Genomic DNA, 65,831 nt, shown 5'->3' with positions numbered 1-65,831 from the left:
GAATGACTCTTAGTATTGTAAGTTTTTGCCTTTCATAGGAAGGGCTTTTGATAAAATAAATATATGCCTTCCAAAAGAAAGGGCTTTTAGTAATAAGTTATTGGAAGAGTGTTTGATATGTTTTAAGATGTGTGGGGATGATAATAAATATATATATTTTGTGAGATATGGTGTTTGTAATATGTATAGGAATTATATGTAGATACTTTGTTGGACATGGATCTTGTATATGTGTACTTTGTGAGATATGGAGTTTAAAGATATATGAGAAGTATGTATGGGTATTTTTTGAGGAATGTGTTTGTAAAATATATGGAAGTGTGAGATAGATAATATGAAGGTTAAATATAGTAAATACATAAGATTATTTGTGTTATGGGTTATGTTGCTTTCTAAGAAGAGAGATTTTGTATGAGAAATAAAGAATGAGATGGAGATGTGTTTTTGGGCAACAAGATGATGAAGTTTCAGAATATTAAAGTGTGGGAAAGATGGTTAGTGTGTAATGGTGTGCTCTAAGAAGAGATATTTTTGTAACGAAGATGGAGAAGTATGAAAGAGTTTAGAGACATATGCAGCAAAGTGAAGTTTCAAAATATTGGGGATGAGAGAGAGGATCCCCCTAGATTGTGGCTTGGTCCTCTTTATATAGAGCCAAGCTATGTAACTAGATCAGAACTTAGTTGAAGGGAAAATTAGCAAATAAGGAAAAGTCATTGACAAAGCAAGTGGTTTCATTAGAGGGATTTTGTTTTTTAGCCAAAAGAAGAAAGCTAGAGACTTAATGGTGTTGGAGTTGCTGTCACAACTGTCAATCATAGCTGTCACAGTTGGCTAATGACATCTTTTGCTTGGAGGACAATACTTGGCATTAAATTCATGATTTAGCTAAAGATGGTAAGATAATCTTTATGGGATCCTCTTGTTTCTGGTACCACAGCTGTTGGGATTAGGCATTAATGGGTGAATGACATCATTTTTAGGACATGTGTCAACCTGCTGAAGCTTTGTAGCACCTGCTGGAGCTTCTGCAGCTTCTGTTGGGGCTGTCACAGCTTCTATAGAAGCTGTTTACAGCTTCCGCTAGAGCTGTTTCAGCTTCTATAGAAGCTGTTGCAGCTTCCGCTGGAACTGTTACAGCTTGTGCAGAAACTATTGCAGCTTGTGCAGAAATTGTTGTAGCTTCTGCTAGAGCTATTTTTGGTGTTTTTGGCTAAGTTTTCTCTTTTGGAAAAATTATATGCTTAGTCCATATATAATTTTGGTAAGTAATAAACTAGTTGGTTGATATTTGATGAAGTTTTAGAGATGTAATTATGGATTTTTGTATTTTAACCAAATCTTGGAGAGTAAGAAGAGCATTTTAATGCTAGATATGAGATATTAATATATATTTAGCCATGTGCTTGGAATTGATTTATATGAAAATAATAATATAACTAATATGGAATGATATAATTATATTTTAAAACTTATATTATATGATGAACATTAATTTTTATGTAAAGAGCATAGGGAGTTTTATCATTTTAAGTGTTATGTGATATGAGAGGCTTACCAAATGTTACCTATTGCATACTAACCCGTCAGAGTTCAGGGAATTGGGGAAGACACGCTAAGCAACATGCTTTCCTTTATCAACTTTGAACCACTGGAGCTTTACTGAATATATTTATTGGCCCTCTAAACCACGACTCCCAAAATTCCCTCGATGAGACTCATGAGCTTGGATCATAAACCAAAAAATGATATGATGTGCTATGAGCTTGAACCATGGGCTTTGATGCCTTTTTGTGTAAATATGGTCTCTTTTGGGCTTTAGAAGAGATTCTCCCAAAATCTATGATAATGTTGATGTGGTACAGGTCGCCAATGAAATGAAGCCATGTGGTGTGAAAAATTTGTCCTCAATAGTACCCATGCTTTTAACTTAGTACTTGTTGTTAAATGTTATGCATTTTATTTAAGTACATCACTCTTGTGCCCTTGTTGGATTTTATATCCTTGATGCAATTACTTTGAGTTGTTGTATCGGTTAAGTGTTGGACATGCAAATGATACTTTGCATTGAGCTTATTAGCTTGCATATCCAAATGTTCATTCCTTGTGTAAATGAGCATTGTGGTCACTATTTATAGTGATTGTTCTTTTTTGGTCAAGTCATGCCTTATTGCTTTAATCTATATTGCTTGATCGCAATGTGCTTGCTCCATATGCATTACAAGTTTTCTGCATACAATGATCATATTGTGTTGTTGTTTTTCAGGAGATACTTATTCTTATGGTTCAAGAGCTACATAGATTCTAGAGTTAGGTGTGAGTGAGTTTTGTTCAACTGTTCCCAACTCACATATTAAGTCTAGAGTTTGTTTTAGGGTTTTGTCACGAAATAGCCAAAGAGGGAGATTGTAAAGTTGAATTTAATCAACCATCTTGTTGGCTTTATTCCGTACCAAATTTGCTTGTAATTCAGCATTTAAAAACCCTATATTTAGGTGGGAATCATGTAAGGGTAGTGTGTGAGAAAGTGTGAAGAAAAAGCTCAAGAATATGCACTCAGCAGGGCCTCGCGACTAGATCTCGCAACTGGCTCACAGCTGGCAAGTCGCCAAAGGTGGCACACGTGTGAAGTATGCAAGAGAGCTGAAGGGTCACGCCAGGTGTTGCACTATAGGACAAATCTTCCAATCTAACTAGGCAATTAGCTCCCAACTCAGTCAAGTCACAAGGCCAAGTCACCAGAACACCCTGTTTGTTACAAAACTGACCCTTCGCATTCCATACACACCCTACTATATATAAACCCTTATACCCACGAAATGTAGAGAGCTTCCAGGGAGAATTTTAAGAGAGAAACTCTAGAGAAAAACAAGATTGACTCATCCAAAATCTTCATCCTTTGATTCTCCAAATTCCTCTACTCTCACCCTCTCCATTGTTACATCCTTGAGAGGTACATTAGCCAAAACCTTTTCTCACCATACCCATATATGTGAGGAGGCTATTTGGTGCTTGGGAAGCAGTTAGGAAGGAACCAATTGATATTGGTTGATGCTATAGGCTATAACGGGATCCGATAAGCTAGAGAAGACAAAGGTTTGGCGTAACCTCGTTGGAGCAAGAAGTTTGGAGGGCTTAGGTACACTGGGTAAATTAGGCTTTGAGGGTCTTCTATTATTCATGTATCCCAATTTCATTCTCTAGTGGATTATTAACCGCTTGGAGGATGGCGGAGAGATTTTACGCCAAGGACTTCAGTTTCCTCTTCGATAACACATCGCTATGTTGTCTTTGTGTTTGCATCTCTCTTCCCTTAATCTTTGCCATTTAATTTCTACTGTAGTTGTGATTTTATTTGGTTTAGATTGTTTTATCAATTCTGTTTTAGCTTATTTTCACATTCCACACATGCATTGTTTGATAATAAACTTAAATTGGTAATTTGTAATTTGGGAGTCTAAACATTCAAGGTGTTTTACACACTTTTTGAACATTCAGAACTCGTCAAGAGTTAGCTGATGGTTCCCGCCACTTAGACGACCCCACAAAATCTCAGCCCCAATGAATATCCTCCAAGCGTTGGGGGCGATTTAGCTGACGAACAATCCCAAAAAGTTGGCTGACTGATGATGAAGTGCCGTCAGAGGCAACCTCAATCCTGCCGCAAACATGGCATCGTACATACCGACGTCCGCGGTCCTCCCTGAATAGTACTTCTTAAAATTCCCAAGGAGACGGATTGGGATGTTGTCCGAAATTTGGTGACGGTCGCTTAAAGTGTTAAAAACCTTGGCCAACATCATTGGCAGAAAGTCATTAACGGTCCATATTTTAGGGAGAAGGAAGGGACGAATGTCTCCGAGACTTCCTGAAGTTCCTTCTAAGGTTTCCTCATCACCATCATCTTCGTCCCCGTCACTCTTTCTCCTCTTCTCCCTCATCAATCTTATCTTCGCCCTCACCTACTACCTCATCCTCATCTTCCCATCCACAACTTTCAACTTCCTCATCAGGAGAATGGGCTGGCATTTCCCTCTTTGATGACCAGGAAAAGCCTTCCTCGGGCTCATGACCTAACCAAAAGACCTCATCATAGCCTGCTCCCTCGCAGACTGACGACTGTACACTCGTCACTTCTCTAGACATCTGACTTCCTACAAGCGACGGATTCATTCTAAGAACCTAAGTTGACGACCTCACTATGGAATTGATTAACTAGAAAATGAAAATAAGAGATGAAGCAAAAGAAGGGGGAACTTACAAATAAACTACTCCTTGAAAAAGAACGGTCTTAAAGAGACAATAGCAACAAAGATGACGAGATCAGCAGGATGACGGAAGCAAGGTGTTCAAAAGATGACAGGCTCTCTCTCTTAAAATTAGCAAGGTTGAAATGAGGAAAATGAGGGGAAAAGGTGAGATATATATAGGATAGAAAATGCGCGGAAGACGAAGCAACACCCTCGTCCAGAAACGAGGCCAATTAGCTTACGCTACGTGTTCAAGTATTTAATAAAGGCTACTCGAGGAATCACCCATAAATGCTTTTTCTTTTTTCCTGAACAAATAAAAATTAATAATACAAAGCTAAACTCCATAACTCGTCAGCTGAAGCTAACGAGGCTATGGAGTAGGGGGCAGCTAATAAGAGTAATTTTGTAATATTGATACTCACCCATGATAAGGCAAAAGGTGACGGCCCCAATAAATCTGTCAACTTTGCTCATGTTCATTAAGAGGCGACGACAGTATGAGGTCTACGGTTCCATCTTAAAGCTGATGGCGACACCTTGGACGACGAAATAGGAAGCTAATGAAAAGAAGCTGAAAGGGATATGTAAACCTTTGATGGTTCTAACATGGTCTTACTTGGTCTCCACGCATGCGTATATAAGGAAATATCTTGTGCCTCACTCTCAACACTAATCAAGAGGACTCCTACAAGGAAAGGATTCCGCGAAATATGCTCACGGAGACTCCTACAAGGAAAGGTCTTCTAAGCCAAGGAGTAGATGTCAACCCTATGCTACTATAAACCGCCCCCCCCCCCCCCCAAAACCCTCACAAACCAAGGTACGTATAATTGATCCCAACTCTTGCACTCTAGAGTTGTGAAGAGTTCTCTAACTTAACGTTCGGAAGGTATTTGGCTGGTACCACACTAGTACTCCCTGTAAGATCTCCTTCTTTTTCTGTGTTGTGCAGGTCTAGTATTGAGTACATGAGGACCATGTGACTTACTGACGATTTTTTGGCATCATCAACTTAATAAGTGATATCATTGTTAGATCCAAGTCAAAGTGATTTTATTTCAATCAACTTATTGTATTCTTACAATAGCTTTTGAGTGAAGCTGTGGTGTGCCTTTGTGTTAGAACGTATTTCCCTCTCTCTTGTGTGTATTTATTTCTTAAAAAAAATAAAAAATAAAAAAAAACCTATTGTATTCTTTTTTTTTTTTTGGAGTGAACCTATTGTATTCTTATTAATATAGTCCAAAGTAAAAGTTAAAAACACTAATTTTTTTCCACAAGTGTTGAGAACGCGTGGCTGAGTCATAAAAGGTGTACCTAACCCACTCAGGTAAAAAGGTTACAATATGGTGGAAACAAAAAAATCCATGAGGGACTTGAGAGAGAGACTGACTTTAAAAGTACAGTGTCGAAAATGCAGTGCTTGACCCCGCCCGATGTCTGTCTTATTATTCTGCTTATTATGGATTTTTTTTTAACTTTGAAGAAGTCGCCTTGTCTGGTTTCGTCGTGCCCTAGTATATATGTATTTTATTTTATAAAAAACATATTTTATTATCATTCTGAAAACGCTAATCTTTTTGTTTCTCTCATTATCAAAAAAAAAAAATGTTGCAAATACATTAGATCATCAATGATAACTAATCTTTCATAATAATTTAAGACTTTAATTTTTGCAAATCAATCTCCTATAAAAACACACATCAAATAATATCTATCTATCTCTCTCTTAAAAACAAGATATAAAATTAAAAATTATGTTATACTAATCTATGCATCTTTTTTATTTTTTTATTTTTTATAAAATTTATACTTCAACTATGAATCTATGATATTCAATTCTCTATATGAAATTAACCTTAATTTTGTTATTATTATTTCATTTAAATATGTATTTAATGCATTAATAAAGTAACCGTGATTTGGTAAGTATTAAATACATTTATTTAATTAATATTTACATATAAAAGTCCTTACATAAATTTATCATCTTAGGCCCCAAATTATATTGGCCGTCCTATTTTAAATTAAGTTTGGCATAACTCTTATAATATAAAATTGTTTTCGGATTCTAAAAATTGCTAACAAAAAAATAAATCCTGTACATGAGTTAGTTTTTGTGGAACAGAAAATGAGTCTACAAATAGGGGTGAGCCAAAACAAGATCCCATACATGCTTTCTCCAACCCTACTTATAGCAATTGAAAGTACCATTGCTTCTACTTGTCCCACTTCTTCTACCAACTATAATCACTCAAGCTATAATAACAAACAATTCCACACACACATAGATACCTATTCTATTACCCCTAAACCTAAATTCGGCAAAGTAAGTGCTTTTATGACAATGGCAAACCGGAAGCACCTCTTCTCTTTCATCATTCTTCTCTTTCTCAGCCTTGGGCGTAATAAACATTCAATGGCAGATGATGTGATAAGAGTAGGCGTTGTTCTTGATTTGAACTCCACAGTGGGAGAAGTGGCAGAGAGCTACATATTGATGGCGGTCTCTGATTTTTATGCTGTGAATGCTAATTATCGAACTAGACTGAGTCTTTTTACCAGGGATTCTAAGGATGATGTTATTGGTGCGGCATGTGCAGGTAACTATAATTCTCATACACATCCTAAAAGGCTAAAACTGCAGATTTGTATTATTTTGGTAGAACTAAAACTGTTATCTCTTTTGGAATGGAAAAGGCATAAAAAAACACACGGGCATACATGCACAAAGAAGACTAATGTTCCAATGATAAAGAGTTTGTTAATTCAAATTATGTGAACCAAAGAATTTAAAGGAATATCAAAAAATAAATAAAAATATTTTTTAATAGTAAAAGATGCCATGTCAATTAAGGAATTAACAAAAAATAACATCAGTCAATCAATCATCACACAGGCATACACGCACAAAGAAGACTAATGTTCCAATGATAAAGAGTTTGTTAATTCAAATTATGTGAACCAAAGAATTTAAAGGAATATCAAAAAATAAATAAAAAGATTTTTTAATAGTAAAAGATGCCATGTCAATTAAGGAATTAACAAAAAATGACATCAATCAATCAATCATCAAACAATATATCTATATATCTATTTCTATATATATATCTAAAATCTGAAATATAGCATTTATTGTTGCTACGCACTTGTTGAGCAACATCAACGGTTACATCATCCACCCATTTCCAACCATCTCTCTCTTATTTTTAACTCTCTTTTTTCTTATTAATTTCTCAACTCATTATTACACTTTCTGCAACTTTTCCCCTCCCTTTATATTTTCATTTCTCCACTACTATGTACCTTAATATTACTTTTCTTCTATCCCTTTATCTTCTTTTATTTTCGGCTTTTCTTATTCCTCTCCTCTCACTATAAATTTACAATTTTCTCTCCCACTCTATGCATATTTTACCCACACACAAAAAGTTGTTTCTCTCTCTTTCTCTCTCTCTCTCTCAATTTTTTTTCCATTTTTTGGTGGATTTTTTATTACTTTGGGTTGATGTGATTAAGTTTTGTGTTTTTAAGTTGTTATATTTTTTCTTATCTTTGATTTCATATATGTTATCTTATTGCATTATAAAGATAGTATATACAAATATAATGTTATTTTATTACATAAAATGATTTGGATAATTTGTTGTTTATTACAATATTTTTTATTGTCACTTTTTTTCTTCTCATGTTATTTTCTAAACATTTCTTATTATTCTCTCTCACATTCTCTCTTGAAAAAGTGTTCTCTCTCTCTCTCTCTCTCTCTCTCTCTCTCTCTTGTTTTTTATTCTTCCTTACAACTCTACTTTATATTGTTGAATTATTGTGATTTTTAATATTCTATTTTTGGGTTCATACATTTTGGTGTAGTATTTTTTTGGTTTTCCATCACAAGTAGTCTCTTTCTCTCTCTTATAGCTTTGGTTTGATTTTATTTAAGTTAATACTTAATTATTTTGGAAAAAAGAATTTGAATTTATATCAAAACATAATCTTGGTTATGCTAATTATATACCTGAATTTGGTCCATTTCAGTCTATTCAGTCTATTTCGGTCCACTTCGTCTATTTAGTCTGATTTGGTCTACTTCAGTCCACTTCTGTCCAATTCAGTCCAATTTGGTCTACTTTGGTCCAATTCAGTCTAATTCGGTCCAACTCAGTAGAACTCAGTCTACTATGGTCCACTTCAGTCCAATTAGGTCCATTCGGTCTACTTCGGTTATTTCAGTCCACTTTGGTCTATTCGGTTCACTTCGGTCTATTTCAGTTCATTCAGTCATGTTCAGTCCACTTCAGACCAATTTAGTCTACTTAGGTCCACTTCCATCTAATACGGTCTAGTTCAGTTTATTTCAGTTTACTTTGGTCTAATTCAATCCATTCCGGTCCATTTGGTCTACTTCTGTCCATTGGCTCCACCTCGGTCCAATTTGGTTCATTTTGTCTATTTGGTCTATTTTGGTCCAATTCAATGTACCTACTTAAGCATGGAAAAAGACAAGTTTGGGTTGAGAATACTATCACTTATTTGAGTAATATCAACTGTGATTATATGATAAGTTTTAGTTATCATAATAATCGCCTTAAAAGAATGAGAATTAGAATAATAACTTTGAAACTTAAAAATTTTAATTGTACCAAAAGAAATTAGGAAATGTAATGCATAATAAAAATAGTTAGAAGAATATGGAAAATTTTAAAAAAGGATAATATCAATCAAAAACATTAAAAAAAAAAGATAAAATTATATATTTGTAAAAATAGACTAATGGAAATTACTTTTTAAAATTTTTTAATTTTTAGGGAGAACAAATTATCTACAACAAATTTAGAGAATAAATTGTAGATTTTAGTATAAGTTTGTTATGAGTGTTGATTATCATGATAATCTCCTTTAAGATAATGAAGAATTTGAATAATTTATTTGAAACTCAAAAATTTTAATCGTACGAAAAAATTTAGAAAAACATAGCATACTATAACATAATTTCGAAGAATATGGACGAACTTATAAATGAATAATATCAATCAAATACAACCAAAATAATAGAATGATATATTGGTAGAGATAGAAAAATGAAAAATAATTTTAGAAATTGTTTAATTTGTAGAGAGAACAAATTATCTTCAACAAATTTTAAAGAACAAATTAAACATTATATTACAATTATAAAATAATTATATATTCCCATGCATCGCAAAGGTTTGCAACTACCATATTTAAAAAGTGAAATGTAACATTTATTATTGCTACACTTCTTTTGAGCTACAAAAGTGTTATGTCATCATTTTCTTTCCATCATTTCTTTAAAAAAAATATGTGTATAAATATTAGAGTCTAAATTTCATAAGAGATTGTCACACTAATTTTTTACTTAAAACTCAATACATCCTAACACACCTAATAACACCACATCAACTTTTTACTTAAAACCAAAAATATGTTGTTTAGGGAGATGTTATCCTCTATAAACACCACATGAGCCATAACGATAAAAATAAAAGTCGATGGTGATTTCAAATTGTTTTCAGTGTTTTTCTTATTTCTTTGGGATATGAAAATCCAGCTAAAGACAATTAAATCTTGATAAATGGATATATTTTTAGCCCTTTTTATTTTTTTTTTAATCTCTTTCTCTTTATGTGGATGCTTACAAATGATTTCCTTAATTTCATTGAGATAATGAAATGGGTGCTTAAGATTGGGGTCTCAATATTTGGTTGTGAGAATTGAGTGGTTGAGAAAGTGTTTGGAAGGATGCTTAAATTTATATAATTTTAGGACATGAAAGTATTTTATGCTTTAAATTCTTATTTATAGATTTCAAAATCATTTAATTATTTAAAAAAATAAAGTCTACTTTTTAAAGTAAATATTATAATATGTTATAGTCTCATAAAATGTTAAAAAACTATGCAATTTCAACCTCATAAATCTAGATTAGTAAAACAATTCTAATCAATCTTCAAAAAGCAATTCTAGGAGAATTTTTTATTTTTATAAAATATGAATTAAGAAGATCAAGTTTCAAAGCATTCAACAATATTGTGGGCAAACATAAATACTATACAAAAAAATGACTATTATATATAGGTCTTAATATACATAAAAATTATTTCAAACAAAATTTCAAAGTATTTGCGCATCGCTTTAAAATTTATGACAAATCAAATATATAAGAAAATAAAAAGTAATTAATATAACATATAAAGATACCACTTAATCTAAAAAGCTTAAGCCCAATGAGTATGAACTCAATTATGTTATATTAATCACTTTTTCTTCTCATTAGTATCTAATATGAGACTTCACTACTTAACCTATCACACTACTCACACGTTGAATATTCCAACATAATCTCAATTCTATTTCTGCATAACTAGCATCAACACATATACCCCACTTCAAAAGTCTTTCTTTCATTAGCAATCTATTTTGGATAGCAAGCCAACCAATGAAGGCAAGTTTAGGAATTGCACCTAGGTTGGGAACTATATTAGTTTCCACCACTTGACCTCAAGAATTAGGTCCTTTTAGATATACATCATTGTCAATTTCTTTAAGAATTAGGTCCTTTTAGATATACATCATTGTCAATTTCTTTAAGATCTTCTCTCCTTTTCCCGTGTGTGTTAAAATACTTAGTATTCTCAATAAATAAATAAATAAAATACACAGCTCTATGACCATATCTGGATGTCATCAATCATGCCAAAGAGACATGTTAGAGCCAGTTCTAACTATAAATATGAGGAGAGATCTAGCATCCATAAAGAACCCATAAAGAACCTTCCTAAGCAAACAATGACCCAATGAAACCATGATGGCTGCCTTATTACATTCCTCAATCCTCCTTAAGCCTAATCCTCTCTCACTTATGGGCTTGTACACTAAACCCCAATTTACTTTGACACCAATAGAAGAACTAGCTAAACCATTCCGAAGAAAACTAATCAATCTTTGATCCTTAGCTTTAACGAATTTATAAAGGAGAATGAACATTCTAGACCAGTAATTTTGAATAGAACTTCAAATGTATTGATTGAAGTTTTCCATCACAAGACAAGTATTTCACAGACCAAGAATTAACTTTGACAGTGTACAGAGAATCACGTCATTTGAAATTTTGATAATGTAGCATTGCATATACGTTCATATTTGTCATATTTACTCTAAAACATTAAATGCATCCGTTTCAAATGGAAAGAATCCTAACTCTTTGTGAACATTGATTTTCTGACTCATTCGTTTGGAATGCAGCTCTAGATCTAATGAACAACGAAAAAGTGCATGCCATCAAAGGACCTCAAAGTTCAGCACAAGCTAAGTTTATCGCAAATCTTGGTGAAAAGGCCCATTTTCCTATACTTTCTTTCTCAGCCACAAGTCCCCTTCTTACCACAAACCATAACCCATTTTTCATTCAGACAACCCAAGATGATTCAGCTCAAGTGAAAGCCATAGCCGCCTTAATTCAAGCTTATGGTTGGCGAGAAGTCATCCCTATCTATGAAGACACAAATTGTGGCATTGACTTAATTCTATATTTGATAGATGCTTTCCAAGAGGTTGATGTCCGATTTCCTTACAGAAGTGTCATTTCTCAGTCATTAAAAGATAGTGATATTTTAGAGGAGCTTAAAAAATTAAGGCAATGCAAACAAGAATATTCCTTGTACACGACTGCTTCTCTTGGCTCAAAGCTTTTTGTACATGTAAAGAATTCAGGAATGATGAGCAAAGGGTATGCATGGATAACGACACAAGGGCTATCAAGTTGGTTAGATACTATTGATTCAAAGATCATGGACTCAATGCAAGGTGTTTTGGGAATTAGGCCATATATACAAACTTCAAAAGATCTTGAAGATTTTGAAAGAAGATGAACAACAAATTACACCTCAAGAAAAAGAAACTGTACGTTTTTAGATCCCTGTAAAACTAGATTGTTTAACCTAATTAATTAACCAAGTGAATACTTAGGTTTATTATTCAGATCTAGGTTAAAACAAAACAATCATATCATGTAAAGCAGCAAAAAATATATAACATAATGATATGATCACCCAGGAAAACCAAACTGATAAAAAACCTGAGGAGGATTTAACCTAGCTATCCTCAAGGTAAAAATAAATCTACTATGAAAGAATTGAAGTTTGTACAATAAAACTTAGACCACTAACATTCTATTGTTACCTCGAGTAGAAAACTTACTACAACTAACACAAACTCTCCTGTTTGTGACTCCAAGACCACCCTTGAAGGTTTAAATCATCAGTACCTTTGATGACTAGAGAAGGCAGTAACTTCTACAACACCAAATCTTGAAATTCTTCAAGGAATAACACTGATAGAAGACATGAGATAGCTTTTTGGGTACAAAACCCTAGATACAAAAGAGGCACACTCTTCTCTCTCTAAAAAGCCCACCTAGGGTTAGCTTATGATGTCCTTTAAATACTGGAAAAAACGGGTCGTGATTTAGGCTTCAAACGAATAAGTTATGGCACTTTTTCGTTTGTTGATTTTTGCTGATCTACGACTTTCAATCTATCGAGCCTTGTAGAAATTGAATAGTAATTTCCTACAATTACTCGATTCCAAACTTAATTTAAACCAAACTTTGAGCAAGTCTAAACCTAAACTAAATGTTTTGATCATGGTTTGCCAATATATACAAATTGAAATTCTAATACATTAGTTCCTAAAGTTTAAGAACCTAACACAAACTATAATACTCTTGGGTTGAACCTCTTTGGATTACAAGCATATGATACAATTTGGGCATTGGCTATGGCAATGGAGAAGGCTAATATAGAGCATTTTAGCTTTTGGAAGCAAAATGCTAGGGAAACTAAAGTAGACCTTACAGCCATAGGAGTTTCTGAAATTGGTCCAAGGCTTCTCAACAAAATTGCAAGCACTAGATTTCAAGGCCTTAGTGGGTACTTTGATTTGGTTTAGGGACAGTTGAAAGCTTCAACCTTTGAAATCTTTAACGTGATAGGACGAACAGAAAGGATTATTGGATATTGGAACCCTAAGAAAGGACTTTCAAGAGAAATAGATGACATTAGTGAAATTGCATACTCTATATCAAAGAACAAACTTAAGGCACCAATCTGGCCTGGAGACACAATAAACCAACCAAAAAAGTTGAGGATTGGAGTTCCAGTAAGAGATGCTTTTAATGAGTTTATAAAGGTTGAATGGTGTCCTCGTAGCGATAAGGATAAACCAAAAATATCCGGGTTTTCAATTGATGTGTTCCTTGCTGTGTTGGATATATTACCCTTTCCCCTTCCACATGAGTTTGTGCCATATGTGAACGAAAGCAGGCAGAGTGAAAGAACTTATGATGAACTTCTTTTCCAAATCAAACCTAAGGTGAATTTTTTAGTTTACAACACTTGCATATTGTATGTACAAAAAGTCAAATGATACAATAACCAATTTTACCACTGTTGAAGTGGCAAGTTATAATTGGTGTATAATAAAAACAATTTTAATGATTGTTACATATGAAAGGGAAATTATTGTGTACTCCCGGAGTACCATAAATGCGTATTCTCTCCTCTCACATTAATGGTAGGTCCCACTAATTAAATTTATGGTGGGACTCACCATTCATGTGACAGGGAGGAGTACACATTTATGATACTCCAGGAATACCTAATAATTTTCCCATATGAAAGTAATGTTACACTAATCATAATCCATTTTTTTAGGTAACTTTATAATAGGACATTCCTCACCTCTCTCTCTCTCTCTCTTTCTCAAAATGCAAAAGTTTGATGCTGTGGTTGGAGACACAACAATTGTGGCTAATCGTTCCTCATATGTTGATTTTACATTACCTTATTCTGAATCAAGTGTGTTAATGGTGGTTTTGATGAAAGATAATAAAAAGAAAAATATATGGATTTTCTTAAAGCTGCTAAGTTGGGATCTTTGGTTAGCAGTCGATGCAACCTCCATTTTAACAGGTTTGGTAACATGGGTTCTTGAACGCCGTGTAAATTCTAAGTTTAGATGGCACCCTGGTCAACAAATTCGCACGAGTTTCTTGTTCTCCTTTGCAACACTCACCTCTAGTCATAGTAAATCATTTCTTCCCATTAAATGAAATTATGTTTTTTTTTTTTTAAGTCTTAAATATACTCTTGGTCCCTAAAGTTTAAAATATGAAAAAAATTATTTTATGAAGTTTTTAGTCCCTTAGATGATGTGGTCAAATTAAATACTAACACGTCATCACAACATATGGAATAAAATCAATCACTCAAGTTTTTAAGAGACTAAAAGCAATCACTTTAAGTTTAGAGACCAAAAGTTTATTTTCACCATTTTTTCATGCTCTTTGGTACTTCCTCTATTTTCAAGGAAATCAATTTAAACAAGTTAACACTTTTCTCAAATTTTGATGATGTTTTAGGGGAGAAAGTGGTCAACAATTGGTCAAGATTTGTACTAATCATATGGGCCTTTATGGTACTCATTCTAACACAGAGTTACACAGCAAGCTTAGCTTCAATGCTGATGGTACAACAATTGAAACCTGAATTTGTCCATGTAACTGAGATAAAAAGGAATGTTTACTTTGTAGGATATCAAAAAAATTCCTTCGTTAGAGAGCTTCTTGTAGAAGAGTTAAATATCGATTAGTCCAAGTTAGAGGCTTATAGAACTCCTGAGGAGTATGATGAAGCACTATCAAATGGAAGTGATAATGGTGGTGTAGCTGCTATTGTTGATGAGATCCCTTACATTAAGCTCTTCCTCTCGAAATATGGCTCTAGGTATGCAATGGTTGGACCAATCTACAAAACTAGTGGATTTGGCTTTGTGAGTATTTTTCTCTCTCTACCCCCCTATCAACATAAGAGGGTGATACAAGAATGCAAGATATTTTTTTGCTGGGATGGTATTTGTTACACACACTATTACATATATTTTTTGAACTAAACTCATGAGTTGAAAACATAATTTCATTTTGAAATTGTGTATAATAGTGTGTGTGCATGCATAACAAGATACGTATTATAGTTTTTAGCCTTTTTTTTTTAAAGATATTCAATAACTCTAGAGTCACCAAAAAAAAAAATTATTATTATCACTATGAAAAAATTTATAAAAATATATTGTTATCTATAGCATTACTATGAGATATAACTTATGAATCGTTGCATTCACTTTGGAGGAACAGATCGAGATACTATTATGGTCAATGTTTTCATAGGTCACAAGTCAACATGGTAAATGCAGCAATGGCTTTCATATATGTGATTCTTAGACTAGTGGATTATGGTTTAAATTGTTGAAAATTCGTGCCCACATGCACTCACACACACTATTCACAATGGAATAGAAATCGGCTAAATTTTTTATAACTCAACTAACATCTCATGTTTTCAACAAAGACACTTAGCTGAATTGACACCCGGCCCGCTCATGCACAAAGTGTTCGGGGATCTACGGGAGAAAATGTTTCAAACTTCGAACTACGAGGTTAGTAGTATATTGTAATTATTTCAAAAAAAAAAAAAAATCAAATCCCCCTTCCTTATTGTAATTATTAAATTATTAAAAAAAATGAAAGAGAAATTGGAGAGGAAAGAGGAACAGAAGCCTCTCTTTTTTTTTTCTTTTTTTACTTTTTTTTGTATTTGTATTTGTTATCTCTCTTCTTTCACTTTTGCTTACAAATGAATGCGTACATGGATTTATACGGTCCTCAAGCACTCTCCAAAGACTTGGTCATATTAATTACATAACTTCAATATTGCTTTTCTTATTTGATTAAATCCTCCAATGAATAAGCTTTATTTAATAAAAATCTTGTTTATACTCTACTAATACATATAAATTTATCAACATGATTAAATCTTTTTTGCTTTCTTTCTTCAGGCCTTTCCACTTGGATCCCCTCTAGTCTCTTACATTTCAAGAGCAACCTTGAATGTCACTGAGGATAAAGATAAGATGACAAATATTATGCGGAAATACTTTTCAAGTCAAACTACATCTACAGGCGAAAATGGAAGTGCTGAAATCTCTACATATTCTCCTAGTCTTGGGGTATATAGCTTCGGGGTTCTTTTCATCGTAGTTGGACTGTTGAAGCGGTTTCTTTGTTTTCCCTCTTGCAATATGTGGTGAAGAAGTTCCCTCACTTTCACCGGACAAACTCAAACATTGTCCCTCTCGAAGGATCTCTTTGGTTGAGATTTATTGAATTGGTAAAAAACTTCAACCAGAAATGTCTCCGTTCATGGTCTTTTTGGAGAAACGGATCTACACTAAATCCTACAATAAGTCCTGAAGGCTTTGGAGCTTCCCCTAGTATAGATGATATGCAAAAACATTCAAGGACAAGCAGTGAAGGAGCAGACGATGTTGCTACAGATGAAAATGACTAAATTTTGTGATGCACATGTGGATGTGCATGTGGCTAGCTTAAGTATAGATGATGGCTTTACAAAACATAAAATATTCTAATTCCTAGGATTGCATGGGCGGTGGGCACATGATCCAACCTGCTCTTTATTAACAACTGGAAAGTTGCGGTGTGATGCACGGATAATGCTATAATGTTTTATATAAGATAGTTTTGAAGAATGTTTTATATACGTGGATGTGCATGTGGCCAGCTTAGTATAGATGATGGCTTCACAAAACATAAAATATTCTAATTCCTAGGATTGCATGGGCGGTGGGCACATGATCCAACCCGCTCTTTATTAACAACTGGAAAGTTGCGGTGTTGCGGTGTGATGCACAAATAATGCTGAAATGTTTTATGTAAGATGGTTTTAAAGAATGTTATATATATATATATATATATATATATATATTATAGCATAATTGTTAGGAACTTTGTTAGTGACGAGTTCATTATAAGAAGCAATAATTATAAATTACACACACATATCCATTATAATTATTCAATTCAAGTAATGAGAAACAAAAAAACAAACAATTTGAAAGAATATTGTAGAATAAAAGTTGATATAGAATTCATCTTTCTCTTTTTCATTAATTCTAACACAAAATACAAGTATGACTTTCTCATATCAATACCCCAAACACCCATAGGCAATCACAACTTTTACAAAACTCACAAGTCCAACGTCTCAACATCAAAATTGTAATAACCATTGTAACTCAATATAAAATACAAGCTCCCTTCCCTAGCTATAACTAACTTATACGGGTTAGGAATAGATAGGATAACAATGTTGGAGCAAGGTAGGTGTTACCGAAAGATTGAAGGCAAATGGTGCCGATTTTGGTCTATGTGCATCTAACATGGGATAGCATGAAGGGCTATGGAAAGGTGTATATAAAGGAGTAGAAGTGCAAGAGGTGAAAATGGTGAATTGAAATGCAATGAGTTTTATGTGTATCTGTGAAGGTGGAAAAATTTTGAAACATTGAACCAAAGGAAATAAAAAATCTTTTTTTTAAAATTAGAAAAGTCTTAAAACATTGAATCAAATGAAACAAAAAATTAATATTTAATTGTTTTTATAAGGCCTCTTCTTTAATATATATATATATATATAGGTTCAAGTTACACCTAGTGTAACTCCATAAAAGTTACACATTTTTTTAAGTTATAGATTTTTAAAAGATCTAACGGTTGAAAAAATATCATTAAATGTTAATATTTTCCACGTTATTACCTAATTAATACTAGCATTCATTAATTTCAAATTCATGCTCCGAGAATTCTTTTTCCATGAAACACATAACACAATTTATAGAGTGAATCCATGTATATCTATATAACATCTAAAAACTAAATCATAGCATTTATTATTGCTAAGCTTTTATTAAGCCACATCAATGTGGTATATCGGTTCATGTGGTACACAGTTGATTTACTTCAGTCTATTCAGTCAATTTGGTCCATTTTAGTCTACTTCAGTCCATTTCAATCTACATCAGTCTATTTCAGTCCACTTTAGTCCATTCTTTTGATTTAATCCAATTCAATCTATTTCAGTCCACTTTTGTCCATACGGTCCATATCAATTTATTTCAGTCCACTTATGTGATGCATTGTGATGAAAGAGGCTTATGTAGAAAGAAGAGCTACTTCATTAACAATTTTGTCAAATTCTCAACATAATGTTGGTATACTCTTGAAAAATTACAATTTTTTATATGTTATTAAAATCTTGTATTTTTTTTTCTAATATAAATAATGAATTTACTTATATCTGTATCCTTTTAAGGTCATTTAAGATGTATAGAAAAATATACCGTTTGCAGGGAAAACTAGATACAAATTCCAACCACACATTATATTATTTTCAAAATAACTTACCTTAGATAATAATTGAATATGTAAAATGCATTATACTTTCATGAAAAAAAATTACAAAATTTATAAAGCTTATTTTAAAATTTTTAATATATTCTATCAACTATACTTAATTAAAAAATAATCACATTATTTTAAGAAAGGATTGGAACTAACACTTAGAAGTCTCATCAACTATTTTTATTTTTCACTTAACAAAAAAAAAAAAATCATCAATTTTCTCTCTGCTACTGTAGTTATATCTAAATTTTAAGCCTATGATCCATACCGAATTTTATTTCTTAAGGAACACACCCTATTTCTCAATAAACAAACAAGAATAGACTACAAAGTACAAACTATAAACAATTCTCATTGCAACTAAGAAATGTGAATCAAATTACATTCAAGCAGTGTGCCTTCTTATTATCAATTTAATCGTCATGTTCAATAAATATCAACAATTATAATTATTTATCACATAAGAAGGATCACATCAACACCTATTTTTCGCACCTTAAATTACTCATTCCTTGAGGCACCAATAAACCCGGTAGCCAGTTCCTCTCTAAATAGTATGTAAGCTAGTCTTCGCAATAAAGAGGAATATATAGGAAATTTTGACTAACAACTGATTTTGATACAACAACAAATACACTGTTACTGAGGCACAGAGATATAATTTACAATACAAGCCCTCAGGTAATACACCTGCTTTACATGAATCCCAGCTACACCTAAATGGAACACAAGGCACCAATATCACTCTCCACTGATCATAGCTGACTGAAAAGGGACCCTCTTAATTTCCACAAACGTCGAATAGTCCTTGCTCAATGGTTGTTTCCATGGTTCCCCATCCATCTGCATATACGCATCTTTCCACTCTCCACCTCTAATTTCCAAGCGAATAGCTGCAGCCTGAAAAAATGAAAATAAAATTTAAATGATAATCACTGATATTTGATTGAGAGGGCTCAACCATAAACGCTATCACAATTGAAAAAGAATATGTATAGTGACACAACTTTTTCCAAAACTTGTGAGTGATGGAAAATTTAAAAAAAAAAAAAAAAAAAAAAAAAAAAAAAGTTATTAGTGAACAGTCCATGTGAAACCAATTGTCCACCACTAGCAATTTGACATCTCAACAAGTTGTGAAAGAAGTTGAGTTGATAGCAAAGTTGATTGAAAAAGCATAAAGTATAGAAGAACTTGTATTTATCAAATTCGTTTAGAACTTGGAAAGCTCTAATTGCAAATAAGAAATTAGGATTTACAGAGCCAGGGAAGTCTAATATACAAAATAACTGCTTCAAATTCAAATAAATAGAGGATGTAAACATAAGGCTAGACAATCAAAAACCCTAATCTTGATATCCCCAAATATGGAACATACCATTTGATAATGCAATAAAGTTTTTAAAGCTCCTAAAATAGGCAGGGTCTCTCCTACAAGTAGTTTGCATGGTCCCTCAAAGTAACAGGCAAAGAAAATTTTAGTTTTGGTCCAAGTTAGTAGGAGATTATGAAAGCCTTGATGCCAGCAACAGAACGGAAGATATTCATATTACAGAGGGTCGTGCTCACTCTGAACAGGGAACAGCAGGATATCAGAGGTAAATGAATGGACAAAGGTTTTGTAACATAACACACTTCCATGTGGCATGATTCAGGAGTGAGAGCAGAACTGAAATTTTAAATATTGAAGGCTTTAGTATACCAGAAAGGAAGAAACTCATGTATTTCAGTATGATCAAAGATTAGTATATAGCAAACCCAAGGGGTAGTAGAATTGGCTGGGGAGTGGGTACCACACCTCATGAAGCAGAGGTCACTAGTTTGAATCTCCTCTTCCCCCCCCTAGGTACCAAAACTTCTTTTTTTTTTTAATTTAAAAAAAATTAAAAGAAATATATCTCAGACCCTAGCACACACATCTATGTAGGGGAGTACATTTTTCAACAGCTACTACAAATTCTTGAATCTTACAAATTCTGAAACTTTGAAGGATGAACTAAACATGATGCATTGATGATCAAGAGACGTGTGTCTTTGGCCTCTTTTTCTATTAGAAAAAACACGATATGGTGTTTGGTTAAATAAATCCTAAAGCACCCTGATAATTTAGAAAAAAATGGGAAGAAACTCGAAGGGCTGCCATGTCAGCAGCTCCACTCCCACTATTTGAAGAAAATATCTAGGTACGTAACCCACTAATGATTAATAAAATTCTTCAAAATTGCATCATAGTGATATTCCAATATTAAAAATGCTCTGACCAGTGTTAGATTGTAATGGCTGCATGTTAGCACTTGAGTAGTCAGAACTTTACACAATAGCATAAACAATAAGAATTTTGAGTTTGATACTGCACCTGGGCAATGTGTTTGGCAGAGATGAGTTCAACCATAACAAAAGATGCGTGCCACCCTTGCTTTAGGCCAAATATTTCTAGTAAACCATCATCAGCATGGGCCTCAACAAAGCCTCTCTGGTAATAAACCAAAAAAAAAAAAAAAGAGTAAAAGTAAGCATCCAACGCATGGAACCAACACTCTCTGAAAAGTATACTTTCACCAAGGAACCATCAATTTGACATTTGACTGTAGAACATACTTGCATATATAGAGTAAGAAAGACCAAGTGGTTGAGAAACAAAAGAAAAGAAGCAGGCATTTACCTGAAATATAGCTCCAAAGAAAAATAATAAAAGGACTTCATAAAAAATTTATAAAAAAAAAAAAAAAAATCAATAAAGAAACAAAAGCTAAGCATTGACTCCTTTCCAAAGGAAGGAGGTGCCATTTGAGTACAACAGATGCATTTCCATGCATCATTGTAGCATATAAATATAAGATAATACGTCCCTGAAGGGGCTGATAAGCTACATAAAGCAGAACCATGTGATGATACCTTTTCCAAATAATTTGGCTTCAAATTACCCCATGGATTTCTTCCACTTCCGTAGCTATGAAGATTCAGAGCAACTATTGCCCTAACACTGGAAGAAAACAATATGATATTAGTAAGCCAAATAAAGGGACACAACAAACAAAAAAACAAGGGCATCCTACTCCACTACAGGTCTGATATCAATCTAAATTTAACAATATAGATTCAAGTCGGAAGCAGAAGGGGGAACCAACAAGAAGAAGAGATATATACATTTACTCATAATTAGATGGTGGCAACTGAAACTGATGCATTGAAACAAAAATCATTCTGACCATGAAATATTAGTCTGCATCAAACAAAAGTTTATCATTAAAACTTTACCTTGCGGGGACTGGAATCTGCTCCCATTCTGAGCAATTGACCTTTTTGACATGCATCCTTAATATGTTCTTTAGGCCCCTACAATGAGAAAAGGTTTTAGAAAATACTTCTTCATTGAGAATACTAATTACCACAGGAATGGTAATTGCCCAGGCATAACATAGTCCTACAAACAGAATCGAATTACAAACAACTCTATAAAGGAAAGCTTTTACATTCTTCAAACATTCTTGAGACCCCTACAATGAGAAAGCGTTTTAAATTCCATTTAAGGAATGCTAATTTGCTAAGGAAAAACAGTCCAAATAACAGAATCTTACTGCAAACAACTCTATGAAGGAAATTTTTACGCCATGATAATAAGGCAACAAGAGAATTAATGAGGGAAGTATTGGTTGTATCTTTTTTATTTAAAAGACAATGCATTAAATGATGTTCCCTTAAAAAGCTAGATATTCTAAATAGGACCAACAAAATGAGACAGAGGGAGTACTTTCATACTAACTCAAACCATTTAAACTAAAAATTGAAATTCTATTGAAATACTTCTTCCATCCAAAGGAACCAATAAAGATTGATCCTCATCTAGGAAGATAATACAAATCCTATCCTTACTGAATGGCACAGCCAAGGTATTTCCTAACAGCAGCCTGTAGTCCAATAATGTGTCTAAACGAGAGAATATTAAACAAGAGAGAGAGAGAGAGAGAGAGGAGCTCTAGCCAAATAATCAAGTGAAAGAATCACTCCTGAGAGAATATTGAGGAATTGAATAAACAGCCACCCATTGCTTAAACAACAATGCCAAATAACTCGATTTCTATGACTCCAAATTATTAGGCATGCACTTTTTACAAATGACCCACCTTCCCAAAAAAGCATTCATTGTACAACTCAAATGAAGGACTCAATCTCCAAAAAGGCTGAAAAAGCCCATTATATGGAGGGAAACAAATTTGATTCTCTCATGCATAAAATCCAAGAAATCATACAAGTTGAAGAATTTTCTGTTCCTCAGCCCTGGATAAAATACAATACATTTCACCTTTCAGTCTCTGCTCCTACCAAGAACATTGGCAAGCCTCAACCCCACCCCCCCACACCCCCCCACCCCCCCCCCCCCCACCCCCCCCACCCCCAAAAAAAAAAAAAAAAAAAAAAAAATCTAAATGATGAGTAGGAGCCTAACATAGAGATTAAAAGATGAGGGTCAGCCCAAACAAAACATATGGTGTCCTAGGTTCAAAGCAAAATGCAATTAAGAAGAAATTTCACGACAAAAAACATCTGTTTCTTCTAAGCAGTATAGAAGCTTTACGACACATCTGAAAATGCCACCATCATTGATTAAATTATTTTTTTTTAAGGAAAGAATTCAATTTCGTTAATAAAGAAAGAAGACCTTGGGCTTACGATGATGAACACAAAGGATCATAAGAATACAAATAAATCAAATGCTCCAAGAGAACCATCATTGATTAGTTTATATATATCACAAACAATGACAGTTTTATGCTAAGAAATATAACCCATCCTCCTGGAGAATTAGAAATATGACACTATTTTTTCTGCTGTTAGAGATAGGCCTCCATATTGCCCAAGGGAGACAGGAGAGACATGCAAAAATGCTATTTGATCAAAACTAAAATGAACAAGGTTAGCAAGTTGCCTTTTTCAGTATTCAAGTCCCTTAAAACTTCCAAAGAAACTAAGATAGAAGATTTCAAGGATAAATAAATAAATAAAAAGGAAAGAAGAAGAAAACATGAAGCTTTATTCCTCCCTTTTGGAAAGGTGTAAATCTCTGCAAAGAAGGGAAATTGAACCTGACAATTCATTAATTGACCTCATTAATGCTCTCACCATTAACATTATTGAAACTTTACCCTGTGGAAGTAAAGCATAAAATATGTTCAGCAATTGCAACCCCCAGTTTAAGAAAATTCAGGCCAAATCTCTTAGCATCCCAAGTAACTTCATAACTATGACGCTGATACTTCTACAAAGTAATTTTACCTCCAAAGTAACTAATCCCTAGATATGCTTTGATTTCAAGCTCTCAGTAAGTGATTTGGCTTTAAGAAGTTCAAAACTACTAGTTGAGAACATATAGTGGAATAAAAAGTCTGCATTTCAAGCCAAGCAAAACAAGATGAGAAGACTATGGTTCTAGTCACCCACATAATCAAGAATGATTTCTTCTGAACCAGGAAAAGATACTATATACAAATACTTCCATTTAATTACAGTTCTAATAACATGTTCCTTTCTACACGACACTCAAAAGGTACTTCCTCTAGTGTTCCTTTCAACACGACAATCAAATTGAAAAGAAATTCTACTTAGAATAATAAACTGTCCATTTGCTTTGAGACAAATTAACAAGCAGAGACAACCGTCAAAATAAATATAATCAATTCTAGTAGAGAGATATTTGACCTTAAACTTGGATCGCTCGAGCAAGGAGTGATGAACCAACCTTGAGCACAACTGTAACCAGAGTAGATCAGCTGTAATAACAAATGGATTAGTAGCAATCTTGTATTAGTAAGACCTAATATATAACCCCATCGTACAATTTTAAGAAGCACAGAGTCACATATATTGGACCATGATAATAATATATAATAATGAAAACAAGTTGCATCTGAACACATGAAAACAAAATGATATATTTATATATAATATATGTAAATTGGCTGTTCCAAAAATAAGTTTTTCTGATTTATCTTTTTTTTTTAAATGTGTTTTGTGACTTCTCTATTTCTCAACAAAAAGAAAAGGTAGGAAACGCAAAAACCAAGCTTCAACTGATATCTAATCACACTTAAAAGATTAAGTTTTCTGATTTCCTACATTATCAATATAAAAAAAAAAAAAAACAAAATACAAAGGAAAACTTCAAGTGAACAATCATAAGCACTTAAATCTAATTGCATACTTCAACCAGTCTATTCTATGATCCTGGCTGTTCTGTTTTCTAGTCCTTTCTGAAAACTTGCTCCACCTCAAGATTCTCTACATTTGGAATCTAAAATAGAGACGGAGGAGTTCCTTTAAGTTCGAGAGCATGTGGCTTTAAAAAGATGTTTTCTAGAGAAAATTCATGGTTAATGGAACAGTTACAATTTTAAGCAGTTTAGTCGTATGCGTTTTCTTCTTTGAATATTTATTTGGCTACATCAAACTCATTTGACCAGGTTTCAAAATATTTGGACAACATATTTGACATTTCAACATTTAAGTCATTCTTCTGTTAAGGTGCAGCATGCAGGAAGGAACATATTTCTGAACTCTGGAAGGAAAACAAAATTAGCTACATGGCAATTAATTTACAACACCCAACACATTTTCTACTATTGCATAACATAGATATAAAATCATGTCTAATTGGGAATATATTTTCTCGTCTTGTTTAAAACATGTAAAACATGTACTAAAGAAAACTAATTCCAGGGAAATTAGTAATACAGAAATGTTAAATATATGTAAGAAATTGTAAATTACTTCCCCACCCCTGATATTCATATTCGTTCAGGTTCTAGACAAGGCCTACATAAAATTCCTATATACCAAGTAGCAGATTAAAAACTGACATCCACCTACCAAAGATGGCCCAGCACAATTAAGAGTCTTCAAGGTCTAAACTAAATTAAACTGCAATGTTGATCGTATAACACCTCAATGCATATATCAAACTCAGAGATAAAGCAATCAAGACATTCAACCAGACCTTATTTGCAACTGGACCATGTGCAAGGTAAGGTTTTTCATTGCGTAAATGGTGGAAGCCATAAGCAACTTGGGCATCCATTCCTGCATGAGAAACGGATAAAATATAAGAAGATTCACAATAACAAATTAAAAATTCCTAAGTACAAAGAATCTCAAATGGTTGCCAGTCAGACCAAATGTTTACAAACAAAACTCTTCTTACTATTGCAAGGTTTTTTTTTTTTTTTTGGGTGTACATAAAAGCATTAATTTAAGGGAACATGTTTGGAACCCTAAATAGTAGCAATGATCCTGAGATTCAATCTACTCTTAATTTTACAGTGTGGTTTCTGAACAAAGTTTGCAGTAGAAGCAATGATTCAATCATTCATCATTGAACATGATGATTTCTAAGAGTTCAGTTCCTAGGTGAAAAGCCAAAGGAATCAAGATGGATATAGGGATGCACATGAGCACCACTAAGGAATTAGCTTGGCACACAAAAGCCTCCTTTGGTAAGACCCGTTTAATGAATTACTGGGTGCTCCAGCATTCTAGATTTAAATTCAATCCATGTTAATGAGCTGAGAGATGAGCATATATCATAGAAAGTTACCATTCTCCCACCAAGTCAAAAACCATATGTGCACCAAATTTAATTCAACCAGTCAAATTAACATACCAATGCTATAGTAATTATAAAACACTCCTTCATAGGAAGTCACTTTCTCAGGCAACGCCCCCTCAACTTCCAAACCCTGCGGTTGCAAAAAATCTTCCACCATTAAAATCAAAGACATGTATCACAAAACAATCCAAAAGCAAAGAGTCTCAATTAGCAATAAAGATGCATTAAAAAAAAATGAAACATGTGCAACAAGATTTATGAACCATTTGACTTAAGTATCTAAATTATTCCATCTTATTTTCCCAAACCAACTCTGACTACTCTCATCATAAACTCTTCAATTGCATATGCAATGAATATTCCTTTACACCAAGGACCTGCCAGTTCTTGCCAATGAAATACTTTACCAAAAACAAGAAAGTTCTTGCCAATGAAATGTTCATAACAGACTGACTGATATTTTTTTTTTTTTTGATAAGGTAACAGACTGACTGATATATTTCCAGATACAACAATTCTGGTAGCGGGAAAATACACAGTGACCAATATTTCAACTCAAATGAGATAAACCTAAAAGATATATGTATATATTATGAACTATATAGAAAATGAAGAAATTAATCCGAATTTTCAAAGTAAAAGGCATTGGAGAGGCCTTCTTCAGCATACAATATCAGGGTCACTTTCTATACGCTAGTATCCAAACAATGGAATCAACACGTGCTGTTTTCTAGGTTTTCAAAATCTCATTTAAATCAGTACTTTTAAGTATAAACAAGTTTATTAACAACTCAGGAATCTTAGTTACATACACAATGCAAGAAAAAAAAAGGTTGACATGAAACAGGCTTTCAACTGGCAGCAAACTTTAGTATCACCAGCTTTCAAAAATGGAATTCAATGCTTCATTTTGAAGCTTTCCCATTATCCTTACTAGCTTGTTTCAGTAGGGAAGAAGGAAAATTGGAAGGATAGAAAATAAGGATTGGAAAGTGAGAGAATGGAGAAGATACTAATTTTCCTTCATGTGTGTTTGGTAGAAGAGATAGAAAAAAGAAATGATAGAAAATAGATACTATTTTACTATGTTAGGTTGAGAAGAAAAATGAGGGGAAATAAATGACAATTAGACAATTTGTTTTCGAATTCTTGTGGTGACTGAGTAAACTAGGGATTCTAAAATAGGACAGATTAGAGAATTTTTCTGTGTGCTTGTGGTGGGTTAAGGTTTAGCAGGATTTGTAGATTCAAGGTTTAGAAACTTTGAAAAGAAGGTTTGCAGCTCAAGAATAATTAGGGTTTTGCAAGGAAGAGAAAAGATTTGATTTAGGGTTGAAAGAGTGGTAAGATCAAACAAAAATAAAAAAATTTCTGTTATCAGGGAATAGTGGGCACGAACAATATGCGTGAATAATACCGTGAACAATACAAATGACCATAAAAACCTAGTTAACATGGGCACTTATTCTTGGGCTCTCCCTTAATCTTAGGCTTTCAAAGATGATATTGTTTCTCTAACCACACAATGGTTGCGCCATCAAATTCCAACTATGTTCTCCACCCATATAGAAGGCAACGAAGGAAATCCTATAGGTTGCAATCAGAAATAATTCAAGTAAATCATTTTTCAAATAAAGGTCCTCACACCAAAAATCATGCCAAAACCGAATTCATGAACCATCCCCCACAAAGAATTTTATATAACACAAAAAAGAATCCCAACCTCCTTGAATGCCCCAAAGACAAAACCCCTATGAACCTCTAACCTCATCCATGATCCAGCCCCCCCCTCACCCCCCTCTTCCCCTAAGCTTCACCATATTTGGGAGAGATAACACACCTTCAAAGCTACTCCCTCTCTACTCCAAATCTCCATAACCATTTGCCTAGGAGTGCCTAATTAAATGTGCTTGACTTATGCATCCCCAACCCTCATCCCCTTGAAAGAGAACACACAATACCACAATCAACTTAATGAAACTTTCTAGCAACTTCCATATCCAACCCCCCCCCCCCCCCCCTCCCTATTTTCACAAAAATCTCTTTGAAGTTTCTCCAGTCTATTACAATACAAGTGGGTATTTTAAAGAGGGGCATAAAAAAATAGGCAAAGAAGAAAACATACTCTTTATCAAAGTGAGCCTCCTCCCTTTGAAAGATAAGTCTTCTTCCATCAAGCCAGCCTGCATTCGATTCTTTCAATAATCTAATTTCACCCGCTCTAGCATTAACTTTGGAGCCTAGTGGCAGTCCGAAATACAGCATTGGCAATTGATCCCACTTACAACACAGGATTAACACAAGCTCCGTCATCCTTCTTACTTCCCCTATTGCCACTAATTCACTCTTACTCAAGTTAAAACTTATCTCTACCTCACAAAACAGAATTGTATCATCAGCAAACAATAGATGAGAAATCTCCATAGTCCCTCTCCCCCCAGCCCCCACCCCCCCCCCCCCACCCCCCCTCTCTTCCCCCACAACCAAGATAACAAGTTTTTCGAGGCAAGATTCTCAAAAGAACTGATATATAATAGGTGATGACAGACATAAGATTATCATATCAGAGAGTTAACTGGTATAAAGCTGAATTTGTTTAGAGTGGGGCAACAACTCTGAACATGTATATGCACATAATATGATTTGATAGATAAATATCACAACATAAATATGTGCAATAAGAAAATAAAATATAAATACACACACACACACACACACACACACACATATATATATATATATATATTTAATGTTTAAAGGGTAAAAATCATTCAGCACAAGCAGCTAGCCAACTAAAATAGTACTATAGTAGAATATGAAGTAACTAGATCAGCAACCTCATCAAGAGAACACTCTTCTGTATGCTTCAAAGAGTAGGGTGGATCAACAACTTCGCCATTTGGCATTGACAGCAGAATATGCCAACTGCAACATCAAAAACAGATTTTAAATAACTGTTAGCCACATCAATAAGCCATCATAAAATAGTAATTACCAAAAACAAGGGTGACCATAACAAAGTGATGCTAAGATAACTATTTGATCATAAGAGAAACAAATTATATGATTTATACTGGCAAGTGAAAGAACTATTTAAAACATAATAGAGCACTGAAGATATTTTACAATATATAAGAGATCGTTGTTGAAACCTTTTTTGTAATTGTTGATTTTCAACAATCACTTAAAGACCAGAAAATGTATAACTATGTTTTATATATCTTTATCATATTGTTTGCACTTGTTATCACATAACTAGTAAAGGGCATGCTCAGCAATAAACTTTCTTGTATAATAAAACAAATCCAGAGCCACCACCTAATGCTTAACCATTTATGCTAACTTCAAGAAAATGAAAAATAAGGATGAACTGTTCACTTCTTTCTTATACTTTTTGTCAAATGAACATATGATCAAGTACTTATTCTACATTTCACAATAAAAGTAATGGTAATTTCAATCAAATTCTACTGGTTATGTAATGAATTACAATTACAATTTTTAAGCATTTTTTATAGGTAAATTATAATTTTTAGCATTAAGGTATATATATGAGCTTTGTCATGAGATATCGTTCTTGAGCCCAATGTCCCAAAGCATTAACCTCTTTCAATTTCTAAAACTTATTTTATAAATTAATATGAAATTTCATTAGAAAGAGGAGAAATCTCATTTATACAGGAAGTGTAATCTTAAGTCATACGACTTGCACATATATTAATTTCTGGCAAGGCATAACCAATCACCAGAGAAATTAATCAGCATCACAACCCCTAAAAATCAGAACATAGTGTAAGTGAGAAAGTCAACCTATCCAAACGGCAGACATCACCCGTACTAGCGCGGTGGAGAGATCTTTTGACGGCTGATTTCCATGCAAAAGGAAACGAACCACCCTGACAAAAACACATTCAACTCAAACCCATAGCTCAACAATCATAGCAAAACATCACTTGGAAAACCCGAAATTAAAAAAATTTTAAGAAAAACTACCTTGGAATGCAAAGATTAGAAAGGCTTACCCAACCAAAACTCCTAGATAGATCATTCCCAGTACCAAGTGGAATAATTCCTACAGGAGGAAACGGCTCCCTTTTCTCTTTTTTAAGCTCTCCCAGACTTCCCAGCACCCAACCCACTGTTCCATCTCCTCCAGCAACCTATTCAACAATCTCACTATATACATATCACATTCCATATGAATAAAATCATTATTATAAATTATTGATTATTAATTAAATTCAGAGGAGCGCGATATGCAACAGTCAAAAAGAGTGAGTTAATTCAAGTTAAAACAAACAAAAAAACAAGAGCTTATCAATTAAAAAAAGTAACACAATCTGTCGAGAATCAATATCCGACCCACAAATTTTTGGAACATGTCAATTAAGGAAGTAACAAGAGACTAGAGAGCATCACTTCGGATAACATAGAACGACAGAAAAATTGTAGGATTGATAGCAGACCTCACGAATTTCTAGACATGTCAATTAAGAAAGTAACAAAAAAGAAAAGAGTATAACTGACTTCTGATAATATAGAATGACACTAAGCCAAGGCTTGATTGTTCATGTTGTTGAGGTTGTTGATTTATATTAGTGTAAAGATAACATACCACAACTCTTAACCTTTCACGAGTCTCTTTGGCACAAGAGTCACCAATCCCAGCCAACATCTCCAGACATTTCAAACCATACTGTACAAACTCATGCGGCTTCACATCCTTCAAATCAAAAACCTGCATTTTTTTTTTTTCCCAAAAAATTTCCCAACTCAAAAAACGTTCACAACCTGTTCGACAAAATGCCTCACAGAAACAAACAAACTCTACTTTGCATTTTTCCCATACCTGTTCTTCGGCAATCAATTGAAGCAGCCTCTCTTTAAGCTCAGGCCCGTGTCTACCACCGCTACGAGCGTTGATGAACACGACGATCGGAGCCTCGGGCGGCCCGACATTGAGGTCGGTCCGCTCGTGAAAGCGAGCCTCGCCGGCCGTAGGGTCTTGGAGGCGAATAGCGTCGCGCATGGCGAAACGAAGGTACTGCGGCATTACTAGCCTCCGCCGCAGCTCTTCCTTGTCGATTCTCATACCCGATAACCCGCACCCTCGAATCGAGTCTATCACTGACCCCCTCGTCACGACCCGAGTCGCCGTTTCGCCCGAACCCGACGCCGGTGATTCCATTTCGGTTCTTTTTTTTTATCTCTCTCTCTCTCTCTCTCTCTCTAAGACTATTATTGAATTTTAGTGCGCGTTAGTTTCAACTTTCAACTTTTTTTAAGTTTTAGAGGGAGCTGAGTAAATTATAATTGGTCATTGGATTGGATTTTTGTGTGGTGGTGGTGTTGGGGTGGGGACCGTTGTTTTTTTTTTTTTGTGCGTGTGTGAAGTGTCAGAGAGATTGCCCTTCTGGAGTTCAGTTATTTACTTAAGGACCTGCTTTACTTTGGTTGTTGGCTGTTGGCTGTTGGGTGTGGGTTTTTCTCAAAAGTGTTCCATCACTTAAAAGAGTTAAGAATGCCAACTAATTCCAGAATTTTTTGTTGGCAATTTTCTGTCTGAACAGTAAGTGTTTGTTGTAACTCATGGATAACTTCTCTTATAGATCCGGTAAACGGATGTCTTTATTGTAATCTTAAACGATATAGAAAGTTTTAATTCTACTTTAATGAAAAATATAAAAAATCTGTCATAAAAATCAGTTTTTTTTTTCCATCAAAAGTTTAAAAACCAATGTTTTTAAGGTATTTGCTAACGTTCCTCTTTGTTCTAATATCCTACAGCACAATTCTTGGTTGGTTTGGCAAAATTTTCTATATTTGGTGTCCGTTTAAGAACAGCTTATTTAGCAGATGCTAAAATTTTTTTGTTGAAAATGTAGAAATAGGTTAAAAAGTAAATTAAATAATACAATGAGACCTATAAATAGTATCAAAAAGTACAATAGAACTCATAAATAGTATTAAAAATAAGCTGAAAGTGTAAATAAACGGAAAATTTAGCTCATCCCAAACTAACACTTGAAAATGTGTTGTGCTTAAGTACCTGTAACATAAAAGTACATTTGTTGATCTGATGTAAGCATTTCTATTCAAGCAAGATTCCTATTCGTAACAATCCAATGCACACAATATCGATGTGGTCATGTTCTGACGTGTGCCATGTTCATGATAGGCCCAATGCTGGTGAAAAGGATAACATTTAGCCGTTATATATAGCAATCTCTCTCATAACATGTGCAATCTACTAATATGTGGGGCACACATGTAGTGAGAGACCACATGCATGCAGTAAATACAAGATATACCTTCTCCCAATACAAGCTTGTACTAAAGGTAAGTTAAACCCTCCCTCACTATATACATACCCATATTTTTCAGTTGTAGCTTATATTTCGTGTCATTGCTTGCTGCCTTGTTTCTATTTGTCTAGACATGATCCTCATAGGTTCAAGTGCTTGAAGAGTATATCTACCAAAGTAAATACGATTACCTCGATAATATATTCCTTTCATTCTCCCTCTATGTTGAATTTGGTTCCTTTGGGGATATTGTTGATGATTATTTTATATATAGTTTTACTTTGATAGTATGCTTTTCAATATTCATTTTTTTTAGACTTGCCAGCCAATATGTTTCTTATATAACTTGCTAAAAGATAATTATTCTTTTTTAAAAGAAGTATTAATATATATATATATATATTAATTACTTAAGATTGTTACTTGATATTCATATGTAGTAGTATATAAGTGTCCCTAACCTATCAATAAAAATGTGTGAAAGCGACAATATTAACTAAGATTTACTTAGTGTGTGTTTAAATAAATTTATTTTATTTATTAAATAAAAATACATTTTTAATCCAAAATATATATATATATATATATATTTATATGTTAAGAATTCTGAAACATAAGCCCGTTTGGTAGCCTTACTTGATCAACATTTTTCACATTTCAAACACATTTATACACTTTCTCACATTCACGTATATCAAAAACAATCAAACAATATTACTTAAACACCTCTATCAAACACCCCATCAATTCCAGGAAAGAGAGCTATCAATTCTTTAGGTGTGATTTGATTTGTAGCTGAAGAAAGAAATAACTTTGTGGTAGTGTAGTTCAATGAATCTATCTTACTACTACTACAACTCTAATTAATGGATATATCTCATGATGGCAGCCTGGCATAAAAATGTTGGTCACTTGTCAGACAATCTTCTATTGGATTCCCCCTCGTGCTCAACATGATATTGATATAATATTCTTTTCCCCTTCTCCTCATTTTTTGTTGCTTTTATTATTAAGAAGATTGGAACAGGGAATCGCTGCTTCATCTTGACCACGCAATGCCCATGAGCTTGTTCATTTTCACACTTCTTGCAGTCACATGCACAATAAAGAGGAAGCTCATGGCATCTAATGCTTTGTCTATCATCTAATTTATTAATTTCACAACTTGCTAAGTGAAGAACACTCAGCATTTAATTCTTGCAAAAAAAGGCATATGGGCCGAATTTTGCCCAACTAACACCAAAAATAGTATACACAAGCTTATCCATTTTTGCTGAAGTGTTTGTACAAATATACACAAACATTGTTGTGCATTTCAAGGGGTTGTTTGATAACGTTGTTTTAGTAATATTTTTTGTATTTTTTGAAAATATGTGTGAGTAAAAAAGTATGTAAAAATGCGTATAATATTGTTTAAAAATTGAAAACATGTATTTAAACACATGTACCAAACAGGCAAATTTTTATTATTTCTTTGCATATTCCAAAAATGAAGAAAAATAGTGGGTGATTGTTGTAATGTGTGAAGAGAAATAAACAATTAAAAAATCAATAAAATTGATATTTTAATGAAATAAGTTTTAAAATAAATAATATGATGTAAGTGTTTTGAAAAAGTGGTTAATGCGACTATAAGGATAAATCTGGGATGAGTTTATTTGCTTCAACTTATTTAGTTTTTAGTTTTTTTTTTTTTTTTTGTACTATTCATAGGTCCTATTGCAATTTTTGGTACTATTCATGAGTCTCATTGTATTATTCAACTAATTTTTAACTTTTTTTTACACTTTCAACAAAAAAAAAAAATTTAATTTCAGCTAAATAAGTTGTTCCCAAATGGACCCTAAGTAGCGATTGATATTTTATATCTTATGCAATTTGATGATGCTGTGATCGTCAGTTGAGTAGGTTCGTCCAAATAGGTCAGCACGTACTTCATCTCTGTACTTGCAAGGTCGTGAAAGGAATCCTCTCTAAGTGGTCACCAGTGTGGTGCCGGCCACGGAGTCTCTGATAGTAAAGTCAGCGAATGGAAGCTAAGAAAGATTATGATGACTAGGAAATATCAGTGCTACAGCGTGTATATATAAAATGTATCTTGTTTAGTTCTAAAAGGTGTGTATATATATATATATATATATATATATCCCTTATTTCTAGTCGTTATGGCTTTTATTGTGACTTTAGTACTTCTTTTATAACGCCTCTAGGCTCATCAATGTGGGTCTTGATGATCCAACGGTTTGACAGATAATTTGTAACTATTCGGGATATTGAATTCTCCTCTTTATGGCTTACCTTCCCTCGTTCAGGAGGTTGAAGAATGGATGATGCTGCTTGATGGGTTCGTCTGGGCAAGGATATTCATTGGGTTTAGCATAATCTAACACTTTATCTTGATCACTCATGATCATACGTGTCAACAAACTATGAAATTTGGTGTTAAGAATGATTATCATAAACTAAATTACTATACCCCAAAAAAAAAATTCATGGTTTTTTTTTTTTTTAACAAATATGAAATTATGAGCACATGCGAGGTTTCTCTCTCTCTCTCTTGTGGCAACTAATAAGCATGGGGCCAATGGCTCTCTAGTAATTTTGGCGACAAAAGAGGGCAATTAATAAAGAAGAATATAGAACACGTAGCGCGTTGAATATACCCGATCTATGCCTTCATGATGGGCTTGAGACCAGGGTCGGGTATAGTGGTCCACGCGGCTGATGACCGTTGATTCGTTTGTGGGGCCCACCCATTTAATTTCCAAACAGTTGAACGTTGATTCAATCTTTCAAAAAGTCAATTTTGTCCAATTTTCTTTGTTTTAATCTCGAACAAAGTTTCTCTCCAAACTAGTTTGGAGAGAAATCCTACAAACTCCTTATATATCTTTATATTGAATGTGAACTTTAAAAATCTAATTTTTGGATTACATATTCTTATTATATCCTTTATGTTTGCAAAATTTTAAGAAGATCAAAGATCAATTGCTATGTGATCAAACAAATGTTAAAATTTCAAGTTTTTGTGATTTAAAATTGTGTATAAAAAATAAGTTTATTGATCGAATAGTAAATAACATTTGATTTGAACGAAATTTGATGTGCATGTTAATAACATAAAGAACATGAAATTCAACGGTTAAATTTTCAAAATTCACACCCAAAAAAGAGATATATAAGAAGTTTGAAGAGTTTCTCTCCAAACTAGTTTGGAGAGAAACTTTTTTCTTTAATCTCGAAGCATTTTGATTTTCAAAAAAAAAAAAAAAAATCTCGAAGCATTTTGACCCTAAGTCACTCTCCAATGTTGTCTTATTGGCTGTACAGTATCTCTTTCTGACTCTGTTTTTAGTTGGAACAAGTTCTGCGGATCCATCCATGGAATTAGAATATGCTGTCTCCACGATATGACAAAATCCTAAACTTATGCTAAACGTTTTTTATCTTAATGTATGCTAATCCAGCAAGCAATTGAAACCTGGATTGATTCTCTTTTAATGTGCTTTATTATTTGAGCAATCACCTTTATTCTGAGTATATTACAGTTTAAATCTCATAGTTTAGGAATCAATTTCAAATTTAAACCTGATATTTTCACAAGTTTCTAATCAAACAGTACCATATGATGAACAAATGTGTCTATTATATATGAACATATTTTACTCTAAAGTCTAAACTACACAATGTTATTTTGTATAAGTGTTTTTCATTAATAACATAATGAGTTTATGGTTTAAATTGAAACATTTTTTAAAGTCTAGGATTTAATTTGAAATTTTTGAATGTGAGGGGCTTAGTTTGAAATTCTCTTAATTAAAAATATAATTTTTCCTTTAAAAAAAGAGTTATAAACAACACAAATTTTTTTTGTTTGAGAAGGATAAACAACACAAATTGGAGGTAAAGAATGACAGTAACAAATGAAAAGACACTAAATAGTAAATACTATTGGAAGTGTTGGATTGGTTAATACGAATTAAGCATGTCGACTTGTACAAATGGGAGAGGAAGTTTGACACAATTTCCATATGTGTTTGTAGACAATTAAATATATAAAGCATAATATATAGAAATAAATCAAATGAATTTATTTATCTAACATTTGACAATTGAGAATAAGTTTAAGGGAAAGAGAAAAAAGAATGAATAATTTGGAGAGAGAGACGTTTGATGAAAAAAATGAAAGACTTTTATTTGGTAAATGATAGAAATATATATGATGATGCAAAGGATCTTTTATTTCTTCCATTTACTAGAGTTGTGCTGTTGTGGTGTAATGGGTGTTGTGGTATCAATGGAAGGGTAGAATCTCAAGATTTATGCCTATGACTGGAGATGGTGGGTTGGTGAAGCAAGAATCATGGACCTCAGTTTGAGAAACCGCACCTTTCCATACTGGGTTCCCATCCTTCTATCTTTGGCCACTTCTCAATTGGACGATCTTGGTTGGACGCTATGAGATGAGAGTCCTTTCTGGGTTGATTAGTGTAGTTGGATCATGGATGAACGATACTCATCAATATATATATATATAAAAGAAAGCAAAATGTTTCTTTCTTTGTTTTCTTTTTTTATTTAAAACATGAACCACTTTTCCAAGAAAACTGGATATGAGAGACAATAGTTTATGATTGCAATATAGTTTGTTTAAAATTGCCACATAAAAATGATATTGTGCAATAGGACAAACTATGTAGCTCTCCCTTTCACTTGGGAGACTTAAGACAACTGCGTAAGTACCCAAATGGAAAGCCCTACCCAAGTTACATACTATTGTTAAAAAATTTATATGAGATACAATAGTTTAAGATTGCAATACAGTTTGTTTAAAATTGCCATAAAAAAGTGATATTGTACAATAGGACAAACTCTGAACCTCTTCCCTCCACTTGGAGGACTTAGACAATTGCTTAAGTACCCATATGAAAAGCCCCACCCAAATTACATACTACTTTTTAAAAATGGATATGAGATACCATAGTTTAAGATTGCAATATAATTTGTTTTAAAATTGCCATATAAAAATGATATTGTACAATAAGACAAACTATGAACCTCTTCCCTCCATTTGGAGGACTTAGACATTTGCTTAAGTCCCAAATGAAAAGCCCCACCCAAATTACATACTACTTTTCAAAAATGGATATGAGATACCATAGTTTAAGATTGCAATATAGTTTGTTTAAAATTGCCATATAAAAATGATATTGTACAATAGGACAAACAATGGAGCTCCACCCAAATTACATTCTTCCTTTAAAAAATTATTATTATTATTTAAACACTACCATCTTCATCATTAAATAGTTAAAAATGAAAGTAATTCATTATGCGGTTAAAATTGTGTAAGGAACAATATTGAAAAGATAAATGTAAGAAAGAAAAAATAAAGGAAATAGGGAGTTGATAATATTTTAAAACTAAACTATTTAAAACTCCAAATATAGTAGTCTAAGGATTTAATGTGAATGGTGAAACTTGGAACTTAGGTCATGTGGGTGGCACTTGTAAATGGCATCTATGAATGCATTCATCTGCCATCATGGTCATTGATCCATACTAGACTTCCCACTTTAACCAAGATTTCATTGGAGCCCCCTTATGCACAGCCAAGGACATTTATTAATTGAGCTCAAGTACTATAACAAGGCGCATGATTCTTTCCTTCTGAATGTATCAAAATGAGCATGGAAACCCGTTAGCCTTGCTAATAGCACTGGGCACCGAGGCATCGATGTGCTGTTGCCTGCTTGGGAGTAGCTGTTAACATAGAGCTCCAAATTGTCATCCCAGAGAATAGTTAAACCATCACCTCTGCCACATGAACTCGACCCTACTCTCCAATGGATACTAGTTTAGGTCTTCACAAGAACAATGATACAGCTAGACCCAAAAAATAAAAATATAAAAAACAATGAAGCAGCACTCAAAGAAAAAAAATAAAATAAGAAACCTATGAACCAATAAAGGTACCCAGGCTCCCAGCTTCTAATAATTGAAATTAGAATGAAAATAAAACTGTGGCCGGTAATATAACCAAAATGCTATTCCCAGGCCTTGCATTCAGCTAAAAATTGCTTGGGTAGCCACTCATTTCACAAAATATTTGGAAATCAAACTTGTTAGGAAGTTGACAAAAAGAATTCTAAGTAATGAAACAACATCGGGTCTCAAAGACCTTTATGAAACCTAAGTTTGTCACTCCATTCTGAGTAATTGCAGCGCTTTTGATGATTGTCTGGGACATCAGATGAAATTGTGACTTTCTCAACAAGGACATTTCCATTGCAATCAATTCTATATGAAACATCTAGTCCTTCCAAACTCAAGTGATAAATTATTTCCTCAATAGGAGAAGCCTGATCAGTTATGTGGGTAGATGCTTTCTCATCTTGGTAACTGTCTGAATCAGAGGTATTACCCAATGCTATACCATTTTCTGTCTCAACACGATAGTCATGAGGTCGATTTCTCTGAGCCAGTGACCGAATATCCCATGAAAGCACCTGCTTTATTAAACTTTGGAACTCATCTGGTGATGCATAAAGTGACTTCTTTTCCTGGAAAAAAAGGATCACAATATTTAAATAAAAATTAGAAGCATAAAAAGGCAGAGGTTAATATCAAAACAAAATGCCAATTAACTACATTGATATGATGCAGTAGAAGAAAGTAAGATACATAGGTACATACATAATCTACTACTTCAGGGAAAAAGGGTGGAGAGATTATTTCTTGAACTAGTGTAGGCGTAAGGTCTTCCCATGCCTCTATAAAAAAAAAAAGGTCTACTCATGCCATATAGCCAGGCTGAATGAGTTTTAGTTAATGAACTTTCTAATCATCTTTTTTTTTTCTCATTTTCTTCATCCATTTTTTAATTTACAAACAATATAAAATCCAGGCCCCAAGTAGCACCTAAACTGGATGAATGCTGTCCATATCAGTATTAAAATAATCAATGTGTTCCAAACTCTACCACTGATATTTCTTAGTTATTACCCCCACACCATAGGCTAATTGGTGATTGGTTTTTTTGCTAAGTAATATCAATAGATGTGTCATATAGATTTGACTGAGATAAAGTTCTAGCTACTGTTCGCTTGATCAATTCTTAAACATTGTATATGTTGGGAAGCCACAACTGATATTCTATTATTATATAGTAGAAAAGAAGAGAAAAAGGAAAAAAATTATTATTAATTTTTTTTCCATTTTTTCTCCTGGCAATCATGTATCCTTTCATAGATGGAAACAAGTAGTCAAAGAAACCTCTAGAAATCACCAATGGGAACATTTGATGATTTGTAGTAACACCAATAACATCTACCCTGCAATTAGCAAGATGATGTATCTACAAGAGATCAGTTCGCACCTAAGAATAAGATAATTTCAGGCTAGAATAATTAGTTTCTCTTATTACTTTGGACAGTCATCATAACATCAATCTGTTCCACAATTATGTATTTTCAAAAATTACTGAAGACTGTGCCTATCCTATTGTCAGAATAAGTAGAACATTTAGTGAGGTTGTGTGGAGAAATGGCCATAAGCATTACTTATAAACCTCGCATGTCTTTATATATATAAGCATTAATGGTTGAAAGAGGATGTTAGTGGTAGTAAACCTGGCATGTCTTTTACCTCAAGCCCCACTTATTTCAATGGAATTAATGTTTTATTTTGAAGGGCAAACTACTATATTGTTTTTCTTCTTATTTGCATCCTGTATTATTCTTCTTTTTTTCTTTTTCTTTTTTGAAAATTTTATACACAAGGAGAATGGTGGTGCCTTACATAAAAAAAGAAAAAGAAAAAAAAGAAGACATATCCAGTGCACAAGGCTCCTGCTTATGCGGGGTCTGGGAGGGCCGGTTGGTAGATAGTCTTATTTTTGGAGAGGTTGATTCAAGGAATGGTGGTGCCTTACATATTATTGAAAAAAAAAATAGGGGACATTTTTGGGACTACAAGCCAAAGCATGGCCAACACATGCTTAGCAGTTAAAATGCAGCTACTGCTGTTAGCCCGATGTGGCTTCTGGAACCATAATGACTTTTGATCGACATAGTCCTATCTCAATTTAAATCCTGATTCTTGTATGACATTCTTCCCTATGATTTCCTAATTGGCTGCAAAATATTGTATTATTTTAGCTCAAGTTGTCGCCTATCTGCATAATAAATCAATGCAGAAAAGATACTGCAAAATTTTTTTATTTTATTTTTAATTCATATAATTTTTTGTATGTGGTAGTCAGCCATGCAATCCATGTGCCCAAATGCAAGTATATAGAATAATAAAAATATCATAATGTGCCCAAATGCTAGTAAAGAATATTAAGAATATTCTAAACCATCCCACCATATAATACAAAAAAAATTTCAAGCAGAACATTAAACCACTCACTGTTTTAACCCAACACTCAGCAAGAGTGTAAGGGAAGTCCTCAGAGAAGCTAACAGAAGCCACTGCTAACAGATTGTCCCCCTGTGAATACAAAAATGTCAATTGACAACAAAAAGGAATTACCAATAATGCATTACCAAAACAAAAAGCTGGGGGGGGTGTGTGTTGGAAGGGGAAAAAGGGGGAAAAGCAAACTCTGAGCCAATATTAGATAGACGATTTTAATCTTCAATATAGCTTTCACTCTCAAAGGAAAAGTTAGTATCATACAGTATGTGGTTGCTAAAGAACTAGAGGAGATAATACCGATACCCACTTCGGCACTCTTGCTCCTTCAATGCTATCACAGTATGGTAGATAAGGTTTGATATCAAGCACGGGCTGTAAATAAAATTAAACAATGAGCTTGACTTTGTGATTTAAATCATCAACATCACATATAGATGCATTTACTTTAAAATTATACCAAAGAAACAAGCAAAGAAAGCCAGAGTCTAAATTAGTGTGGCTGGCAAAGACAAACAGTGGAAAACTTACTGTCCCATCAACCAGATCCACACCAGAGAGAAGAACCATATTATCTTGTACAGCCTCTACCTACAGTACACAGAATCTAGCTTTATTAAACTGATTATATTCCACTTCTTAATTTCCATACTTGTCTTTTATTTAAAGAAATCAACTTCTCACATAAAAATTGGAAAAGAATGAAATCATATTAGATGTAACATGGTGAAACTTATTTAAAGAATACACACACACACACAAAATATACATAATGTGTGTGTGTGTGTGAGAGAGAGAGAGAGAGAGAGAGAATGGTAGGTTTAAATAATGGAGAAAGATGTTTTAGGACTTTGTGCTACCTCCATGAGATTTCAAACCTCTAATTTGTAACAAGGTTATATCTGGAATTCTTCTTACAATTATACAGGTAAAATTGTTTGAGAAAATGATGCTCACCCTAAACATTAAATAATATTTCTGAAAAGACGAACCTAGAAATGTTGGGAGCCAAATTTTCACAGAATTTTTAGTATCTCATACTTATGGAAAGTTCAATTCCCCTCCTCTGAACTAAATTTAAATTTATATCATTCTAGGGAAAACTATATGCATCTTTGCCTTTGTTGAAGCATACAAGAGATGTCTATGCACATGTAACATTAGTCCTTACCTTAGCAACGGTGAGTCCAATAGGGCATGGCCGATGTGGAGATCGTGTAGCAAAGACTCCCATCCTTCCACCTTTCAATCTTGGTACTCTCACCTATCCATCCAGCCAACCTTTTATACAAGTTAAAAAAGATATAGAGGAAATAATTATTAGCATGCACCATTGTTAAACAGAATTTAAATGGTAGAGCCACATACCTTTGCTTTGAACCTTGATTTAGATGGTTGCTTCCACAAATTCTCCAGATTCGTATTTAGGTGAAATACATATATAATCCAGCAATGAGAGTATTCTTTAAGACCCTCAAGGGACGCAGGGGGAACCCGAGATGGATCAAAGATCAAGCATGCCCTAGCAAGGGGTACAAGTAAAGGTTGCCTGGGTGTCCCATTCCTGCACAAACAAGAACTGAAATCATTTTTGGGACATTAAAGAAGCAAAGACATGCATAACTATATGGCCATGTTTATTAAGCTTTTACCAAATACATAGATAACACACAAAAATTGCACATTCAATAAATGCACAGGTTTTCATCACAGGTTTTCATTAAAGAACTTTATCATGAATATAAAAGGCTGATGGCAGTAAAGTGAAAATTAACTTCAGATTCTCTGTCAACATTACTGGCTCTGAATAGCAGATCTTCTGATCAAACTTGAACTCTTCCAGAGATCAACAAGAAATCTACCTTATTCAAACCTTACTAAACAATTCCATTCCAATCTCCTGCCAACAATTATTCTCTGGGGATAAAAAGGAGCAAAGCGCTCATGTGAACATTCAGTTTCCTTACAGAATAATGATAGCATGTCTACTTATTTTATGCCCCTTTTATGTTAGAAAGTCCTTATTTTCTATTGAAATGAATATATCCTTCAATAAAACTGGCAAAACGCTCTTGCATATTTCCAGTTTCCTCACAGAATAATGATAGCATGTCTACTTAGTTTATGCCACTTTTATGGAATAGAAAGTTTTAATTTTCTATTGAATATATGCTTTTAAAAAAATTTAAAAACACATTCCACCACCTTTAAATGCGACCCTAGGGGAAAAAATTTCTTTAAGAACAAAAGAAAGGATAAAACTCTTCATAGCTGGACATGTTTATTTAAATAACTGATGATATAATTGCAAGCACCTAGTAGAGTAGCATGACTGGATGATACCAATAGGTGCCATGGGATAAGCAGACAATTCCAAATTGTTGGCCTGAGGGTGTGCTAGCCCCTTCCTTAATGCCTACAAAAATAAATCAGTAAATAACACGAGGACATAATCAAGCACAACAAACACTTGTAATGAGATACAATCGGCCCAATGGTAAATAGTTACAGAATTGCTGGGTTATCAACAACACAGGAAGAAAGATGTAAACATGCAACAACAGGAAAATCACAAAGATGATGCCACAATTTTTATGTTTTATTTTTTGATTGGTAAGTTACACGTGCACCCAATGGATCTTGAACCCACGAACTCACCGTCCACCTAGACCTCATCGAATGGATATGATATCAACATTGAATTTATAATCACAAGATTTTCATCACCGAGGATGAAAACTAGACTCTTTTAAGAAATAGCTGACAAGGATCTTGTTGTTACAAAACATTAAACCTAACTCATGATCTATGAGATGCAAACAACAGAAAAGATCGACACACATGAACAAACTCCATATTTTACGTGGCTCACCCAAAACTAGGGCTAGGTCCATGAAGGTGCTAAAGTTTCATTATGAAGACTATGACAGGAGTTACAATGAAAAGCCTAGGGCATCTACTCAAATACCAGAAATATCCCCAATGATTGCATGGATATTAGCCCCCAAACTCCAGCATAACCAACATAATAGATCAAGCACCACACACATCCCATCAATCATATAGAATATGACACGGCAGTAGGAGCCTTGGCAAAGAAAAAATTAAAAAAACTTAACACTATTAGCATCTTGCAAAGCTCCAGGGAGGATGAGACATGATCCCTCTAGCTTGTTTGAGTTACAGACTATCACTCCCAAGTCCCAACAAATGGTTTTCATGTAAGAAATTCTTCCATAAGAATACAAACACACAGTTTTTTTTTTTTTTTTTTTTTGTTCTTTTTATTATTTTAAAGTACTAGTGAAACATGAAGTAATGAATACTCAGTGGCGCATTACAAAAGTAATACCATTACTCCCACAATGAAATTAATCAAACAGAGTAACAGGAAAAAAAAAATTTAAAAACACAAAAACTATTTTAGTGGAAACTGGAACAAAATAGCTATCAATTTACATTAATCTCTGCCTGAATTGGACAGCATTATCTCCAACAACAACAAAAAAATTTCGAAGGACCCACATGAGTTTATTGACGATAAGAATACAAATCTACAATTAAGCACCTTTAAATGATCCCATATTCGTTTTTGAGTCCTAACCCACAAAATAAATCTGCATAAAGTATGAAAATTTATCAAGAGGAAAGAAGAAGTGTACCTGCTGAGCTCGAATACGACCTTGTCTCTCAGCACAACATTTGTCCATGGAGGACTTGAGGGATTTCTCGAGCTCTACCACCTTGGATTCCAAACTCCTAGATTTCCTTTTCCACATATAGAAGGAGAGGGCTGTGGAAGCAGAGAGAGCTGCGGCGAGAGCTAAGGTTATGGTTGCTGTCAATGTCAAGAACTTTGAAGATTGGGAGGAGGCCATGGGAATATATGTATGTCTGTCTCTTTAACTCTGTCTTGAGTTGAAGTTGGATCCCTAACCTCTCCCTTGTTTGTGTTTGTTTCTTAAAAAAGCTAAGACTCCTTTGCAGTCAAATCTATATACTATATGTTTGTTTTCTATTTTCCTTGTAGGGTTGCACTTGCTAGGAAGTACAACTGTACAACAGAACAAAAAACCCATGAAGACTGGCATCCTATGTCTTTTTTTTGGTAAAGATTGGCATCCTTTGTCTAAAGTATTAAAATAATCCTAAAAAAAATAAATAAAAAATAAAAAAATTTAAACAATGTGTAGCACTCAAAAAAAAAAAAAAGTGAGGGTCTGAACAGGTGAGTGTAGGCCCAAACTCAAACATAACAGGATATACCAATTATATATCTTCTGCGTATGGATTGGACTAACTTGAAAAAAAAAAAAAAGTATGGATTGGACTAAACTTGAAAATAAGCCCCTCCCCTCACCCCCCCCCCCCCCCAAAAAAAAAAAAAAAAAAAAAAAACTGCCCCTGGTCCATGGCCCAAATTTTAGGAAAAAGTCCGCCAATAAAGAGTAACTCTTTTTTCTGAGAGAATTTCAATATATACTATCTGCTCTTAATGATAACTCTTAATAATTAAACCAAGACACCAATCGATTTTCAGTGTAAACTAGTATTGAATCCAGATCTTTTATTCAATTATTAGAGATTTTATCAGTTGAATTAATTGAAATACGCATAAAGAGTAATTATTAGATACTCTCGTAGCGGTGAATGATGCTCCATTTCACTCTACTCAAGGAATACCTAAAAAATTTTCCGCCAATAAGAATATAAGATGACATATATTTTTATCATGGGTAATGCACATGATTTACTTAATGTAACCAATCAAGTGCCTTATGTATTACATATGACAATGACACGTATCATTTTTCTATTGTGAGTTGAAGTCTAATGCTCCAAATTTGTTTGGAGCTAATCTTTGTCCCAATTTTTAAGCCCTAAATTACTTATTTTTTGTTGACAATTCGATAGATAGGACTATTAAAGGAGAAAGATTTGAGCCTCTTCGTTGGAAACAAATAGAGGTGCCAAAGCCCAAAGAAAAGCCCAGCAAAGAGAGACCAGTCCTAGTGAGCGCCTTACATTTGATTCTTGGATTGTAATTAATGTTTGTTTTCTTGGAAATATTTTGGAGATTTGGTTTGGATGATGGGTAGTTTGGTAACGATATTCTAATAATATTTTATTGTATTTTTTAGAAATATTTGTGGATCTGTGGTGAAAAAGTGTGTAAAAATATGTATAATTTTTAGTGTAAAAATATGTATAATATTGTTTAAAAATTAAAAAATATAGCTTAAAGTCACTTACCAAACGGCTCCTGGATTTTTAAATTGTGAAATGAAGATTTGGTTTGATACTACTTTGATTTGATGAGACCTTAAACGTGCAATTTGATTCTTTATCACAATTAAATAATTTATTTTTAAAAAATATATATTTCATAGAATATTTTTTAATTTAAAATATAATAAAAGAGGCAAAATCACATAGACACTCAACGGCAATTCTTTATCAAGAATGACTAAAATTGAACAAAATTAAAATTACACGACTGAATTAAACAAATCAAATTTAGACTGATTTAAATTTTAGGCAAAGTAAATTTGTAATTTAGCCTTATAATTATTATATTTAAGATTTAGTACAGTTACAACAGTAGTAATGTTTTATAATATTCTGTCTCTTTTCTTTCCGAACTGAGTTTAGCAAGCACCTGAAGCTCTCTCTCTCTCTCTCTCTGAGCAAAGTCAAACCATGACAACAGTATCTCTATCAGGTACTGCCTTATCAATATAATTAATGTATTAGACCATTAGGTAATCTTCTATTATTGCTCTTTTGTCCGTTTATATATATGAAACATCTGTGTCTGAATTGGTCCCCCAAATATATATTTATTTGTAAATGTAGAAACTTTAAATAAAAAAAAAGAAGCTCAGATGAAACCCATTCTATGAAAATTGGGAAGTGAAAAATCAATGGGTGGAAGCATTGTGTTGGTTCTACTGCTGTCCTTGTTTTTACTATTATTTTCAGTCTTTAATGTGTCTGATTTTCATGACTCATTATCTGAATTTGGAAGCAGCTTCAGTTCCAATCCTCAATTCTTCAGTTTGAATCCCACATTGCACAACCATCACTTGCTGAATTCTTTTCAAGACCTTTTCACCAGGTGCTCAATTTCTTGTCTTTTGTCTTTGCATGGTTTTTTTGAAAGAAATTGATGCATTTTATACCCACAAAGTAACAAGCCCACAATTATAAAAATAAAACAATGGCATAGGCAAGTTAGAATCTTGCTTTGATTAAACTTGGCTTTATCAATTTCTTCTTTCAAAAAATCCCAACTTGTGTGTTTTATATGCACATAATATCAGATTTCTCTGAACAAAACCTTAATATCTGCTGAACCCTTATGCAGGAAATTGGTTGCATATGCAGGGACAAACAACGGAAATTCAGCTCCCAAGAGTTCAAATATGAGAAATGATAGTTACATTGAAGGGCCATTGGTAGAGGAGCTCACATTTCCTGCAAATTCTGCTCCATTCAATAGCTGTCATGCTTCTACCATTGTTGAGGTTATACAGGACAAAAGCATCTGCACTTTTTACTGTAGAGTTTGTAATGTTTACTTTATTGATGTAAATGGACTAGATTGTGGTTTCTTTGTGGTTTGTGTAGGTTGAGAAAGATCACTTTTTGGTTGCCTATTTTGGGGGTTCACTAGAGGGGGCTCCTGATGTGAAAATTTGGTTGCAACGCTACAAGGTAATCATATATTTAATTTATAAGGTCAATAAATTTCTTGAATTGGTCCTTTTTGAATTAATAGAGGGATGAGCCTATAAAGTTTCTGCTCATCCAAGTATATGCTCGTCATATAGTCCAAATTGAAACTATAATTTTGTAGTAACTATAATGTCCGCTCCTTTGTGACATATGCTGCTTGTATGTTCTGATTTTTCTCCTAATTCTTTCTCTCTTAGCCCAGCCTTGAAATTTTAAATTGAGGTTGCATTTTGCAAGCAAATCCAACTAACAAGAAGGTGGTTTGGGTTGTTTTATTTGCTACTTAAATTCATTTCCCAGTGTACAAGTGACTCTTTTTTTTCCCTAAAAATATTTACAATGTAAGAACCCTTAATACCACATCTTGTACCCCTGGTGCATTGATCCCTAGACCTCCACCTTAACAAGGAGGAGAAGTACCACTAAGGCTATTGGTACAAATGACTGTTTAAATTAGCATTTATTGGAGGGTTTCTTCGAATCACCTGACCCCTTCCCTTCGTGTTTAATTGCATGGTTTGGTTTCTTAAATGTTTCTTAATCATATGAACCCACTGGAAAATGAATTTAATCACTGTATTTCAATGCCATGAGGAATATATTTGTTTTGAACTTACTGGGTATATTTCTTTTTCAATATTTTAGATTTATAAGGTTGCCTAACCCAATGGGCGGAAATTTTCCTGGCAGAATGGCAGTTGGCAGTCACCTATTGTCGTTGATGAACAAGAAGATGTTCCGCTGTGGAACCCTGTGCTATTCAAACTTCCATCAGATGAGCTGCTGCTCTTCTATAAAATAGGCCCAGAGGTTCAAAAGTAATGCAATTAATGGTTGTTCATTCTTTGTTACTTGTTTCTATCTACAAATCTCTTTTTTAACCTAATTACATGATGATGTTCTTTTCTATGATATGTTTTAGGTCAGCTGTAATAATGTTTCCGTGGACCTTATTTGCAATTATTTATTTTAATGGTTTGAACTGGGTATAGTTATAGCTTTATAGCCTTGAAATTCTGGAATAAATACCAATAATTTTTCTGTTTTGGGACTTAGGCCATCAAATGGTTGAGAAGTTACATTTCAATCTTTAAAGTATTTCAATGAATGTGTTTTTTTTTTTTTTTTTTACATTCTGTGCTTTGTTAATTATCATTATTGTTATCACTACGCTCTTGATTTTTTAGCACCCTGCAGATATGTGAACTTAATTGTAATTACTGCCATTTTTTGCATACAACCTCTGCTAACTGTTGGCTTATTGAATTTCAGATGGAGTGGATGCATGAAGCGGTCATATGACAAAGGTATTACTTGGACAGACAGAGAACAACTTCCTCCTGGTATATTAGGTCCTATAAAGAATAAGGTATAACTTTGTTTTGATGTATGTTCATATGAGATATTAGGGGCGGAACCAGGAATTTTTGTTTGGGGGGGGCCAAGACTATGCCATCATATTGATTTGCAATTAAAAAAAACGAAGTACACACACAGTGACACATATGTATGTATTGATGCATTAGTTTATAAAAAGTTAAGTTTTTTACTCCAGACTAAATCATAACTCATATATATATATATGTTGTATACAAAAGTTACTTGTCTACAAAATTATCTTATATAAGAGTTTTACATCTTTCTAAATTTTACTGATTATAAAAAAAGTTCTCTAATTTTCTGTAAACACGTATACCAAATATTCAAAAAATGACTTAGCATCTTCCTTGAAAGTTATGCTTGACGATCTTTTTTCATAGAATACAATTCATGGTGGTGAAAATTTTAGCAATTTCTTTATTTTTTATTTTTTATTTACAAGGAGGAGAATTTGTGGACAAAAGTCACTTAGTTTCATATTGAGAAGTTTTGGAGAATTTGATTCAGGAAAAAAACAATGAACAGAAAAGAGAAGCTTTGGAAAATTTAGTTATGTGAGACTCTTAGGAAATGGAAATGGGAAAGCTAAGCCAAACTAATGGGCCTGACATAACTGACGTGGGGCAGAGAGTTTCAAAAGTAAAATGCAATTGTAAAAGTAAGTCAACACATAGTAAATGACTAAATGGTATGGCTTTAAGTTTGCTAAGCAAGCTTGAAAAGATCACTAACGAAGGCAGGTTGGGGGGGGGAGGTTTGGGCCCTTTGGGGGGTGGGGGCAGTCCTTACAAATATGGATAGGGGTCCTATTTTTATGTAATATAGAAGAGTTTAAAAAATTTTGGGGGGCACCAATCAATGTAGTTCCGCCCCTGTGTGGTATAGTATAGAATTGCTCATTTACTCAAAAGCTTGACTTACCATATGTATTGCTTGATTTCCTCAGCCTATCTTGCTGGAAAATGGGCTCTTGCTCTGTGGATCCTCAGTTGAAAGTTGGAATTCTTGGGGGTCATGGGTGGAGGTTGTAGCAACAATTCAACTACATTAGCAGTTGAAATCTTTTGATATTTGGAAAGAGTTGACATGCTTTTTTGATTACCTTGGAACAGGTTACAGCAGATTCTGGTATGTCATGGAGAAAATATGGCCCAATTTACGTACCAAATGAAAATATCAGTGTGATTCAACCAGTTCCTTATCAGACTGCAAAAGGGACCTTGCGTGTTTTACTACGATCCTTTGAGGATATTGGTAGAGTTTGTATGTCAGAATCCCATGATGGTGGCCAGAGCTGGGGTTACGCAAAACCTACTGAACTCCCCAATCCAAACTCAGGTTAATGACCCAATTATGTTGCTTGCATCATATCAGTGGATATAGTATATGAACATGTAATTGTGATGCATGTATTTAACCGGAATATAGAAATTGAGTCCATCTTGGTTTTGATGGGTTTTAAAATAAGTTTATTGGATAATAAGTAAAAGTTCCATTTGTAGGTTTATGATCAATTTTAGTGTCAGATTCTGTTTACTTTCAAAAAATGAATTGAATGATCTCAATTCCAGGCACTGTAGATATACTTTATTATTATATGCCCTTTCTCTTATTTCCATTTCCATATTCTGTCTTTAACTTTAAATTCAATTTACCAGGTATTGATGGGGTTAAACTGAGAGATGGTCGTTTCTTACTTGCTTATAATACAATCTCAAGGGGTGTGCTTAAAGTCGCACTCTCTATGGATGATGGTGACTCATGGCTTGATGTTTTGACGTTGGAGGATAATTTGGAAATGGAGTTTTCATATCCAGCTGTTATCCAGGCTAGTGATGGGTTGGTGCACATCACTTACACATATAATAGAACACAGATTAAGGTAAAGACTAAATTTCTGATGTTGAATATGCTTTCAAAGAAGTGAGACACATTTTTATGAAAAATTATTTGTAAATGCTCTTTTCCTCTTTCTTCTTCTTCTTCTTCCTTTTTTTTTTTTTCCATTTCCATTGCTTAAACCAGCCGACTATCTTTTTCTTTATGGTTTTATTCTACATTTCATTGAGAACATTGCTTTCTAGGAGATTTAATCTCTTCCAATCTTTTCTCTTTTGGCAGCATGTAGTCCTAAAATCAGGCTGAAGCAACGTCATATTAGCACAAGGTCTACTTCTCTCATTTGTATTATATGGCCTAATATATTGGCAATTTACAATTTCATCAAAGATGCCCAATTACTTTTATTTATTTATTATTTGAATAATTTAATGCTTAATGAAACAACCTCAAGAATTGAACCACACACCCATCTGATCCAGCCACCCCCCTCCTTAACAATAGCACCTCCCACCCAACCCTCCTCTCCCCCCCCCCCCCCCCCCCACTTATTTAAGGTACCTTGTTTTTAACACTTCAATACAAGAACTATAAATCCCAGATAGAATATATTAGTGATATTGCATTGCATGAAAAAATGATCAACCATGTTGTTATTTACACCATATAGATGCAACCTTTATGTCAAAGTTGGTCCTGGTAATGATTGTTACCCAAAGAGAATGGATTAACATTTCCAAGATCTGCCTTAGCAAAGCTTATACATGTTATGATCTCTCATGAAGTAAAAGCTATTGAATCTTTTCATAAATGAAATTGCTGTCCTTTATTTTCTTTTCCATGTGCTTGAGATGATCTACTTTAGCTTGGTATCATGAATATGTCATCAAGAGTTTGTGTTCTGTGACCAATATATTGATACTTGCTAACAGAATATTTTAATTATGTTACGATGGTTTATTCAGCTTAGTCCACAATAGGATAGGTAACTGCCTGCCTAAAATTGCTTAGCTATTGCCTCAGCTTTGAACTTAAATTTTGGGTAAGCATGTGTTCAACATCTAGAAGTCTTAAAACCTGATAAGAATCACCTACCTACGAAAATATTCATTCATTTTGTTGCTTAACAACCCTACTAACCTCAGGGCTGAGATAAAGAAAAGCCTTATATTTCTATTATATGTGTGCTGGCCTTTTATTTGACTCCATTATATACTATGTGGAAACAGCTTGATTTCTCTAGCATTTTCTTGCACTTCTCTATTAGAATCAGGTTATTAGAACAAAAGGAACTAGCCATTTAGCTCTGGCTCAGATGGTACTTCCTCCTACAAGAATAAATGCGTGTATAACATAACACTTATTATTATTTTTAAAGCCAATGAGCTCTAGCTCATACGATACTTTCTCCTCCCTTAATAATGGAATGAAGGTTAATGCTGAGTTCATGACCCACAATGTGCATATGTTACTTACCTAAAACATTGTATCCAATGCATAAGCTCCTACTTCTATAGGATCTGGAAGAGGTAGTTGGTTGGTAACCTTATGAAGGTTGATTTCTGAACTCGAACCCACAGCATGTTGCATCTATAAGTCTATAACTTACCAATTAAAAAAGAAAAAGAACAAAGTACAAAATACAAAATACAAAAAAAAAACTAAAAATCATAACAAATGATTTTTAATATTATTGGTTTTAAGCCTCCATAGTTGTGTTTATGTTTTTTTAGGACTATATTTATCACAAATTGACGAAAGCCCTAGTCAAATTTATGTTATATCCTAAAAAAACCAATGACAATCAGGACTTATTGTAATCACTTCTATGGTCTAGATTGACTTAGTAAAATGTTGATGCGGAACTCAGCATATGCTCATGCAACACACATTCATACAATCCATAGAATCTAGGGTATCACAATATTACTTGTTTCTTCTTTTCTAGCTAAGATTCTCATGTGTTTTAATTACCAATTATTTGAGTATTAGTTTACATGTTTGTCATATCCGTTGGACAATTTTTTTTATTACTATTATTATTAAATTGAGTAGAAAAAAAATATCACACCTGTCACCTGAGTTGATAAACAAAATATACATTAATATATGAACTAATATTCCAACTCAGTTATACATTAATATATGAACTAATATACATTAATATTGGTTTTTATATAGGATAGGAGGAAGAGCTGGTTATTTAAAAAAAAAATTAATTATATAATATATTTTAAATATATATTAAATATATGGGTGGGTCAGGTCAGGTTTGACAGGTTTGAAATTTTATGACCTGAACCCAACCCTACCTGCTATCAAAAAAAATTTTATAACCCAACCCAACCTACCAAGCCCTAAAAACCGACCCAACCCGACGGGTTGGGTTGGGTCAGGTCAATTTTGGTGGATTGATGGATTGGCTGCACACCCCTAATTGTCTGGATACAAATTCTTGATGATCTAAAGCCTCTGCCTTTTTTGGGGGGAAGATAAAAAACTCTGTATCATCTTTTCATGATAGTTAATTAGAACTAGCAAAACCTGCTTTTGTCAAAGCAACCAATTATCATTTGGTGTTTTTAGCATCAATAGTCAGTTCCTTCTTATTTTGTGGAGAAACAATTTAACAACTATCTGAATCTAGACGATACGATCAACAAAGAAAAGCTCATAAGTCATAACCATCTCAGACAGTGAATTCTGCAGATAAATGGTTTAGTTAATTGTTTCCATAACATCCTAATGCATTGCTATAACCTGTACTGTAGTTAGCTAATTGTAGGCAGCTCTTTTTGCTTAGGAGATCAGTATTTTTGATGCAATTTTCGAAGGAGATGTGAAGTTAATTGTCAAGGCTGAATAAGAGAGATGTGAAGCATCCAGTTTATGGTCATATCTTAGAGGATACTATTCCTCTAGCCTTAGGATTTTTTTTTTCCCCCTTCATGTTAAAAGATTAGGCAACTCAGTTGCTCATTATCTGGCTAGACAAGCAAAATTTGGTGAGGAGCTTCAAGTTTTGGATGGAATCCATTACTAATCTATAGCTTCTCTTGTGTCCTGTGATATGTTGTAATCCTCTTTTCCCTTCAATAAATGACCTTTTGGGTCGGATTTCTAAAAAAAAAAAAAAAAATGCTTCTGGGTTTGTTGAGAAATAATTTGAATTGTGATAATTAAATGAGCATTCAGGCATAGTTGCTACTTCCAACAGAAACAAACAAGGATGCTGCTTTATTTGTGATTTAATGTTGAGCAGCAGTTTCATTTATAATTGTGTTGTGCATTTTTCTTGGATGAACTGTTGTAAGTAATTAAACAAGGATGTTATTGCTCTGCAGGAGGGATTAGGATCTCCTGGAGTTATCCTAAGAACTCTAAAGGATCCTAATCCCCTGCAGTAGAGACGTTTGTTGATGGGTTACTAATTTTCTGACAATCATGGGATAACGTAAGCATTTAATTAAAATTGTAGTTTACATTTTTATAGACATGCCATGGTGAAACATCATAAAATCAAGACAGTCCCAGGTGAGAAAATAAAGCAATTGTATGTTTTCATGACAATAAATTTGTTGCTATCATCAACTTAACCATTTCATCAAATCATCTGTTAATGTCATGGTCAACCATATTGTCAAATCGTTTAACAAAAAAAAAAAAAAACCATATTGTCAAATCTTTCTCCTGTGACACGTCAAATCTACCTTGCAATCAACATGAAAGAAACTGATAATTCAGAATTGGTTTTCATCTGTTTTTGTAGATCAAAGCACTGAACTACATATTGTCATGTGAAACAAGATTTGTGCACAAGTGATTCCAACGCCCAGCCTATCTAATCAGGCGACAAGGGATAGAAATATTCGTTCTGATGAAGCGACTTGTCTTTGGTACTAACCCATGGTTCATACAATGAATTGTAATAAAATGAGATATAAGGAAAGAGTTTGAAAAAGAGAATTCACAAAGAATTCAGTGTGTGAACAATTGGTTGTCTTCGAAATTATTATCATTTTTCATTTAATTGTCAAACTAGATGCTTTTCCTTTTTCGATGACAAGAGAGTAAAGAAGGGACTTAGGATAAAAATTGCTAGAGTGTGCATCTAACCTACCAATCCAAACCGAAGATAATGGATTGGTTTTTTACACTCTGTTTGTTTCGCAGGAAAACCTTCTGTAAAGATAGTTTTCCATATTTTCCAATGTTTGGTAGCAGGGACGTACCTACCTTTGAACTGGGGGGTTTAAAAAATATTCTTATTATTTTATATTTATATATATATATATATATATATGTAATTATGTACTAATTTTAGCAATTTTGTTCTATAAAATTACATTTTTTTCCTTAAACAATATCATTAATTCTTACTAGTAATCACTTATCATATCAATAATTTATAAAAAAGTTTGTTGCGCTAGTATTTTTCTCATTTTAGTGACTAAAAAAATTTATAGATTTAAAATCTAAAACAAAATATACAAGCCCAAAAATAATAGCTTAACAACAAAAATTACCAATAGTAAAACTAAAAAAAAAAAGCTCAATTAACCAATTTTATTTAAAATAAACAACCTTGCCCCTTAAAAAATTCTAAACAAAAATAATTTTGTTCTTACCACCACCAAAAATAAAAATCTCAGCAGCTAAATAGTAGTAGAGTCAAAGGTTGAAACCGCTGCACATAGTCAACAATAAAACCGCCCTTCTTAACTCAAAGTTCTGACTCCATCCCTATTTGGTAGCATAAAAAAAATTGGTCAATAAAAAACTATCTTTTAGTCAACGGAAAACCCTAACAAAAATAATGCTTATTTTCTATAAGTTGTTTTTTAGAATTTTTTTTTTGGAAAACAATCTCTGTCTTGCATGGCTTACAACTCTTATTCTTTTGGTCGCGAGAAACAATATTTTCTCTCTCTCTAGTCTCTTCTCTCACCAACTATCTTATGAATTGTGCAACAGTAGTTGAAGCCAATATTTCAAACTTCGCAAGTTTCCCTCCAACTGTTGTGATAGCTTGCTGGAAAACAGACCACCGTGGATTGGAATTATTGGTTGGTATCAGTAAAGGGCGGCCCTTGCAGTCTCTTATGGTTCCACTCTTATTGATTTGCCACATAAATAAAGTAATCAACTAACTATTTGCTGAGAAGATGAAGAAAAAAAATTTTAAAATTCTAAACCTTGAGTCTTTGACCATAGAATGCTTCTTGATAGAAAATTTGAAACATTAAATCTAGTGTTCGGCTTCTTAAAACTTAAAAGCATATATAAATCAAGTGTTTGAACAATTTGGCATTTTGGTATTTATCAAACACTTTGTACTAGACTATTTTGCAAGTAGAACTATTTAGCCTATGTGGCATTTTGAACTATTTGAAATGGAACTTATGGTTATTTTGAATTATGAGAACTATGGTTGATATATATGTGTGTGTATGTATGTTACCATCCATAATATATGAACAAGATGAGTGGTAGAGATTATGAAAATTGGAGAACTAATTTTAATTGTATCAGTTGTCAAAATTTTATTTGAAAACCAAATTCATACTTAGTTTTTTTTTTACTATTTATATTGATTACATTAGTTGAGTTTACACAATACACATGTTATACATATTTTAAGTTATATAAAAAATGTTATAAAAAATTGAGCATACCAAACACTAGAAAATGCTCTCAATCTCATTTTCAAGGTCATTACCAAACACCAGAAAATGTGATAATTTTATAGAAAATGCTTTTTGGCAAATGATCAATTTTCTAGAAAACGTTAATGTTAAAACAAACAGAGCGTCATAAGTCAGTGGGCTAGTTTGGGTTGAGATTTTTGTAAGAATGATGTGCATATATATATATATATATATAAAAGCTTGTAATTTCCATTTTTGTTATCTTGATGTATTAGATATTTGGATGGAAACTTTTTACTTGTTGGTTTGGTGTATATATATGAGTTTTATTTTTTATTTTTTGAAATCTTATTGATATAAGAAATATAAATTTTTATAACGGAGATAAATGGTTCAATGGGCCTAACAGAAAAGCCCAAGCCTAACACTCCGAATAAATATTTGGATGGAAACTTTTTACTTTTTTTTTTTTTTTTTTTTTAATTTTTTTTATAGGAACTTTTTACTTGTTGGTTTGGTGTATATATATGAGTTTTATTTTTATTTTTAAATCTTATTGATATAAGAAATTTAATTTTTTATAACGGAGATAATGGTCCAATGGGCCTAAGAGAAAAGCCCAAGCCTAACACTCCAAATAAAGTACCCAACGTTGGTTTAAGTTGCTGATTTCCCAATCTGATGAGGTTGGTTATTGCTCAAGTCCTTTTGAGAGTTTTTTTTTTTTTTTTTGGGATAATTCAATAGTTATAATGGAGATTAAAGATTTTAATTCAGGATGTTTCCATTCGAAAATTATTAAATAATAATAACAAAAAGAAGAATCTTAGGAAGTAAAGCCATAATCCTAGTTCCCCCATCATTATCCTCTCTCTTTCTGTACATACTTCATTAAAACCTAAAAAAGTGTGCATTTAATTTACAACTTCCCTACCACACCGTCCCTTAATGTGAGTGAAATTATTCAATACATTTGGTGTTCTTTCCTCATGTCTTACATGAGAACGATCCATAAGCCGCATGCAACCAAGAAACAAGACAAGGCCCAATGCATAACCTATAAATTTCTTTTCTTATTTTCTAAAATGACCCTTGAAACTGACCCGTGAAACTGATCCAACACAAAAGGAGAAGAATTTGAGAAATAAAGAAAGAAAAATGAAAAAATAAATATATTTTATCCAAGAGTAAGATACTAAGATACCAAATTACCAATACACTTAGTTATAGTTAATTTAATTGATAAAATCTATTGTTGCCGACTAAGGATTTTGGATTTCAAAATTCACTTAATTAATTGGTGTCTTAGCCTGATGATAAAAAACAATCATTATAAATTGAATATCATAAATTAAAATTTTATCGTACCTATTTTTATTTATTTATTACCAAAACACACTAAATATGAACACAACAGCATGTTATTATTCAAGATTTTTTGAAAAGCATGCTATTATTTCAAATGTTGTTTATTTCTCCTTAATAGCAATTTCACAACTGTAATTTAAAATTTCCCCAATCATACCCTCATAAAAGTCATTTTCGCATGCAACATGGAATTCAAGCCTTTAACAGAAATTCGGCACTAATTTCGGAAGCTGCCTGTTGTTGACCAAATTTACTCCACTTTTTGCATTAAATGTGACTTCTCTCTCTCTGTTTTCTGAAAATTTTACCCACCCCATAATAATAAATGTGCAAAGGTTAGAGAGCGTTAAAAGAAAAACTCCAGGCGTAAGAGGAAGGAAAGGATTCCAAAACCCACAGAGATAGGCAGAAAAAGTCAAGGGCATAGTGTTTTGTAGCCTAAAAGGCATTCCTTAGGGGTGATCATGCTGATTCAAACATATTCAGTGTGCATTGTTTGTTTTATCTTTCTCTATGTGGAGTGGTTTTGTTCAGTGAACCATGCAACAATTTTATAATTATAATCTTACAACTAATGAGATAGCACATTGTAATTAATGTACAATAAAATTAAGAGTTGGTCAAAAACCTAAGAATAATGTCAATGATTATAAATAAAAGTGACGTTGTATTAACCACTCACACCCATTTGTGAAAAAAAAATAAAAGTTAGATAAATCTGCCGTGGATTAACATTGTCTGTTGGGTTTGTTTGTGCCATTATATGCTCTTTCAAAGGTGTTAAAAAAGATGTAGCTCTTGACAAATGTGCATGCTTTCACTTCTTCCCTGACATGAAAGTTTCTGGGCAATATCAGCTTTTCTGTCTACATATAACAGGCGCATGTTTCAACTTTTAAGCCTTTTCACATTCTCTCTCTCTCTCTCTTTTCCTGTCATAAAAATACACACCAGTGCAGTTATAAAATCTATACATATCTAATTTATCGGGGATGCAAATGTTGGACCCTTTTCTCTGCGTATTTGCAGGCTTTATATAGGCATTATACATATGGTGTAAGACATCATAAGAGTATTTGTCCTTACAGCATTTGTTTTACCTTTAGAACTCAGAATAAGAATCTGTCAGTGTTAAATTTTCCAGCCCGGAAAAAGAATATAAAACCTAAAAAGAACAAACAAGAAAAAGGAATAAGAAACTATTATTTGAGCATTCCTTGGAAAGTGGAAATGATCCTAATCATGAGTAAGCTAAAATTTTAGAACACGCTTGTGAGGTCCTGAAATGAAATGAAAACAATTGGTAGAAGGAACTTTCTGAAGCTCCCAAATTTGATTTTCTGGAAAGTAAGATCCAAATGTTTCTGTAAGTGAATTTGTAATGGAACTAACAACAATGTGGCATAAACACAGTCAAATGGATATGTTTCTAAGCTAACAATTTGGCCACAAAAAGTTAAGAGAATGACATATTTATTATAAAAAGTGAACAAAATGGCATATACTTCTTGAAGAGATTGTGCTAGCTTGTAGCCATTTTTTTTATTTTTATTTTTATCAATTGGGCCATCATCTCACATAATCATATTGGTATGCTGCAATTCTTATTTCTGATATGCACATAGACATAACTATCATCATCATCATTATATAGTACAATTATTATAATTATCTATTATCATTATTATTATTAGTAAAGTCAGAAAATCACATGGTTAATAAGAATCTTAAGGAAGATTTAGATTCACATAGGACCACTCTTGAAGATGACAATTGAACCAAGAAACTGATCACTTTACATTGTTATCCTTGACCATAAACCAACACTAACAAACTCTAAAAGGTTTCTTAGTCTTCTTCATTCAAATCCTTTTCAATAAAGATGAGTTTGTCTTCTACTAATCTATTTGGATTTTTTTTTTAATTTTTATTTAATAGAAAATAAATCTTTAGAATGTGTATGTGTGTATATATCCATTCCATATTAGTAGTTCTCTATTGTCCATAAAAAATAAAAAGTAGCTCCCTATTCTATTTTTGTATATGAAGTAGTACTAAAATACTTATTAATACTAACTTTTACCAACTTATCCTTTAATTAATCAAAATAGTCAATAACTCTGAACCAATAATGCGACTGCTTGGAGTTATATGATCATTTATCAACCATAACCATCATCATTAACAACTATCACTGACAAATCTCTGCTAAAATCACGGTGAACTATGGAATCTTGACTCCCATAACTGGGAACAATATACCCACAGTATACTAGTACTAATGTACATATATAATTCATGAGATGAACACGTTTTCCAAAAAAAAAAAAAAATTGCTCTCATTGTCTATCAAAAGATCACTTGGTATTGAATATGCCACCTAATAATGATTAGAGCAAGACTTAGGTACAGTACTTAGGTGATGTTCCTTAAGTTCTCTTTTTCAGATTCTGCTATGTATATTTTTTCTTATAAGATGGAAGTGTATTTTTTAATTAAGTAGCTACATGGTTGAATCTTAAGAAAAAAACTTAAAGAACAATATTTAAGATACTGTACTTAAATTTTGTCATAATAATTAAATTAATCAATGTTGAGGATAAGTAGAGATTGATGACCCAATATGCATTTATTGATGCAGTTGAAGGGGTGTTATGACTACGTCCTAACCTGATAAGATTGATGGCAATGATGTGGGCATCTTTGATATGGTGCAAAAAGAACATGGTTTTGGATTTTCAGTTTTGATTTTATATCAATTCTATTCAAAGCTGATTCAACTGAACATTTATTTTTAGAGTTTTACTCATATTTTAATAAACCATTTTAAGAAATTTTTTATGATAAAATTCTTATAAAAAATTTCTTTAAATAGTTTATTAAAATATGCTCTAAGGGCATATATTAACCAAATCCTTATTTTTATTATACATACCAATTCATAAGGAATACAATTTTGAAATACATACTCTGTTTAGATAGGTACAATATAATGTTTAACTATGTAATACTACTCTTTATTATCTGGTTCCTCAAAAAAAAAAAAAAAAAAAAAAAAAAAAACTCTTTATTATCTAAGGACAATATAACAATTTATAAACCTTTTTTTTTTTTTTTTGAGAAAGAAACTATTTATTGTTTTAGTTTACTCTTTGCAATTTTAAAAACGCATGAATGTTTTCTTTACCTTACCTTGTTATTACTATTAATTCTAATAATAATTGTTCACATGGTAGACGTTTTTTGTAGTCATGCTGATGTGGTATGTCAACGAACATGTTAATCTCACAACATCAAATGTGCGGAGACACATGGCATACATGTTAAGGGCTACAATTTTTTTTTGCTTTTCCCAATATTAAATTTTAATATCTCACTTTATATATATATAGAGAAGTGTTATATCCACAACACTTTTATAAAAAATTCTAGATGGTAAATTATTATTTGTTCTAATTTGAAACCCATCACTAGAATTATTTTTTTGTCCATCAATAACAGTCAATAATATTCTACCATTTAGGATTTGTTGTGTGTAGACATAACATTTATATATATATATATATAGACGAGTACATGCATGTATACAAAACACGTCGGCTATGTTAACAATTGTTATATACATAACAGCGAAAAGTCAAGGTATAAATACGATTGAACCTTTTTTGAAAGTTTAAAAGCTAATTTGAATATGATACATAGTTCAAAGACCAACTAATATGCATGGTATTTTAACCATGTAAAAGGTCAAAAATATAAATCGATTGCTTTAAGGGCATGTAAAGGATTTGGTATCTTCAAAGTTTGTCTTAACTTTTAAAAGCACATTCGAAAACCTGACTTTATGGTTTAATAGAACCACTTCAATACATTAATCTAAAGCTCTAGTGTCTCACGTAGGCATGTCTTCCTTTTTAATATGTATCCAAAAGGGTCAGTCATTCTTAGAAACCTTTTGTTAATTTCTCCATCAAAAGTTGGAATGCTTGTGTGTAAAGTATAGAGGCTTAGTGCTTGACAAAGCCAAATTTCCACACCATTAGTGGAGAAAAAGTAGCTTTTCATCTGCCTAATCGAAGTGGGATTTTCTATTGTTAGTAACTCTTTAAGGATTTCAAGAACTTCAACAAAGTAAAAGGAAGCAGATGCCATGCTCTTTCAACCAAAGCTTTTGAGGTAAGAATTAATTTGGCATCTTCTCATTGTCCCTTTTTATAAATAAAATAACATTGAATTCTTTGATGGGGCGGTGGCTCAAATATATGACTATTTATATTTATTTTCTAAGTAATTTAATAAAAATTAATTAATTGAATTGAGATTATGCTTGATATATACCTCACACACTCCTTTTCTTCTTCAATTAAAATATCATCATTAACTATTCTTTTTCATTAATTAATGGTGGAATCATGCTTTGATCCATATATACCTACCTAGCTATGATGAAACAATGCCAAATTTCACAATGATCACAAATCATAGATGTATAAATCTCTCATTTATAATAAATAGCTAATCCAAGTATAGGTCCAAAATCACCAATGTAATATACTTACTTAGCCAAAAAAAAAGCCACTAATGTGTTAATCAACATTATAATTAATTAAGAGTCATGCAAGAGGTATTGGTAAAAATATGCATGTGAAGTGGCGGAGCTCCAACAAAATACAATAAGGTACTCTACACCCATAATAAAATTACCCTTTAAACAAATCATTAATATATTTGTTTGGTCGGAGTATCATTTAACATCACATTCAAACTTTTTCTTTAGGTGTCTATTTATATTAAAGGATATATCGTACTATTCTTCAACTGTAAAAATTGGGAACCAATGGCCATCTTTTGCTTCATTGGTGCTTCTCCTATGGAATTCATATCTCTCACACCAAAAAGCAAGAGCACTTTCCTTTATTCTAAACTATAAAAAAAAAAAAAAAGGAGGTAAGGAAAAAGGAGGAGGGGTAGGAAGGCTTAAAAAGTCTACTTGCTTTGAGTCCAAGAAGCTACCAAAAACCTTTTAGAGGAGATGGCTCTCAATTCTCCCCAGCTGTTAGTGATTGTTGTTATGTGTTTGCTTAAAGTTTGACCTTGATGACATGATTATAACATATTTATATGTGTGAGAAAAGCTAGGTGGGGTTTGGCTTGCACTAGTGAAAAAGAAAATGGGCCCTATTGTCTCATAATATTCCATCAATTAGGCTCGGGTGGAAAGTTTTATTTGTAGTTGATAATCGATTGCTCAATTTTTTTTCCAATTTGAACTTGTGGGAAAAGTTGGCCTTTTTGAGGTTCTTAATTGGCCAAGTAAAAATTGTTACTTTAGAAAAATTTTTACATGAGTGAATAGGATTGGAAAGATCCTTATAGATGGGGTCATTGGTTGATCTAGCAATCCTTACTTAGATGAAAAAAAAGGGCCTTTTGAATTATGGTTCCTCTATTATTGGTGGGGTGGGGAGGGACTTGAAAAGGCATGGGGTGTAGTGGGGAAAACTTTTTCCCTTGTGAAGGAACCAACTACAAAGCAACACCTTTTAATAATGATGCAAAGGTAAAAATAATCTCATGAGAGAGAGAGAGAGAGAGAGAGAGAATTCAGATTTTCAAACTGAGGGAAGAAGTAGAAATGATGGAAAAAGATCTAAGGGGAGGCGTCAAAAGTGGGAGAAAGGGGTTAAGAGTTGATGAGATCACCCTTAGGCTTTTTAAAGTGGAAGGAATTATTACGGTATCATGCTTAAGACGTGGGTTTGCTAGAGACAAAACACCTAGCTTATTCAAGAAAACTTCTCCAATTTCCCACCCCCATTAAATTACAGTTTTCCTTATGCAAATTTACTCTACATCATTTTACTTCCCCCCCCCCCCCCCCCCCCCCCAAAAAAAAAAAAAACATTTATTTTTCTACTATGTGAAGTCTTTCTAAAATCAATGCATTGCAATTAAAATCACTAGGGTCCGGTTTTCTGGCCATTAAAAATTCTTCCTTTTTCTTCCATTTTAATTTAGATAAGAGACACTTGACAGCACGACACGTTACGACAATTCATTTTTTCTTCAATTTCACCAAACTTCACCTTTAGCAAAGGAACGTTGCCGTGAGAAAATTTACCATTAGATTTGACACTCACTTTTTTGTGTCATTATCACATTGTACCATGAGATAAAAAATAGAATGCTATAGAATTAAAATCGTAAAGTTATTGCTCACTATGATGTGAGTTATCATTGAATCTTCCCATAGATCCTTCGTTGTTAATTGACCCTAACACACAATATTCATGTAAATTCTTTACTATAACATACAAAATCTTTTGTAACCCCTATCAGAATCTAACATAAATAAAAGAAAGAAAAAAAATTATGACTGTTATACAATCGTGAGGATGATGCTTAATGTGACGTGAGTTGTCATTCGATGTTACAAGATTATTATTTTGTGTTTCCATGTTATTTCTTGACAAATGCTATAAAATCATAGAGCTACTACTTAAAGTGACGTAAATTACCATTGAATACGACAAAATTACTATTATTTGTAACCCTATTACCGTATGCCCAGAGTGATTAGCAAATTTGAAATTAAAAATATAATATATTAAAAGAGAAGCGTAAGCATAATAATGACCCACCAAAGAATAAAAAATTAGCTTTTTTATATAATAAAAAAAAGAAGAGAATAAACTAACAATGTTTTTTAGGGTAAATTGTACATCCAGTATGGTTAGTACACAAATTTGTAATTTCTATATTTGACTCTCTAAAGTTTGGTTAAAAATGAAATTATTAAGGCTCCGTCCAAATGATTTTGTATTTTTAAATAATCTTAATTACTCTCTTGTAATTTAACCCAATCATAATTTAGTCCCAAAAGCTTTTTCAATTATTATGTTTTGACTATCTAAGGTTTTGATTAAAATGAATCGTTATGTATACATACGATGAAACCCTAACAATTTCATTTCAATCCAAATCTTAGGAAGTCAAATGAAGTTAATAGAGTAATTTTTCAAAAATAAATTAAGGAACCAATTGCTTTATTACATCGGCTTTTCCAATAATTCACAGCTGGGATATTCATAGAAATGAGAGTAATGATATAGACATAAAAAAAAATTCACATGACATTTTTCATAACAGTTGAGTTAGCAAGTTTTTACTGGTTCTTATTTGAATTCACCATTGACTTCTCTTTTTTACCTACTACTAAGAAAGTAATAATCTGTTACATTAGCCAAATGTAAAAATTTTTGTGTTCATAAACTTTCTATAGAAATGGTTGTTGTGGGATAAGTGAAGGCTCTCACAGTGAAACTCAATAAACAAATAAAGTCCAAATCATTGACTGCGACCTTACTTACTTTCAAGTAGTTTTAATTGGATGGTAAACATCTTTTAACTCTTAAGCCCATAGCCAGATTACTAGTAATAAGATGAATCTTTGAACATGTAATTAGGTATGTTTTTGTTGCTAATTATCAACTACCAACATATACAATAAACATCTATATATTTTCTCTTTTTTATTTCTTTTATTTTCTATTTTTTGGGTGGATGGTGGAAAAAAAAAAAATCTTTGGCATTCCTGTGGCTTTAGATATTTTAAATAATTGTACAACACCAGGTGTGGATAGAAACATGGTGCCCAAATTGATTTTAGAAAACACTTATGCGTTGTGGGAAGAATATGAGAAAAATGATTTAGATTGCATGCATAATTGGATTTAGTTACTTTCTAAACCAATGAAAATGCAATCAAATTCAAAATTCACACACCTTCGTAACATAAAGCAAAATGAAAGCAATAGCCAAATATTTGAAATCCACATGACTAAATTTTCGAATAAAAACCTATACACCTCGTAAGGAAATTTGGCTCTAAAGGATTTAATATCATTTCAGTTACGTAACAATTAATATATATATATATATATATAT

At 33.0% G+C, this 65,831-nt stretch overlaps 3 protein-coding genes and 1 pseudogene across 7 annotated transcripts; 2 read left to right on the top strand and 2 right to left on the bottom strand.

Annotated features, from left to right (window-relative positions):
- Positions 1-6,600: 6,600 nt before the first annotated feature.
- LOC126705314 (glutamate receptor 2.8-like) lies at positions 6,601-16,678 on the top strand (annotated as a pseudogene).
- A 2,280-nt stretch (positions 16,679-18,958) lies between these two features.
- LOC126715741 (diacylglycerol kinase 4-like) lies at positions 18,959-31,475 on the bottom strand. The gene is made up of 12 exons (XM_050416514.1): positions 31,038-31,475; positions 30,804-30,926; positions 30,211-30,348; positions 29,999-30,084; positions 29,026-29,113; positions 26,243-26,318; positions 25,580-25,662; positions 24,286-24,356; positions 21,847-21,924; positions 21,484-21,571; positions 20,945-21,061; positions 18,959-19,488 (listed from the first exon to the last, which is right to left on the bottom strand). Exons 1-12 carry the CDS (start codon positions 31,374-31,376, stop codon positions 19,330-19,332), a joined length of 1,446 nt encoding a protein of 481 aa, XP_050272471.1. The 5' UTR covers positions 31,377-31,475; the 3' UTR covers positions 18,959-19,329.
- A 6,957-nt stretch (positions 31,476-38,432) lies between these two features.
- On the bottom strand, positions 38,433-44,965 carry LOC126715740 (uncharacterized). Its single transcript, XM_050416513.1, has 8 exons — positions 44,574-44,965; positions 43,227-43,327; positions 42,280-42,475; positions 42,083-42,175; positions 41,443-41,502; positions 41,212-41,286; positions 40,906-40,986; positions 38,433-39,056 (listed from the first exon to the last, which is right to left on the bottom strand). The coding sequence occupies exons 1-8, from the start codon at positions 44,787-44,789 to the stop codon at positions 38,667-38,669; spliced, it is 1,212 nt and encodes a 403-aa protein (XP_050272470.1). The 5' UTR covers positions 44,790-44,965; the 3' UTR covers positions 38,433-38,666.
- A 1,535-nt stretch (positions 44,966-46,500) lies between these two features.
- Positions 46,501-54,898, top strand: LOC126715739 (uncharacterized). Of its 5 annotated transcripts, XM_050416510.1 has the most exons (11): positions 46,501-46,633; positions 46,943-47,029; positions 47,279-47,438; positions 47,542-47,628; positions 48,340-48,467; positions 48,922-49,018; positions 49,976-50,053; positions 50,142-50,367; positions 50,688-50,911; positions 51,151-51,196; positions 54,638-54,898. In XM_050416510.1, the coding sequence occupies exons 3-10, from the start codon at positions 47,337-47,339 to the stop codon at positions 51,172-51,174; spliced, it is 966 nt and encodes a 321-aa protein (XP_050272467.1). In that variant the 5' UTR covers positions 46,501-46,633; positions 46,943-47,029; positions 47,279-47,336; the 3' UTR covers positions 51,175-51,196; positions 54,638-54,898. The 5 variants fall into 5 exon arrangements, with proteins under 5 accessions (XP_050272467.1, XP_050272469.1, XP_050272464.1 ...); XM_050416512.1 differs by lacking the exon at positions 46,943-47,029 and having other exon boundaries at positions 46,530-46,633; XM_050416507.1 differs by lacking the exon at positions 46,501-46,633 and having other exon boundaries at positions 46,756-47,029.
- The last annotated feature ends 10,933 nt before the right edge of the window (positions 54,899-65,831 follow it).

Source organism: Quercus robur, chromosome 2 (genome assembly GCF_932294415.1).
Source record: "Quercus robur chromosome 2, dhQueRobu3.1, whole genome shotgun sequence".
Taxonomy (NCBI): Eukaryota; Viridiplantae; Streptophyta; class Magnoliopsida; order Fagales; family Fagaceae; genus Quercus; species Quercus robur.
This window is presented reverse-complemented; position numbering and strand designations above follow the sequence as displayed.

Coding starts and splice junctions, on each gene's coding strand:
- LOC126715740 (XM_050416513.1), bottom strand. CDS start 44,789: ATGGCCTCCTCCCAATCTTCAAAGTTCTTGACATTGACAGCAACCATA. Junction 43,328..44,573: donor GTCGTATTCGAGCTCAGCAG/GTACACTTCTTC, acceptor TTATTTTTGTAG/GCATTAAGGAAGGGGCTAGC. Junction 42,176..42,279: donor AATCAAGGTTCAAAGCAAAG/GTATGTGGCTCT, acceptor CTGGATGGATAG/GTGAGAGTACCAAGATTGAA.
- LOC126715741 (XM_050416514.1), bottom strand. CDS start 31,376: ATGGAATCACCGGCGTCGGGTTCGGGCGAAACGGCGACTCGGGTCGTG. Junction 30,349..30,803: donor GTGAAAGGTTAAGAGTTGTG/GTATGTTATCTT, acceptor ATTGTTGAATAG/GTTGCTGGAGGAGATGGAAC. Junction 26,319..29,025: donor AAGAGTGTTCTCTTGATGAG/GTTGCTGATCTA, acceptor TTGCAACCGCAG/GGTTTGGAAGTTGAGGGGGC.
- LOC126715739 (XM_050416507.1), top strand. CDS start 46,836: ATGGGTGGAAGCATTGTGTTGGTTCTACTGCTGTCCTTGTTTTTACTA. Junction 47,629..48,339: donor TTTGGTTGCAACGCTACAAG/GTAATCATATAT, acceptor TTTTCCTGGCAG/AATGGCAGTTGGCAGTCACC. Junction 49,019..49,975: donor TAGGTCCTATAAAGAATAAG/GTATAACTTTGT, acceptor TGATTTCCTCAG/CCTATCTTGCTGGAAAATGG.